The 72,089-nt window shown below is 42.8% G+C and overlaps 1 protein-coding gene across 1 annotated transcript; it reads right to left on the minus strand.

Moving 5' to 3' along the window:
- Positions 1–5,208: 5,208 nt before the first annotated feature.
- On the minus strand, positions 5,209–35,788 carry TMEM26 (transmembrane protein 26). Its single transcript, XM_081861263.1, has 6 exons — positions 35,431–35,788; positions 29,693–29,771; positions 18,695–18,787; positions 10,045–10,265; positions 7,574–7,650; positions 5,209–6,751 (listed from the first exon to the last, which is right to left on the minus strand). Exons 1-6 carry the CDS (start codon positions 35,619–35,621, stop codon positions 6,333–6,335), a joined length of 1,080 nt encoding a protein of 359 aa, XP_081717389.1. The 5' UTR covers positions 35,622–35,788; the 3' UTR covers positions 5,209–6,332.
- Positions 35,789–72,089: the final 36,301 nt, after the last annotated feature.

Raw genomic sequence — 72,089 nt, forward strand, 5'->3', positions numbered from 1 at the left:
TGCGTCCCCTACATTTTTCATGACTGCAAGCCCTTGAACAAGGACTTCTGTGGAAAGTGCTTCGTTGTTCCTGGTGGTGGTGATATCCCCGTTTGGTTCAAAGGCCCCCCAAGTGGTGAACACCATATTAAAGCTAAAACATACACTAAACTACAATAAAAATGACTTCCCTCAGTCTAGCACATCAAAGATGGAAAGGACTAAAACTGCTAAATTAATTTATGAAACATTTTTAAAAAAAAAAAAATGAAATAAAATCTCAGGTATAAATTCTCACAGTTTGAGTTTCCAGAATTCCCTGATCATCCAAAACTCTTTCTTTGTAGCTGTTTTGTTAACTTAGTACGGTACGTCAGTAACCTTTGTCAATGTAACTGCATGCTTTTCAAATCCTTGCTTTCCACAGCTTTAGATGTTGCATGTTTAGTTATTGTATGCTTGTTCTTTTTAACCAAGCTGCACAATTACTGCTTTATTTCCCAGTCCACCAAAATATTTGACTACATCAATTTCCTTTTGATACCTATTTCTACCCTTTTTAACCTCTAGTTCTGTGAGTATTTCAAAGCCATTGGGTCTATTTCAAAGAATCCTTTTGAACTCGAGCGTAGTTATTTTCTTTGTTATCATTTCAAAGGATCCACCTTCCCCCTGAGTTTTAGGAAATATAATTTTATTACTGTCTGGACTTGCTACCTCACAGAGCTTTCCTCTCCGAAAAACATTTTCTTCACAGCATGTTTTTAGGAAGAATATATATCACAGATAACCAGGATTGCCAACTGACCAGAAAAAAAACAACCCACAGTTGAGCCTGCTCTTGTGCCTTTAACTGCAGCTTGATCTACAAAAATCAGAAGGTAAAGCTTTTTACAGCATAGAGGCAAAAAATTACTACCTTCAAATGAAAATGCTACTGCCACAGCATCTGACTGAAAGCAGCAAGCCTACAGATAACACACACACCAACATTTAGCAAAGAAAGAAATGGACTCTTCTGTCAAAACATAATTTGATTTAGTTACTGAAAGTGTTTATTTCAGGGATGAGGAACCTGTGGCCTTCAAATGTTGTTGGATTCCAGCTCCTATTAGCCCCAGCCAGTATGGCCAATGGTCAGTGACAATGGGAGTTGTAATCGAATCAATAACTATTGGAAAGCAATATATTCTGCACCTGCAGTTTATCTACTTGATGAAATTATTTGGTTTCATATGGAAGCTCATTTGCCTTCAGGCCTCCTCTGAAAGAATCATGGTCTGGCAAAGATAACAGAGAATTCTCATAGTGGAACTACAATTCCCAGAGTTCCCTAGAAAGAGGAAATGTTGAACCAGTTGATATGTATAGTATAGATGCCACAGTAGCCACACAATGTTGTGAAATCCAGGGCCAGTGTCAAGTTGCAACTTGCTTATTGATTCATCAAAAACAATCCCAATTAAAGTGACTTGAACCCAACTACTCTGGTTTGACTGGATAGTGAGCTATTCAGTTCCCCCGAGAAAATGTGAAATGAGGCTAATTCTGTGGCGGTATCCACCCCACATCAAACACTGGGGAAGCTGCAATAGCTGAAGGGGGCCTGTCTGGAGCAACTGGCGAAATGTAAATATGCTTTCCAAAATCACAAGTTGACATATTAACAGTGTGGCATTGAAACAGCTCTTTGATTAAATTGTGACCTGTGGAAGCCACAGCACCTTTGCTTTACCCAGCCTGCCTTTATGACCGCACAAATTCCTATACCAACACCTTGCTTTTTTCTAAGACCATGTAGCACCTTAGCTGCAGAGGATAACTTGACAGAACTGGGAGCGTAGCTTTCTTTTATGGATGTACTGCACTGTAACACAACCACCTTATAATGTCAAAAATTGCCATAGTAACGGCTCATTTCATGTTGACTAGGGGGATAAAAATTCACACAACATACATACATAGTAACTTTCTGGCATATAGCTACAGGCTAGCCCATGGCACCTTTTACTCAGGGCAGCCTCCCCCTCTCCCTCTCCCAATATGTTTGTGGGCTTGTCAAGTGTATTGCCTCCTAATTTTGCACTTGAATGGCTGATGAAACAGAAAAGGAAGTCTTCAAGCTGCTTGGTGTATTTATTAATAAATCCTGCCTTTCTGTCCATTGAGTGCTGCTTACTAGGAGGGGCAAGGTGGTGGGCAGGCAGGTGTGGTGCAAATGCACTAACAGGAGTGCGGGATTGGGTCCACTGGTGCATTTGCTCCACGCCAACCTCCCTACCACCTTGCCCCTTCCAGTAACTTTTCTCAATTAAATATGAGATGTTTAGGATTTTCCATTGAGTCACAGCATATTTACTTGCGCCTGTGGTTCTGTGTGTCCTTTCTGAAGCTGCAGCTTGCAGCACGCATTGGGTCTTCTTTTGTACAAACTATGCTGTATAAACACAAGCTATCTCTGAGCAGATCTGCAGAGACGCAGCAGCTAATCTTACAGCTGTGTCAGAAAAAGGCAGCTTGGAAGACAATCACCCCCTTAACTGCAACCTTTCATACATGCTTCCTCCATCAAGACTATTTTTAAGTGAGGAAAGGCTTTATTGATTCTTGTGCTTTCCATTGAAATATTACTTTAAAGCCCTTGGCAGAGTGTTATGAAATAGTCCCAAAGGAAAGGTCATGTTGGGTGTGTGCATGCAGGAATACCAAGTGTGCATGTTCAAGGAAAAGGACAGCTTAATCCCACCTCAATCCAGCCAGTTTTCAAAGTGTTACTTTTGGCAGAAGTTGGTTATGTAAGGAGTAAAAGGTTTTAGGATACCAGTCTGTGAAATGCAAGGGCCTAGCATTACTCACATGTGGTGCTTTATGTGACTATAGAGGGCTCTGAGATGTCAGTACACTCCCATATCCTCCGACATTTCTCCAATGAAAATAGGGACATACTATTCTATTATTATTATTATTATTATTATTATTATTATTATTATTATACCCCACCCATCCCAATGGGTTGCCCCAGCTGCACTGGGTGGCTTTTAACATAGATAAAAATATAATAAAACACTGAGCATTTTAAAACTTCCCTATACAGGGCTGCCTTCAGATATCTTCTAAAGGCTGTATAGTTACTTAACTTCTTGGCTTGGGGGTCACATAATTCCATACCCTCCAACATTTATCCAATGAAAATAGGGACGTCCTACCAGTTGGCCTAAGGGATACAGGTGGCGCTGTGGTCTAAACCACAGAGCCTAGGGCTTGCCGATCAGAAGGTGGTGGTTCAAATCCCCGCGACGGGGTGAGCTCCCATTGCTTGGTCCCTGCTCCTGCCAACCTAGCAGTTTGAAAGCACGTCAAACTGCAAGTAGATAAATAGATACTTCTCCGGCCAGAAGGTAAACGGCGTTTCCGTGCACTGCTCTGGTTCGCCAGAAGTGGCTTAGTCCTGCTGGCCACATGACCGGGAAGCTGTCTGTGGACAAATGTCGGCTCCCTCGGCCTATAGAGCGAGATGAGCTCACAACCCCAGAGTCGGTCGCAATGGTCAGGGGTACCTTTACCTTACCAGTTGGCCTAGGCCAGTTAGCCCCATGTCCCAGAGTTCATTTTTTGCATTCCAGACCATTTTATGCAGTTTCTCTTGAGTCCTCAGTATTTGATGAACATGAAATCTTTCCACATTCATTTCTGTAGGGCAAATTTACAGTCCAAATTTGTCCTGTGTTTAAACAAAAACATTGACTTAAAGGCAATTATTTTATATTTGCACTAGAATGCCCCAAGTCCAGTTCTGGCCATGTGCTACTTATTGTGTGGACCTGTCTATGAAATGGGCTAATAATGTGGTTTGTAGGGTAGTAAACAGAAGTATCTGTGCTTTATTCGCAAAAGATCTGTGGGAAAGTGTTAAAAATTATTGCCAAATCTCTTCTGCATACTAGCTCTATGGAATTCTTAATAAACAAAAAAGAGCTAAAAAGCAGACATTATACCATAGTCAAAAAATTTAAAGGCTTAAGAGCTCTGTCTTTTTTGAGCCAGAGGATAAAATATCAGAAGCAGCCACTTCATTGTGTTCATTGCATGCTAGCCCTTTAAAGTCCCCCAGGTTCCCCTTGGCTCCAAAGTATATTGAAAATGAGAATGCCCAAGCATTAACCATCTCATGACCATTGCCTTCATGACTGGGAAGAAACAGCAGCATGGTTTTTTCCTGTGCATGTAGGAATCTTAGCAGCATACCTGCATTGTATATACTTAGTCCCCACAGAGTTTCAAACACCTGGTCAAAACTTATTTATTTCAGGAGGCCATTGCACTCCAAATGCTTCTCAGATGTTTCACTTTTTTAAAAAAAAAAAAGTTTAAAAGTCTTGAGGTTTTAAATTATGGGGGCTTAATTTATGTTTTAAATTTTGCATATTGTCTACTTTATTGTTGTAAGCCACTGATACCAACATGGTGAAAATCAGGATAAACGTGTTTTAATACACCTTTTCTATTCAAAGTGTTTTAAACAATCATCTCAGCAAACCTTTGCAAAAGTGTTGTACTTTATTTTTCTAACTTAACATGGAAGCTGGTCTGCTTTTAAACCACAAAGGATTTACTTTTAGGCTCCAAGAAACACACAGTGGCTGACCCCCCCACCCCAATTTTTGTAAATATAAAAATCCAGCAGTTACTCTGTCTCCAGCCTTTCCTTAAGTGAAAAACACAGGTTCCTTGTTAGGTAAAGAGCAGAAGTAATGACAAACACTGCCGTTTTTATATGAGCAAAGCTGGAGATATAATTTTAGGGCGTGTACTAGGTAAAGAAGTCAATTCAAGCCAAGTGGGATAGCATTATCCAGTGACTGGAGGAAATGCAACCCTCAAAATTGCTGTTGTTAATAATTCCAGATACACCACAGAGCTACCTTCCCTCTGAGGCGGCTGACTGGAAGGAAGCAATTCCAGAATCTCACTCAAATAAACCTAACACGACTCAGCACAAAATTTCATTTTTTACAACCATCCTGTATAGCAGAGATGGGGAACCTGTGGCACCAAACCAGAAGCAAACTCAGCTGTGGAAGGGGCTTTGCAAAAAACAATAACCCAGCATGGGTGAAGCGAAACACCACTCTCTTCTATCAGCTGATGACCCCTTTGCAAGCCCCCCTCCCCCACTTCACAATATCTAGACAAATGTGGATTTGGGAGTACCTTGAGCAGGGGGAAATGTCTGTGTTATCTGGACATTTATTTATTTTTTTCTTTGCAAACATTTGTCAAAAAATAAAAATATGTAAGCATGCAACCTTTACAACAGTGATTACAGTACTGAATATTCCACCCCACTTCATTCATATAATCCATTTGCTAATTCAGCATTTCTTTTCAAAGTCTGAGGATATGTGAAAACAACTTTTCACAATTTCATTTGTTGACCAGATCCTGAGGGAAATTCACACAATGCTCACAGAGAACCAGATATGCACTAGATAACTTTAACATCTGGCATTTCTATCATCAGTTTTCATGCAGACTGTCCATAAAAAATAGTTGACTCTTATTGATTCCCCAGCAGTTGGAACCACATTGAGAAAGTAAAAGCTATCACAGATTGGTGGTCTCCTAAAATGACCTGATATTGTGAAAAGGACAAATACCGGTACCTTTGTATAAAACAACTGCTATAAAATCCTTCAAGGAAGTGAATTTGCTGTGGGGTTAAACCAGGCATAATGTTGATGAAATGCTGAGCAAGATTTTGGGGAAAATGTCTTGCTTGGCTGTATCTGAAAGAAAGAACTGCATGCTTTTTTCACATTCCTACATGGGGTAAACACCACCATTATTATCGATCTAGTCAAGAGAGGCATAATATTAAAACAGTTCTTGCATTCATTGACTGTATAATGTTCTTACATCAGATGAGCGGAAGGGATGTGTTATTTCATTCATAAACACTTGCATGCCGTTGTCACAGTTGAAGTGATTCCCCAGAGAGGTAAATAGTTTCTCTACCATACTATAGGCAAATATTCTGATAGCTCAGTGTCTTTAAGAGTCAATAGCGAAGTACTCCAACACATCACATTTTTTTAAGTTCTGAAAAACTACCTCTATTTAAATCCCATTAAATAAATATACTGTGGATTTAGTGCCTGCCTACTTAAATCAGTAGGATTGCAACATTTCCATTCAAGCAAATTTGCTGCTCCAACACTTCCTCTTGCTTCCTAGAATCAAATATTCATCTTGAAGCGGACAGGAAATATATCAGACTGCCTCTGATATGCCAGTCCCCTTTCTATGTAGCCAAGGGAGGAAATGACTGAACATCATGAAAAGGAGATCTGAGCTCACAGGCCGTCAACGGTGACTGATGAAGAATCCTCCAGAGCAACTGAAGGACGCTCCCTTTCATCGGTATCACAGTTGCTGGGTGGAAGGCTGATAGTGTTGGGCTCACATGGGCAACAGCCAACTCCTCCTTTCCGGCTGTTTGGCCGATTCCGAAGGGAGGCGTGGAAGTCTAATGATAACACTATTAGACGGTATAGTTGTAGCATCACAATTAAGATATTCTTAGCTGTGAAAAACACCAGCATCTGATTAATGACTTGAAAATAGCCCATCAGTATCAAGCGCACCACGAGGAAAGGGCCATCTTGAATGAACAAGCTGATGCCAATGTTCCATAGGTCTGCACTGTATCTGCAAAGAAGCAAACTGAAGACCCTCTTTGAGGAGCCTGGGCGACCGCAGCCAACATGTTGCACTACAAACAAGGAAGACCATTGTTATTATTACAGTAACATCAAGTGAAGCATCATATGAAGTCCTCATGATCGTTCACCGGCATTTTCATGCAAATTTTCTGACTAAACTTGTATGCAATTTTGCTTAATATACACATTTTTGCAAAGCTAGGTTATCTAATAAAATGATTTTTTTGTGTTTTGTTTTCACTAATATATTAGTATTACTTTTCAAAACTGGAGAACTGATTGGAAAATTCAGAGAAGTGTGAATTTTTAAGGGTGGCAGAGTTTCAACTAGTATATTGTTTTGGAAGTGTGAATTAGGTTGGTTCACCTTTAAATGAGAACTGAACTGAATTTCTCCTGCATCCAAAGCTTTCATTCACAGAAGTGAGATTACATGAGCCAGCAGTTTATGATCTCAGGTGTGGCAACTTCTGTGATTTGCTATCTACAGTGTAGAACTGCTGGTATGCTTTCACTCCCATGTTACATTTCACATGTAAATGCCAGTGTAGAGACTACTTCTGGGATCTGCACAAACCCACTTTAGTGCCACATGTGAATTTTGCCATCTCAGCTAAGTGATTGCTTCTTGTAAAGGGCTTTCGACAGATGTCAGCAACCCAGAACTTTTCACGAGACAAGAAGGCAGTTTTTCCCATTGGCTTATGTTACTTTTAAGGAAGTCAGAGTGGCATAAGCTTCTGGTGGGGAAAGTTAGTCCTTGCTAATCAGGGTTTCAATGGAGAGGGATTTTTCTTTATTTGGTGGCATGTAGGACAACCCCCTCTTTAAACTCTTGAGTTAAATCCTTGGAATTTGTTACTGTCCCTCACCCGCAAGATCCAGGGGGAACTGCAGCATGCTCCAAGTCCATACGGCTAGGATTGCATACACGACAGCGCGGTTGGTCCTAAAATGAACAAAAATGAATGACATACATTTAAAAAGCAATCCCTCCAAAGCATATGGAATGCCATCATATTAGAATGCAACCAAGTCCAGCTCATGGGGCTGGGAACTTCTTAGGACCCCTCAATAGTGAGAAAATTCATGGAATCCATTCCAGGTATAGAAATAATGTTAAGGATATTTTACAAGTCCAAAGACTAATTTTCCCAGTTATTAACCAAAACATACTATAAAACAATCCAGCCTGAAAACAAGACATCCAATTAAGGTTTTTAAATAAATAAATAAATCCAAGCTTCTGTGTGTGTTGGCAGGACCCATTAGCAAAACTGCAGCCCAAGAGTTTGTGAATTTTATGGCATTCTAGCATGGTTACAGTAATGTCTCCCAGACACTTATGCTCAGAACCTCAAGATGAGGAATGACCAAATAATATCCCATGGGCAGCATCCAGCTTCTGGCCTGTATCCTCCTGCCTAGTGCAAAGTGAAAATATAGCTCAGAAACTAATTAGATATGGGGAACCTGTGAAGTGGTGATAAGGCAGTCAGTGGTGTGTGCAGGGGACGAAGCATGTTCTATATAGGTCAGGGCCTGGGATTCCTGAACAAAGGTATAATTCCCCTAATGGTCTCTTATAGCAGACTCCTATGCATGTCTGCTCAGAAGTAAGTTTCATTGAATTAAACGGGGATTGCTTCTGAATAACTTGCATAGGATTGAGCTATCAGCAAGCTCTTGGGAGCTGCTCTGTTTTGCATTTTCCCTTACACTGGGGCATCTCAGTCCTAGTGTCTGTTGCAATTTATTAAAATATTTGCACCCCTCCCCTTTTATCAAGCAACAAAAATGCAATAAAGTGCAAAACCAAGAGGACAATAGAGACAACAATCAAAGAACAAATGAAACTATGATATAACAGCAATTAAATTAGTTCTGTAGCTATCTTAGATACTAGCAGCAGTTTCAAATACATAGTATCAAATACCCAACTGTGAAATAATGTTTTTAACTAGTACCCCAAACTCTCCTTGTCTTGAATGTGTCCTTGAGCCAGCCTACGCATTAGGCAATGATGTAGCAGCTGATTACTGCTTGGAAGTGCTATTACTCATGTTACAGTGAATGTTCAAAATCAGGAGAATTACTGCATGCAAATATTGCCAAACCCAAATACGTTTTGTGTATGCCTAAAAATTGATTCCTGCTTTGGGAAATCCCGTGAGTGAGTGCTGACAGTAGGTGGCTATCAACATTCACTGTCTATGATGGGTGCACCCCTGAGATTCCTTATCTTTGTAACATTTCTCTGGGATTGACAGCATTCACATGTGAACGTTTCCATTTGCCTAATTTCAGATATTTGCTGAATCCGGAATGCTGTAAACCATTGTAATTCAGCAATTCTGGAATGAGACATTTTGCTTAGAAGCAGTACTGCTGAAAAAGGCAGAAAAACACTGTGTCTAAGAGCCTTTCATATTTAATCAACAGGAAACAAGTTTGTTCCATTACCCTTTGCAGATGTCATTGTTGTGTGCTACAGTATTCCCCCATTCCCACTTCTGCTGTCTGCAGGTACTGATCAGAAGCTAATGACTGAATCTCTATGTAATGCAGATGTTGCATTAGTCTAACATAGGTAAATGGTCAGAGGGATAGAGAAATACACTATCTGTGTTATCACTCCATGCACCTAGTAATGTAGGTTAAAAAGGTAAAGGGACCCCTGACAATTAGGTCCAGTCGTGGCCGACTCTGGGGTTGTGGCACTCATCTCGCTTTACTGGCCGAGGGAGCCGGTGTACAGCTTCCGGGTCATGTGGCCAGCATGACTAAGCTGCTTCTGGCGAACCAGAGCAGTGCATGGAAATGCCGTTTACCTTCCCGCTGGAGCAGTACCTATTTATCTACTTGAACTTGGCGTGCTTTTGAACTGCTAGGTGGGCAGGAGCAGGGACCGAGCAATGGGAGCTCACCCCGTCGCGGGGATTCAAACCGCCGACCTTCTGATCAGCAAGTCCTAGGCTCTGTGGTTTAACCCACAGTGCCAACCGCGTCCCAGTAATGTAGGTATTGCCTCTGAAATCTCATACCGCAATAAATTAGCTACAGCTAAATCCCATTGAAAGCAAAGGAAGAAGTCAGTTGAGATTAGCTTTTGTAGCATTGCTGTTCAGTAGAACTCAGGAAAGCCTAACTTTCTTTTATTGTTATTTAGCTGGATGCCTTTCATTTGCAAAGTGATACAGAACACTGCAGTTCTTAAATTCACAATCCTACTTAGACAAAAAATGCATCTTCCTATTTATCTGAAGAACATCCAGACTTTTCAGGTGAAGTTCTTCAGGGACCAAGGCCTCCAAAATAATTGGTGTTCTAGCAAATTACCTACCTCACGTTCTCAATTTCCATGGTCTCACTTGTGAATTCAAGTATGTCTGCTGCAGTACCCACAAACATAAGAAGGAGTTGCGACAACTGGTCCCGGGTGATTTCACCCCCAATGGGAAGAAGCCATCTCCCAATGATAAGCAGCAGTAGAAAGGTCTGGTGGAGACCAAGCATCCAAACTGACTCACACACAGCGGAGATTGTGTTGACAAATTCTATGGCCTGGTGCAAAGAGCCATAAAAACAAGAATCAACATAGGAACTGTGGGAAATATGAACAGATACAGGAGTAGGGATGCGTGATTCAGTCAATTCCTGTCTCTCTCCATTTCTCATTAGTCCAATCTTAATTACAATTCTCCACATCTCCACATTTTAAATCCTCCCTCCAAATACCAGTATTTTAGTGTGAATACATACTTTTGTATGCAATTTTGCCTAAAATATACATTTTTGTAAAGAAATTTCCCCAAATAATGATGCCTTTAATATGCTATTTTTATTAGTAGATGCATTTAGATGCACAACTAACCCTGATATCACTGGATGGAACAAGGTTTTTGGTTGTAACTGCTTTAAGAATGTTTTCAATTGCTTTTAGAAAGTTTTAACTCATTTAAAATATTTCTGTTTGTAAATTGTGAGTCTTTTTGCCACCCTGGGTTCCTTGGGGAGTATGTACAAATTACTTGGCTCAGGAACTTGCAAAATTCGATGAAGTGCAAATTTTGAAGGACGGCTGTGTTTCATTTCCAATATTGTGCCAATTAGGTAGATTCGCCTTTAAATGTGAATTGGATCAGATTTCTTCCTCATCCCTATACCTGAAGCACGACAGATCGTTTTCAGCACTTCTAAAAAACCCAATATGTTGGACTCATCTGAACATTCAGCAAAAGCTACACAAAGGAAACTTGGCGGTATTCTGCCACTAGTGGCCAATTCACATGACTGTTCAGTGCATGGTAGGTGTAGAAGATGAGGTCAGTTCATGTCACCCTGGCCTCATGACAATCTGAATGTAAGATGGATTGGCTTTTGACAGTTGCATGAAGTCTGACAGTGCACGAAGGTGCCTTGTACTGAGTCCATAGGCCCAGCTACCCCAGTATCATCTGCTCTGACCAAGAATGGCTGCTTAAGGTCTTAGTTTGGGGGGTCTTTCTCAGTGATGCTGAAATCCCAGGAATAGAACTTGACAGTTGCTCCACCACTAAGAGTTGGGGTTCCTATAGCCCTCCAGAAATTTTAGGACTACAGCTCCTATCTTCCCATGGACCAGTGACCTGCCTTAGTATAAAGCAGCTTCCTATATTCCTAATCCTGCTTTTTCAGGGTTCCTGATCGTGTGGAGCTCTGTCTAAATTATATATATATATATATATATATATATATATTTGCTTTCGTAGATTTTCACGGGTACAGGAATGCAGGTTTTGGTGTCCTCGGGTGTCTTCCCGTGTAAAAGTTGGGGTGTCTAGGCGACGTTTCGACGAGGTCTCACTCGTCATCTTCAGGCTGGTGCTTTCGGCTTCTTGTTACTGGAACAGAGCAGGATCTCAGTGTTTGAGTTCCTATAAATACTGTAGAGGGGGTGTGGTGTATAGCCTCCAATGTTCTGGGCAGAGAGGAAGTTCCCAGGCTAGTGTGCCTTTTCTTCTTTTGTTCCTTAATTACTTGAGAGATATCTTGAGTGATTTCTTGAGTGATATCCTGAGTACCACTTAGGTGGGTCATTAGGTGTGGATTAGTTGCTAAAGTCTTTGTGTCTTGACCTCTTGAACTTTGTGAAGAGTTTTCCTGAGAAGATGGCTGTACTGTACTTAGTTGTGCTCTGGCTTGGCTTCGTGTATAGGGGCGAGCTGTGGTTTTGTGGCTTGTGTCAGCCAGATCTGTGTAGGGATTGCAGGGGGGTGCAGCATCCGGAGGTGCCACCATGGATTGGCTACTGGATGGTGTCTGTAATTCATCTGTGGAGAGGGTCTGGGTTTGGGTCTGGTGTGGTTGATTGGTGTTGGCGTTCTGTGTGCCTCTGGATCTGGTGTCAGTTTTTGTGGGGAGGGCTAATTTCCAGATGTCTGGCAAGCGGGATGTGTCGTCACGCTTGTTCATGTTGTGAGGGTGTTTCTCTATCTCGATGGCTTCCATGATTATTCTCTTGTGGTGATGTTCCGTGTTGAAGAGCAATTTGGAATCTGCAAAATTAATTTCGTGTCCTGTTTCTTTCATGTGTTGGAAAAGAGAGGAAGTTTTTTCTTCTTTTTTGACGGCATTCTTGTGTTCTGCGATACGTGCATTTATTCGTCTGTTTGTTTGTCCAATGTACGTGGCTGGGCAGACTTTGCAGGGTATTTCATAGATCCCTTGGTTTTCCAACTGGATTTTATCCTTGGGGTTTCTGAGGATATTGGCTATTTTTTGGTTGGTGCAAAAGGCTGTTTTGATATTGTGTTTATGGAGGATTTTGCTAATTTTATCTGTAGTGCCCTTGATATAAGGAAGGAGGGCCATGCCATTGTTTTCTTCTGTGTCTTGGTTTTTGGGGGGTGTTTCCTTTTGGATTAGCTTCGTAATCCTGTTTTGCTGGTATCCATTGGCAATTAACACGTTTGAGAGATTCTGTAACTCAGTTGTCAAGTGGTCTTTGTCAGCCAGGCGTTTGGTTCTGGAGATGAGAGTCTTGGCTACGGAGTTTATTTGTGCAGGGTGGTGGTGTGATTGTGCATGTAAGTAGCGGTTGGTGTGTGTTTTTTTCCGGTAGATAGTGTGTCCTAGGGAGCCATCAGGTTTTTTGTAGATTAGGACGTCAAGGAAGGGAAGTTGGTTGTTGGCTTCTATTTCCATAGTGAATTGTATTTTGGGGTGTAAGTTGTTGAGATGTGTGAGGAAGCTATCCAGTTTTTCCTTCCCGTGTGGCCAAATTACAAAGGTGTCGTCAACATATCTGAGCCAAAGTTTGGGTTTGTGTTCTGACTTGTCTAAAGCATTGGTTTCAAAGTGTTCCATGTACAGGTTTGCGATGACCGGTGAGAGGGGTGATCCCATAGGTGCTCCTTCTATCTGTTTGTATCTTTGTCCATTGTGGATGAAGTACGTGTTGGTTAGGCAGTGGTTGGTCAGGTCCAAGATGTATTCGGGGGGATTGTATTTGTTTTGAATAGCTGTCAAGGCTTCATTAATGGGCACTTGTGTGAAGAGAGATACAACATCGAAGCTCACAAGTAGGTCATTAGGATGTAGGTTTTGCTTCTTTATTGTTTCTATGAACTGGAAGGAGTTTGGTACGTGTGAAGAGATGGATTCTGCATAGGGCTGAAGTTGCTTGGCGAGAAATTTAGCGAGATTTTGTAGAGGTGAGCCTATGGAGCTGACTATTGGTCTGAGTGGTGTTCCTTCTTTGTGTATCTTGGGGAGGCCGTAGAGTTTGGGGCATCTGGATGATTTTTCTCTGGGGATGATTCTTAGCTGGATTTCTTCACTGATAGGAGAGGCTTTTATTTTGGATTTGGTGGTTTTTTCCAGGTAGGTGGTGGGATCTGTTTTTATAGGTTTGTAGGCAGGATCTTGGAGTAGATTTGATAGTTTTGCTTGGTAGTCCGATGTGTTCATCACCACTGTGGCATTACCTTTGTCTGCTGGGAGAATGATTATGTTGTTGTCTTTCCTCAGGTTGGTGAGTGCTTTCTGTTCTTCTTTGTGTAAATTGCTTCTGGGTGGTTTGCTGGAGCAGAGGATGTTGGTGACTTCAAGTCTGATTTTATTGGCTTCATCTGGGTTGATTTTGGTTAGGCTAGCTTCGACTCCGCATATGATGTTTTCCGTGGGGATGCGTCTCGGGGTGACTGCAAAGTTGAAACCTTTGGAGAGTACTTTGGTTTCAGTTGTGGTGAGGATCCTGTCTGATATGTTATGTACTGTTTGTTTCATGGGTTGCTGTGGAGGGTGGCTGGGCTTCTGGCGTTTCTCTAGTTTGTGGAGTTTGTTGGTGTGTGTGTCTGTCTTATGTGAGGTCTCCGTTTCAGCTCTCCAGACGGCTAGTTGTTTGCATTTGTCCCAGAGTGCAGGGTGGATTTTGTTACAGAGTTTGAGGTGAAGAGTGAGTAGATCTTTGTTGGTTTGGTCTAGTAGGTATCTTTTCTTGTGTAGTTCGTTTCTGATTAGGGATAGTTCAGTTCGTTTCAGGATCCTTTCGGTGGCTGGGGTTTTAGAATGGAATTTAAGTTGGAAGCATGTGGGAATTAAGTTGTTGTCTCGGCAGTTGCGTAGGAACAAGAGATCACATAAGATGGTGGCTCTTCGGACTTCTAGTTTCTCGTAGGTTCTTGTCAGCTGGAAGGTTTCCTCCCCGTAGAGGTAAGATATTTGCTTTCGTAGATTTTCACGGGTACAGGAATGCAGGTTTTGGTGTCCTCGGGTGTCTTCCCGTGTAAAAGTTGGGGTGTCTAGGCGACGTTTCGACGAGGTCTCACTCGTCATCTTCAGGCTGGTGCTTTCGGCTTCTTGTTACTGGAACAGAGCAGGATCTCAGTGTTTGAGTTCCTATAAATACTGTAGAGGGGGTGTGGTGTATAGCCTCCAATGTTCTGGGCAGAGAGGAAGTTCCCAGGCTAGTGTGCCTTTTCTTCTTTTGTTCCTTAATTACTTGAGAGATATCTTGAGTGATTTCTTGAGTGATATCCTGAGTACCACTTAGGTGGGTCATTAGGTGTGGATTAGTTGCTAAAGTCTTTGTGTCTTGACCTCTTGAACTTTGTGAAGAGTTTTCCTGAGAAGATGGCTGTACTGTACTTAGTTGTGCTCTGGCTTGGCTTCGTGTATAGGGGCGAGCTGTGGTTTTGTGGCTTGTGTCAGCCAGATCTGTGTAGGGATTGCAGGGGGGTGCAGCATCCGGAGGTGCCACCATGGATTGGCTACTGGATGGTGTCTGTAATTCATCTGTGGAGAGGGTCTGGGTTTGGGTCTGGTGTGGTTGATTGGTGTTGGCGTTCTGTGTGCCTCTGGATCTGGTGTCAGTTTTTGTGGGGAGGGCTAATTTCCAGATGTCTGGCAAGCGGGATGTGTCGTCACGCTTGTTCATGTTGTGAGGGTGTTTCTCTATCTCGATGGCTTCCATGATTATTCTCTTGTGGTGATGTTCCGTGTTGAAGAGCAATTTGGAATCTGCAAAATTAATTTCGTGTCCTGTTTCTTTCATGTGTTGGAAAAGAGAGGAAGTTTTTTCTTCTTTTTTGACGGCATTCTTGTGTTCTGCGATACGTGCATTTATTCGTCTGTTTGTTTGTCCAATGTACGTGGCTGGGCAGACTTTGCAGGGTATTTCATAGATCCCTTGGTTTTCCAACTGGATTTTATCCTTGGGGTTTCTGAGGATATTGGCTATTTTTTGGTTGGTGCAAAAGGCTGTTTTGATATTGTGTTTATGGAGGATTTTGCTAATTTTATCTGTAGTGCCCTTGGGATCACCCCTCTCACCGGTCATCGCAAACCTGTACATGGAACACTTTGAAACCAATGCTTTAGACAAGTCAGAACACAAACCCAAACTTTGGCTCAGATATGTTGACGACACCTTTGTAATTTGGCCACACGGGAAGGAAAAACTGGATAGCTTCCTCACACATCTCAACAACTTACACCCCAAAATACAATTCACTATGGAAATAGAAGCCAACAACCAACTTCCCTTCCTTGACGTCCTAATCTACAAAAAACCTGATGGCTCCCTAGGACACACTATCTACCGGAAAAAAACACACACCAACCGCTACTTACATGCACAATCACACCACCACCCTGCACAAATAAACTCCGTAGCCAAGACTCTCATCTCCAGAACCAAACGCCTGGCTGACAAAGACCACTTGACAACTGAGTTACAGAATCTCTCAAACGTGTTAATTGCCAATGGATACCAGCAAAACAGGATTACGAAGCTAATCCAAAAGGAAACACCCCCCAAAAACCAAGACACAGAAGAAAACAATGGCATGGCCCTCCTTCCTTATATCAAGGGCACTACAGATAAAATTAGCAAAATCCTCCATAAACACAATATCAAAACAGCCTTTTGCACCAACCAAAAAATAGCCAATATCCTCAGAAACCCCAAGGATAAAATCCAGTTGGAAAACCAAGGGATCTATGAAATACCCTGCAAAGTCTGCCCAGCCACGTACATTGGACAAACAAACAGACGAATAAATGCACGTATCGCAGAACACAAGAATGCCGTCAAAAAAGAAGAAAAAACTTCCTCTCTTTTCCAACACATGAAAGAAACAGGACACGAAATTAATTTTGCAGATTCCAAATTGCTCTTCAACACGGAACATCACCACAAGAGAATAATCATGGAAGCCATCGAGATAGAGAAACACCCTCACAACATGAACAAGCGTGACGACACATCCCGCTTGCCAGACATCTGGAAATTAGCCCTCCCCACAAAAACTGACACCAGATCCAGAGGCACACAGAACGCCAACACCAATCAACCACACCAGACCCAAACCCAGACCCTCTCCACAGATGAATTACAGACACCATCCAGTAGCCAATCCATGGTGGCACCTCCGGATGCTGCACCCCCCTGCAATCCCTACACAGATCTGGCTGACACAAGCCACAAAACCACAGCTCGCCCCTATACACGAAGCCAAGCCAGAGCACAACTAAGTACAGTACAGCCATCTTCTCAGGAAAACTCTTCACAAAGTTCAAGAGGTCAAGACACAAAGACTTTAGCAACTAATCCACACCTAATGACCCACCTAAGTGGTACTCAGGATATCACTCAAGAAATCACTCAAGATATCTCTCAAGTAATTAAGGAACAAAAGAAGAAAAGGCACACTAGCCTGGGAACTTCCTCTCTGCCCAGAACATTGGAGGCTATACACCACACCCCCTCTACAGTATTTATAGGAACTCAAACACTGAGATCCTGCTCTGTTCCAGTAACAAGAAGCCGAAAGCACCAGCCTGAAGATGACGAGTGAGACCTCGTCGAAACGTCGCCTAGACACCCCAACTTTTACACGGGAAGACACCCGAGGACACCAAAACCTGCATATATATATATATATATATATACACACACACACACATACATACATACATACATACCCCACCCATCTGGCTGGGTTTTCCCAGCCACTCTGGGCGGCTTCCAACAAAATATTAAAATACAATAATCTGTTAAACATTAAAAGCTTCCCTAAACAGGGCTGCCTTCAGATGTCTTCTAAAAGTCTGGTAGTTGTTTTTCTCTTTGACATCTGGTGGGAGGGCGTTCCACAGGGCGGGTGACACTACTGAGAAGGCCCTCTGCCTGGTTCTCTGTAACTTGGCTTCTCGCAGTGAGGGAACCGCCAGAAGGCCCTCGGCACTGGATCTCAGTGTCCGGGCAGAAGGATGGAGGTATACTTCCGGTATCCTGGACCGGTATACTGGACCGAGGCCCTTTAGGGCTTTAAAGGTCAGCACCAACACTTTGAATTGTGCTCGGAAACGTACTGGGAGCCAATGTAGGTATTTCAAGACCGGTGTTATGTGTTCTTAGCAGCCACTTCCAGTTCAGTGGCCGCTCCCAGATAGGAAGATACACAAAGGAAGATACGCATAGGAAACATGCTTTTTAGTGTGCAGGGGCAGAATCTGCTCCTAGCCGCTTTTGGCTCATTCACTGCATTTGTGGACATTTGAGGGCTATAAAGGGATATGCATCCTGGCAGCACTTCTTGACTTGGTGCCAGAGGTTTGTGGTTCACAGATCCTTGAAATGATCCAGTTTTCTGGACCAAATGCTTTTGGCGAAATATGGCTTGAATGGAAAGAGATATTTGATTGTTTTCACCTTGCCACAAAGTATGCTGGGGGAAGGGGGGGCAAAGAAGCCAACAGCATTTCTAATTACAATCATCTTGGCTAAAGAGGGATATAAGGACAGATATAAGACCCAGCCTAGCCAACTTTGATACACACTTTATTCCATTTTATAATACATATTATAGATAGTGCCTTGATAATGCCAAGGAAGTAATTCGCTAAACATAGAAATGGATTAATAATGAGAGGAAGCTGTATTGTTATTGCCACAAATGTTGAAGGGGGAAAACCCTAGACCAGGCATGGCCAAACATAGCCCTCCAAATGTTTTGGGGCTACAACTCCCATCATCCCTAGCTAACAGGACCAGTGGTCAGGGATGATGGGAATTGTAGTCCCAAAACATCTGGACAATAATTAGTGGAAACAAGCATACAGTACTTCAAACCATTGTTTATGAAGCTGGCTTGTTTTCACTAACCAGAGTTAAGATTAACCATAGTTGAATCACTATAAACTGTGATTAATCTAAAAAGAAGTGGAAGCATGGTCTCTTTAGGGTTGTACCAGAGGATGAGCATGTGACTTCAAGGGGAGGTTTGGCTCATTCTTGTAATACTAAACCCTTGAGATATTGCATTTGTGTGACATTATGGGCCACAGCATCATTGCACAACTTAAGGACACTCTTTTAAAAGTAGGTGTCTTAGAAGACCTCACAACTGATAATACAACACAGTTCACAGTAGTAGAATTCAAGATAGTTCAGACACCAACATTTCAAGAATTAAGTAGATGCTGTCATTTCATGAGACCCTGCTTACCGTTCCTATTATGGGACCATCTATGGCCTTGCTTTGATAAGCGGGTTCATATTTTGGAGTGAATGGCCGCATATCCGATTCATTATGGCAAGCCTGCAATAAAAATTCAATTCAGAAGATAAATCAGTCTCTAATTCTGTATAGACATTAATTAAAATAACCCATATTGCTTAACACTGCTGTAATGTGTGGACCCTCCTACACTGTTCAGGTAACATGAGAAACCCCAGAACATGTGGAAAGAGTCCAAATGGCAGCATTGTCCCAGTTTCGAAATGATCCACACTGGGGTGGGAGGAGCAACAGCATAGGCTCCTCCTCCCTCCGGGCTTCTCAGATTACAGGCAGGAAGGGGCTCATTTGGCACACACATGATGTAAGAAGGGCCCCTGTGAATATCTTCAGAACAGCAACTGACAAACAATATTTTTATTGCATAAAGATTGTGAGGGAAGGCAACGGAGGTAAACAGTGAAAATCATTTGAATGTAGGGCAGCAATCCTTCTGTACCAAAAAAGGATGTGTGGTTGAAAACTGAATTTGACTCTCATTGACTGGAGGAGACCATTAAAAACATCTAAAGTGGAAAACTGGATGAGGTTTTTTAAAGAGTGGCTGGAGAAACCAAGCCAGATGGGCGGGGTAGAAATAATAAATTATTATTATTTTAACCTATCTTCCTAACAAGCTCTCATTTCAGGCCAATAAGAAGCTCATTCTGGAATTTTTGACTGAGTTGCAAGCAACAGAATATTTTGTTCCTCTCGCATTTCTTCCAAGGAAGAGCAGATGTATGTCTCTTATCTCTCTCACCCTTTCACATTTGCATGCAGTATGCTTCGGAAGTAAGGCAGATGTCAAAAACTGAGAGACCTAGGCTGCAATCCTATGCACACTTTTCTAGAAGTAAGGCCCATTGAGTATTGGAGGCCTTTGCTTCTGATTAAACATGCAGAACTTTGGGCTGTTAAGTTGTGACCAAGAAGTTTCCGGTTCAGATCTCCGTTCTGCCATAGATTCATTAGGATAACCTTAAGCAAGCCTCAGTCTCTACTCCTCATTTGCAATAACAGGATAATAAATACTGATCAAATTTACAAGGTGGTTGTAAAGATTAATGAAGTAATATATGCACAGCATTATGAACCCTCTGAATGCTGCATACTGAGTTGTTTTATTTCACCAAAGTATCCATTGGTTTTCAGCTGGAAACCTGAAATTTCATTCAACTACTCATAGGCCACTCACACCACTTTCCTAAACACAGATTAGATTGTAAACTGAACACAATGGGTGAGTGAAGTTAGGGCACTGGGGGCCCCATATTTTGTATATTAAAAGACTGTGAATCCTCTCAGACATAGGAACCATCTCCTGGGGGCTGAGGTACTTTCGGCCCCACCCCCATAAAATATTTGAGGGGTCCCTCCCCCAAAGTTGATGGACATTGCCATTCAAATGGTGTGCATGTGCCATGTCTAGTGATTGATTATGTGGGGCAGGGCTTACCTCCCCCCCCCCCACAATATTTTATTCAAATTGGCACCCATGATAACAGTCAAGGCTTTAGGGGGAGCCAGGGACTAGGATTGGGCAGGCATGACACCTGCTATACCACCTTGGGTTGAGCAAATATACTCTCCCATGAATGAATGCAATTCTGTGATTCTTCATTTTCAAGTCAAAACAGGCATTTTGAGGCATGAAGGTCTGTCTCTCCTTGCATCCTCAAAAATGTGCCATGGTTAGGTTTTTAACAAAGCAACATTTAATTTAATCTCCCCTTTATTTCCTTATATATTTAGAACTGCTGCCAGCAGACTGAGATTTTCTGCTACGACAGGGTCAAAGGTAAGCTGCAATTTCAGTGCACATTCTCATGTCAAGAGGAAATTACAATACATGTTTTATATTTGCTTTGCTTGTAAACTCCAGAGATAATGAGTGTCAATTGTGTTGGAAGGAGTCTCCGGTTCTCTGGAACTGCCTTTTGTTTTAGCCACATATAAGAAAAGTTGTAGTCATTGTGGACCTCAAGCTAGTTATGGCATTAAATGTGTCTTTGCATTTAAAGTACATTTTTAAAAAGGAAAAATCTGACAATTAACAGTATCAGAACAAACATGAAGAAAGAAATTAACCAATTCATCTCCTGTTACAGTCGTGAGGAAAATTCCTCCTCTAAAGCTAGTGTTCGCCTTGGAAGAAAATTCCCCGTTGGTGCAGATTTGCATTCTTAAAAACCTATTGATGCAATCTGGCTGTTTAAAAACCTGCATCTTACTTGCACAGATACACACACATTTAATGCCATGCAGTTCTCCCATAGCTATGCAACGAAACACTTGGAATGAAGTCAAGACTGCAATTGCTTTACCAGAAACAAAGCAGTCCTATAATTGCTAGTTATCTCTTGGAACATGTTTTACAATGTGAGATATCATTCATATATATATATATCGCAGCTGTGTACATAATGGCCTGGTTTGCACATCACCCTAAGTGAATCTCAGCTTATAGAGAATGTGTAAGCATGTGGGCTCTGGGAGAGGTTTGCAACCACTTTGCTCCTCTCTGGTCTTTTGACTGCTGTGCCGCACTAAGCTAAGCCAATTTTTGCCTCACTGTGTCATCTGAAGTTATGGTTAAGCTCTCGCCTTACTAACCATCCTGCTCAGCCCTGCCAACTGCTGCTGAGGAGAGAGCTTAACCACAAGTCCCATTTGGATAGCCTGCAAAACCATGGCTTTGCTCAGCGCAACATGGCAGCAAAAAAGGACCAAAGAGGTTGCAGGTTCATCTCTGAGAGTCCGCACACTCGCATGTTGATGTTAAACCATGGTTTGGGTTAGTGTGGTGTGCAAACCTGGCTACCGTTAACAAAGTGCACTGCAAGATAAAACTGAACTGTTTGGCCCTCTTCAGATGTTACTCGGGGGAAGAATTCTCGTATATAGAAGGAGTGAGGTTGTGCTGCCGAGTTAGCCTGCCCCAGGAAGTTCCTGTGCTGAGTGGGAACATCTGAAGAGAAACCTCTATGTACAAGAATAGTTGTGTGTGGCATGGGGCTAGCTCAAACCTGCAGCCTCGCCAGCACAGACCCACTCCAACATGGGAGAGCCTTCCATACTTGAAGAGAACTTAAAGTAACTGCTTTATTTTATTGAAATGAGATGCTTATTATTCATCTCTCTTGCTCTCTCCCAGTTATGCAGTCGACTTGATTCATTCATGAGGTTATAAAAACGTGGCCTTTTCTTTTTTATTATTAATAATATGACAGATGAATTTTTAAACGTACAATAAATGGACTTTGCATGCACAATGGAAATATCCCAAACCACAATTTTTACAATAAACCAAACTCCCCCCTCACCTGCAGTAATGCATGAAAAACCAAGCCCTTATCAAAAACAAATGAAGACCATTTTACCTGGGAAAGATTCAGCAATTCTTCCAACTTTTCTGAAATCAATAAGCTGTAAATTTTTCTATAACTGCCATACCCAACACTCTATTTAGCCTGTTTCTAGCATCTGGCATCACTGGAGACTTTCAGAGTCTGGATATATATATATATATATATATATATATATATATATATATATATATATATATATAAGCTTCCACTAATATGTGTTGTACAGAATTCTGTTTTTCCTTTCCAACAGGTGTAGCATTTTCTGGCCAATTTTGGCCCCTTTACTGCATACATTTCCAGAAGGCTTTGTAGAGGAAAGTAGCATGAAAAGTGTCCAAGAATAACAACGATGCAATATTGCATGCTATTACAATACTGTATTTTTGCCTTGATTTCCAAAGATGTTACTCAGTAGGTGCCTGATGTCTTAGAAGATGCTTGCTCTATTGACTTTGATAACTGGTGGCCCATATGTACTAAAAGCAGCCCAGTTGCATACCCCTCAACTGTCCTAAATTGAGCAGCACATCCTGGAATTGAAGAAGCCATCCCAGCTTCTGAGTGGATCCTGGAATGTCCCATTTTGTAGTCCAGTGTTCTGGCAAAAGACAGCTGGCTCGTGACAACTGACCAGAAGATGCTCATCTTTTGGGCTTGTGCTCTCGCACGAGTCAGTTAGCTCCTGTGAGACCTCAGGATCAAAAAACAAGCATCCTGATTTTGATCAGTGGGATCTTGGAGGTTACACATTCGTGAAGGCTGGGCACTAATGTCTAGAACAGTGGTGGGTAACTCTTTTCAGGTCAACAACTGCATTGTCATGGTGGGACAACTTTCAGGGGTCAGCAGACCTATGCACAATCACACATCCTTAAGATGCACACAGACTCATACACAATCACATACCCATATAAAATCACACAAACAAAGCTATTTCCCATGGAAACAGAGGCATAAGTTTAATTCTTAGTACCTCCACTCAAGTTTCACCTTCCATTTTCTCCAGAAAAAAACAAGTTTGTAAAAAACTTTTTTTAAAATCTGCAGCATCCTATGTCTTTATAACATATCAGAGGGGTGTACAGGAAATTAAAATTAAGTATAAGAGATACTGGACAATAATGTTCAGTTTCTGTTAATTGATTCTCATGAAAACTTGCAGATTCTGGCTTCACACAATTAACTCAAGGCAGTGTCAATTTGCTCTTGGCAGAAAGCCAAGGTCTGCTTGACCTAGAAAGTACTTACTCTGATTGGTTAACGACCAGCACTCAACTCTGTTATCTAGGAATGCTAGTACGTTTGGGGCGTGGTGTGTTAGGAGTAGGAGTGCTGTGTAAGGTTGAGAGAGAGAGAGTGAAAGGATTTATTTTACTTTGTTTTGTATGCAGAAACTCTGCTGGTTTCTTTTTCCTTTTAATAAATCCTGTAAATAGTTATTCTGAGTCTAGCTGACTAGTCATTTCCACCTCAACTAGCTTCTTCGCTGTGCAGGAAAACTCTGCTACGTTTGGGCTAAAGCCATTAGAGCTATGCCTGACACTTCAAAGTTCCAAGAGGTTATGGGTATTGTGCTGCCAGCCTGAGTTGTGGTGGTGTCAGCGTCAACGGTGTTGGTTCCAGTAGTTCCAGAAGTTGTTGTTCCTGTTGGTGCAGCAGATGGACACTGGCTGGTTCCTGACTGTTGTGAGCTGGTGACGCAGTGGACACAAGGACAACAGTTGCAGCGTGTGAGTGCTGGGTTGCTGTGGTTCCTGTTCTCTCTCTCGGTGGTCGTGAGTAGCTGGTTCCGGGTTCCAGGGACATCGCTCTCAAGATGGCCTCTCAACCAGTTCAGATGGCTTTTGAGCGTCTGAATGACTCCAATTACTTGCTGTGGTCGGAACGCATGCAGGCAGTGCTGCAGAGGGATCGTCTCTGGCAAGTGGTGAGTAAGTTTCCTGCGAAGCCTGATGATGAAGACCTCGATAAAGACCAAAGAGCAAGGGCCACAATTGTTTTGGGGCTGGAAGATTCCCAGTTGCCGTATGTGAGGGGAATCAAGACAGCTAGAGGTGTGTGGCTAGCACTTAAAGAACTCCATGTCCGTGAGACAGCGGTTTCCAAGCTGTTCATTCGCAAGGCATTGTACAAGGCAATGTTACAGCCTGGGGTTACAATGCAGGAACACCTACACAGTTTACAGTTAAAGTTTGCTGCTCTACAGGAAAGAGACTGTGCGTTAGACCAGCAGGAGAAGGTGGCTATTATTTTGAGTTCTCTCCCGGAAAGCTGGGATAATTTAGTTTTGTCTCTAGAAAGCATACAGGAGCATGATTTATCAGTCAGTTACGTTACTGGGCGTTTGATTGAAGAATGGCAGAAGAGGCAAGAAAGGTCGTTTGCTGCAGAGGCTTCTACAGGCGGGCGGTTTGAAAGGAGTTCTCATGCCGTGCCAGAGTTGAAGCAAGAGCAGCGTACCGGTGAGGAGTCAGCGTTTGCTGTTAGCCGTTGTTTCCGATGTGGGTCTTCGGCGCATCTAAAACGACAATGTCCAGAGTTGGTCAAGTCTCAGTGGCCGGTGCAAGGGCAGAGACGAGATCAGCAGCAGCAGCAGCAGCGTAAAAAGAAATTCTTCAAACGAAAACAGTCGGCTCAGCTGGTGACCGCCGAGGTCAAGATTGCTGATGAGAAACAAACTGTCTGGGTGGTCGATTCGGGCGCGTCTCGGCACATCGTAAATTCAAATGAATTGTTTGTTTCCAAGAACTCAGCACAGCGCAGCCAGGTAGCCCTAGCAGACGGAAGTACTTCCAAAGTGATTTCGGGGGGTGCAGTTTTTGTTCCTTGTTTTCGTGAATGCCTGCAAAATGTACTTTGTGTGCCTTCATTAAGGAGCAATCTGATGTCTGTAGATTGTTTGCTAAAAGCTGGGTTTAAAGTGTATTTTGAAGGAGACAGTTGCATTATTAAGAAGGCTGGTGAGATTTTAGGCACTGCTAAGTCAGAGGGAGGCTTGTTTTGGCTTAAAGCAGGATCTCAAGTTGCAGCAGTAGTCAGTAAATCTCAGCCTGCAGTGAATAACAAAGCTATACATGACAACTGTGTGCACTTATTGCATAGGAAAATGGGGCATGCTTGCTGGAAAAGTGTACTAAAAATGTCTGAATTGGCTGATGGGGGTAATTTAAAGAGTTGTAACAAGTACCTTGATTGTAATGTCTGTAAAAAGGTTAAAACCCACAGAGTCTCTTACCCCAGAAGTGACAGAGTTAGTGAGTCACCGCTACAGCTGGTTCACATGGACGTAATTGGTCCATTTGCTGTAAGCAGGGGTGGATCGCGTTTTTCATTAACAATTGTGGATGACGCCACACGTTACTCTTGGGTTTTTCCCATGAAGAATAAGGGTGACGTGTTCACTAAGTTTAAAGGCTGGGTGGCATCTGTGGAAAGATTTCTGTCCATTAAACTCAGAAGGATTCAGACGGACAGAGGTGGCGAATTTATGTCAAATGCTTTTAGAGATTGGTTACAAAAGCGTGGCATTGGGCATAGAAAAACAAATGTTTTTTCCCCAGAGGAGAATGGCGTTGCAGAGCGAAAACACAGATCTTTACAAAATATGATGTTTGCCATGCTTGATGATGCTGATTTGCCCATGTCTTATTGGGGGGAGAGCATGCTCACCGCGTGTTATCTCCAAAATAGGCTCTTTCATCAAACAATAGGTACAACCCCGTACTTTAAATTGTTTCAGAAAAAACCCAAAATTGACCATTTGCATGTGTTTGGATCAAAAGCCTGGGTACTAATTCCAAAACAAATGAGAAAGAAGGGAGATCCTAAGACCAAACAGTTAGTGTTTGTGGGTTACCAGGAGCTGGGAAAAGGTTTCCGCTTTGCTGAAGGGACAAATGGCATTGTGATCTCCAGGAATGCCAGTTTTTGTGAACATAGTGGCTGGGAGAGACTACATGCCAATACTGAGGTTTGGTTTGAACCTTCCCAGGAGCTTCATGACTCTGAAGGTAAACATAGAGAATCAGAGTCTGAGGGGGAGGAAAGTTCAGATAAGAGCTCTCAAGAAAGTGGAATTAGCCAGAGACCAGTTGCTATGCAACAAAAGAGAGGTCGTAGTTCTGAGGAGGAAAGTGGGTCAGAAGAAAAATTTTCTCCCAGAAGATCTAAAAGACAAAACAAAGGAGTGCCTCCGGTGCGTTTTTCTCCAGATACTGCAAACGTGTTTAGTGTAATTGCAGAGCCCAAGAGTTTTCAGGAGGTGTTAAAGTTACCAAAAGAGGAGGCAGAGCTCTGGAAACAGGCAGTGATCAAGAGTTTTGTCTGATTTATGTAGATGATGTATTGTATGCTTGCAAAACAGATGAACAAACTAAAAGGTTTGCCAAGCAATTGTCCAGTAAGTTCAAAATGAAGGACTTAGGCCCGGTTAGAACATATCTAGGGTTGGAAGTGTGCTGGGCCCAAGATGGCAGCTGCCTAATTAGTCAGCAGATGTATTAACTAAACCATTGGCAAAGATAAAGAACAAGCAAATGTGCAAGGGTTTAGGTTTGCTGGAAAAACAATCTCCTACATAGGTGTTATTTGATGTTAATTGTCCAGCAGAATCTGTGAGGGGGTGTTCAGTTTCTGTTAATTGATTCTCATGAAAACTTGCAGATTCTGGCTTCACACAATTAACTCAAGGCAGTGTCAATTTGCTCTTGGCAGAAAGCCAAGGTCTGCTTGACCTAGAAAGTACTTACTCTGATTGGTTAACGACCAGCACTCAACTCTGTTATCTAGGAATGCTAGTACGTTTGGGGCGTGGTGTGTTAGGAGTAGGAGTGCTGTGTAAGGTTGAGAGAGAGAGAGTGAAAGGATTTATTTTACTTTGTTTTGTATGCAGAAACTCTGCTGGTTTCTTTTTCCTTTTAATAAATCCTGTAAATAGTTATTCTGAGTCTAGCTGACTAGTCATTTCCACCTCAACTAGCTTCTTCGCTGTGCAGGAAAACTCTGCTACGTTTGGGCTAAAGCCATTAGAGCTATGCCTGACACTTCAAAGTTCCAAGAAATAATTCAGAATTTCATTCAGAATAGGCTTGGGTAAATTAACCATGCATCTAAAGAGTAGATAGCTGAACCTTGGCTCTCCCCACTGAACAGCTGATCGATGGAGGTCACCCAAAGGGCTGGATGAAATCTAGCTGCAGGCACATCTGGCCTGTCCCCACCCTTGGACCACAAGATGCTTGCTCAGATGCCTTTGATAGCTGGCTGTTTTCTTCTGTTCAGCCTATAGGCAGCTATTCATTACATCACATATTCATAGAAGTCAGTTGATGCATGCACTTCAGGTTTGCTGAATTAACATATTTCTTAATTCCTCAAGTTTCTTAATCATGTTAGGTTCCTGAACAATTTCCAAAAGAGAAGACCAGCTGAACTTGAAAACATTCCATAAAGAAATATATTATATAGCTAGGTCTGCGATTCTAAGCACACTTATTTGGAACTAAATGCCGTTAAATGCATCGGGACAGGTTTCAAAGGAACCATGCCTGTGATATGACTGTAGACAGGGGCCGACTTCGGTATTTCAAATTTCAGCAGCTCCCTGTGCGAGGCCCAAAGTCGGTGGTTCCCTCTCCCACCTCTTGCCTTCCTTTCTGTTCAATTTATTGCGTCATAGTTGCAACGCCCTGCAGCACCCCCTAGGCCGCACTTCCCTAAATCTGCCTCTGCTGTAGATCTCCTGTGGACAGAGTTGAACAACTCTCTACTTGTGTTCTTCGGGTCTCTGGACAAACTGTAATATATAATAAAGTGGTACCTCGGGTTAAGTACTTAATTTGTTCTGGAGGTCCGTACTTAACCTGAAACTGTTCTTAACCTAAAGCACCACTTTAGCTAATGGGACCTCCTGCTGCTGCCGTGCCACCGGAGCACGATTTCTGTTCTCATCCTGAAGCAAAGTTCTTAACCTGAAGCACTTTTTTCTGGGTTAGCGGAGCCTGTAACCTGAAGCGTATGTAACCTGAAGCGTATGTAACCTGAGGTACCACTGTATATGCTAAAATAGTGCTTTATAATATATCATTCAGTCATGCGTGACTTACAGCATAACCCGATGGATATTTATACAGAAGAATGGCTGACATAAGTCCCACTGAGTTCTGTAGAGCTTGCTCCCCAGTAAGTGTACATAAGTTTGTTGTGTTAGACTGCAATTCTGTGCACACTTGCCTAGGAATAAGCCTCATTCAACACGGTGGAGCTTATTTCTGAATCCACAGTTGTTGGGTTGTGCTTGAATTTTCCTGTTTATGTGACCTTGATGTACTGGTCCGATCACTGATATAATGCCACGCAACTGTGTATACTGCGATTTACTGAAGTACTGAATGTCAAGTGTAAATGAGCCGTGGCAATGAGCAAGGAAAATGACATTAATATAATCGTAGTCGGTCATGTGTAATAAAGCAAGAAAAGGAGAAATGTAAATGGAGCACAAATTGCAATGTTTAATGGGATTCTAAGTAGTGATAGTGCATGAAAATCTCTCAGCGATGTCTAACATACTACCAAGAGATGGACTGTGATTTCAGTGACATCATAACACTTATGCACAGATGTCTTTTTGGGTTGGTAACCCCCTTAATTAATTCCACATGCAGCAGGAGGTTAACTCCTGCAACCAGGGACTGAAGTTGTTTCTTCTCATGCACTGCCTATAACACTAGCAAGCTATTAGAAACATTTCCAATTTCCCCTTTGCTACACGTATAGCTCCATCTTATAACTATGATTGCGTATAATAGATGGAAAATGAAAAATTCTGTAATCCAGATTCTGTAACAAAACTAATAAAAGCTGGCTTTTGTTGCCTGTGTAAGAAATGCAACATGAGCCAGTTTGCACAATTTCTCTTACTTTGCATCACTTACAGTGCAATTCTGTGGATGTCTGCTCAGTCAAAGTAATCCCTATGCAGATCAATGGGACTTACTTCCAGGTAAGTGGGCAGCCTGTTGCCCTGCAGATGCAGACTCTGACTTCTGGATTATGGGATCCCCATCAATGGCACATAGGATTGTTGAGTCTTATTTGGCTGTATTACTGAATCCAAGCTTAATTATTTCCATGATTTATTATGGGGTTTCTTAATGGTGTATCAATAAATTATTCGCTTCACTTATTAATTGCTTCCTACAAGGCTTGTTGAATGAGGAAAGTCTTCAAGAAATGCCAGAAACCACAACAGAGGTGGCCTGAGTCTGATATGTGATGGGAGGCAATTGGAAACAACAGGGGCCACCACAGTAAAGGCCTGATCCCAAAATCATACAGAATGGACTTCCTGGTAAGATGGTATCTGCATGACGCCCTCTCTTGTCGAGCGCAGCTATTTGTTGGGTATTTAAATATATAAATACAAGTGTTCTGTGTCGGGGGCTGACGTTTCAATACCTCAGGTAGAAAATCCAAATCACACCCTTTAATGGTGCCGAAATTTAGCTGCCTGAAGCAGCTTGCCTGACCACCTGTACACCCACCCATCACCATCATATGCTGTAGGAAAGAACAATACCTGACTCCCAAAATGAAGCTCCAGAAGCCACAGTGAAGGCACGATGCTAATCAAGTAGATGAATATTGCTGGGGAAAACCTGGGAAGGAATAAAAAGAAACTGGATTTACCAAGCTTAGCCAGAATTGCACAGTCTATCATTTTCTTCTGTCAAAACAATGAAGAGATGGGTTGGATAAATATTATGTGACGCCATATGGAATAAAAAGAAACAGGGGAATTCTGTTTTGAACAATGCTCAATGATATTATCCCCCCCCCCCCATAAATATTTGTTGAAACTCTGATTTTCAGGAGGGTTTTGTATGCCGAATATTCCCCTACTTTTTGAAGTGGTGGCTGGGGCTGCATCTTCAGACAACAACAACAGCAGCAATTCTGAGGCTCATAAAACAACAACAACAACAATAACACATTATTGCTCTGCTTACCCCCATTTTTCTGAGCAGTGAGGAGTTCCAGGAATACAGAACCAACTTGAGTTTCTTTTTCATTGGAAAGGGATCACTGGTATTGCCACAGAGCAACCCACACTGATCATCTGACACACAGAAATATGACAGGAAACCTGTGACAATAATTCTGGTATGCACTTCTGGTTCAATCTTTTCTTGGGATGTGGTTTTATTTTGGGTTTAACTGCTCTGATGTAATCTTTAGCACTGATGGTTTACCCAATGCTTTTCCAAGTTCGATTTACATTTACTATATGAGCTGCCCTGGCCTTAGGCTATGTACTGACTGTACATTTAAAGCACACGACTCTCCCCTCCCGTCCTGTCCCCCGGACATATGGGAACTGTAGTTTGTTAAGGGTGCTGGAAATTGTGATGGGTAAATTACAGTTCCGAAGATTCTCTGGGGAAGCCACGCAATTTGAATGTTTGGATGTACGCAGTCTTTTAGAAAAAGTTTATGAATGAATGAACGAGCCCTTGCTCCCACAAGTCAGCCAGACCCGCTCTCTGTGGTATAATACCTCCATTGTCCATGCCCTCTGCCACCACCCCAGCCCTTACTAAACCTTTTCAGCCAAATTTTGGAAGCATAATAAATAGCCTTGAATCAGCATGTGCAAAATATCTTCAATTTAGCATACATGAAGGAAAAGTCCCAGTCAAACTGAACTGCCAACACTGTAAGTTCTTTATGCTACTTCTCTACCACTGCTTAGAAACTACAGTAATTCAGCAGTATATAGGTAGCTTAAATAATAAAATACAGTGGTACCTTGGTTTGCATACATCTTGGTTTGCATATGTTTTGGATTACAAACACGTCAAATGTGGAAGTGCATGTCCCAGTTTGCAACCTTTTTTTTTTTTATTACAACCCATTATTTTTATTTATTTTAACGAACAAATTTTTTTTCGGAGGCCCCATTGGTGGAAGCGCGCCTTGGGTTACAACCTGTTTTGGTTTACAAACAGACCTCCAGAATGGATTATGGTTGTAAATCTAGGTACCGCTGTACTATGTTTGCTATCATGATCAAGGCTGCTGCTCTTTTTCTAAACTTCCAAATTGGTGTAGTGGTTAAGAGCGGTAGACTCGTAATCTGGGGAACCGGGTTCGTGTCTCCGCTCCTCCACATGCAGCTGCTGGGTGACCTTGGGCCAGTCACACTTCTTTGAAGTCTCTCAGCCTCACTCACCTCACAGAGTGTTTGTTGTGGGGGAGGAAGGGAAAGGAGAATGTTAGCCGCTTTGAGACTCCTTCGGGTAGTGCTAAAGCAGTCTATCAAATCCAAACTCCTCCTCCTCCTCTTCTTCTTCTTCTTTCTTTTTAATCACTTACTATATCATTGTTCCTACGAATGGATTTTCTCTCCAGCCTTTCAATAAGGAAGCCATGCAACTTGTTTCCATCTGATTGCTGCAATATAAAGCAGGTGTCCAAGCTGAGAAGCAATTGTGGCGGGGGGGGGGGACTCACTCTGCACTGGATGACGGCTTCCCCACTAGGATTTCAGTGTATGAAAAATTCTTCCAGCTGGCCAGGGACTGATGCTGATCTAATGAAGTTGTCTTCAGCCAACTGACTTTGGCTCAAGCTATCTCTTCAAAAGAAGACATCTTGAGAAAACATTCTTGGCCAGCCGCACTATATTCTTTCCTCCCGGTGTCTGTCATTAAGAACTAATTCATCACCATCTCTCCAGTAATAAGAAAGGCATATATCTTTATTTGCAATTAGCGAAAGGTCAGTCGTGATGCTGCATGCGGAGGTGAAGAGGGGGCCCGTATGTCAGAGGGAAGACCCAGAGTAAAGAGGGATACTGCATCCTTTTCGGTTGTAACAGGCTGGTTTTGTTGCGAGCAAAATAGTACCTGAGGTGCAGCATGTTATTTTTCCCCCATATGAGTGAATGGTACCCATTCATTTATATGGCAGATTCTTTAAAAGACATTCTCAGAAAGACTGTTGGATTGGGGGTTACACCCATCTGTTGTCTCTTTTTCTCCAGTTTCTTAGAGACAGCAGGGTCTTCCTCATACCTTTCTTTTCCAGGACGTTGTAGCTGTGGTCTGCCAGGACTGACAGTCACTGGTTTCAGGCCAGAATAAGTTGGGCTCTGAGGCAGAGGGAGCAGTGGGAGGTCTGCTCTGGGAAGCTAAGGCAGGCAAGAACCAACATCCCAGGTGGGGCTCACAAGCTTGGGGAAGAGGTGAGGGTCGCAAGCCTCATGTTGGCCTAGGCCAGTTGGCCTTACCTTTACCTTTACCTTTACCTTTACCTTTACCTTTACCTTTACCATAGACATGCAGGCCAACTGGCCTTGGACAACTGGGTTGAAGAAGGACAGTTTCATGGGCTCCGGTTGGCCTGCATGTCTATGGTATGGTAAAGGTAAAGGTAAAACGCATGTGGGGTGCTACAAATAGCGGGGGTTTTGCTACAAAACAATTACAAAACTTTATCACCAGTTTCAAGGGGATCCCAGATTTGGGGGTTCGTAGGTAATGAAGCTCACGTACCCTTATCCCCAAGACTGATTGCTCTCTTTCCCTGTTTGGGAGTCATGTTCTCTTACCAAATCCTGCCTACGATTGCCAGGAGCCCAGGCAGCTCCTTGATATCATCCTGCAGTGCCATTCCAGATTTTTCTGAGTTGGGTGGTAGGCCAAGATTCTCAAGGCCACCCTTGAATATTTTCAAGATTAAACTGCAGAAAATCTGTACACTAATGAGCATAAATTATAGCACTGGAAAGTCTCCCTTTTTCTTTTGTGAGCAAAGAGATTTGTGCCTTCGATATGCATACCCAGCTCATAGGAATGGTAACTTGGCATAATAAGAACCCTGCGGAAACTTCCCCTTCCCCATAGGAGTTTCCTCCTTGGATCCTGCGAAGGGTCTGCAGAAGACCCATGAAGTTCCAAGGTGAAGCCTTCATGGCTGGGACTGCCTCATCACAAGTAGCAGTCCAGCTCCTCACCTCTGCTTAAATTCATCACAGGACCATATCATGGGTGCACAGAAGCAGACAGAGAGATCTGCATGTTCTATCAGACAAACAATTGTCTGTCATGCGGATTTGATAAACCAACACAGGGCTAGTTTCCAAAGATACACCCAAGTAATAGGAAACTCTTTTCATTTTTGGGGAGTGAAGTCAGAGAGCCAAAGCATCAGCTGATGACATGACATATGCATCACTGGCAAGTACTTCTGTACACATTTCACTGTGGCTTGAAAAAGGACCGTTTAATGGGCTCACAAGCCCTAGGTTTTCCCCTTTGGCGTGAATGAGAAAACAAAAAACTTTTGCTTAGTAAAAATGCAAACTGGACTAGGAATCACATAGTCAAAAAGGAAAACCTCCAAGTAGGGATGGAAGAATCTGTCCATTGTAGCTCTATCCATTTCTCATTTTTTCCAAATCTGAAATTCAGTTCTCCATATTTCTGCATGAAATCCTTACGAAAGTTCTTCAGTACTATATTACAAATTTCTACTAACAAAAACAATTTGTGGGCTGTTTTAACTAACATGCACATTTTTACAAGTGAATTCTAATAATAACAATGCATTTTTGTATATTGTGTTCATTAATATGTACATGTTAATGCACATTTCCCACAAATAGGCACATTCTGTGAAACACTGTAGAGCTGCATCACAAAATACAGATAATTGTGATTTTTTAAGGATGGCTATGTTTCAGTTCTCACCTTCTTTCAGAAAGTAGAAATTTGATACATTTGGCTCTAAATGTGAACCAGATTTCTCTTGCAACCCTACCCAAAGGTAGTATTCTCATATTGGCTTGCCTCAAGAAATCGGGGAGATGTTTAAATGAGCCAGTTCACATAGTTAGTTGTTGAGAAATCAAGAGATGGGGAAGCTAGTGTGAAATGGGCCCCTCTCCATCTTTTGCTTATTTGTATGTGTATTTCCTTTAAAAAAGCAACTGGTGATTGTGTGATTCCCCCTTAGGTCAGATTGGAGCTTGTTGTGGCTTATGACCTGCTAGATGAAATCCAGTGAAGTTAGAGGAGGGCAAAGATGCCATACCTTTCACCATGGTGAGAAAGAAGAACCAGCCGTCACAAAGGTAGGCTGCTACACTGTTAGCAGTTTGGCACAAGCTAGCTTTAGGTGTGTGGTTTGGCTGAGCCAAGATTTGTTAACAAATCTTACTGCCTTTTTCTCTTTTAACCATGCCCTGGCTCGTTAAACTGCCTGAAAGTTTCATTCCATACATGTCGTAATGCATGTAACCGTTTCTCTAGACTACGCGGCATTGCCAAATAATTGCTTCTCTGGAAAGACCGCCTTCCTTGCATTTTCTGAGTTGTGAAATGAACAGAGGATGCTCGGTGCAATTGCACTGGATCCTCCACAGTGCTCCAATTGTACACTAAGGCGACTCTTCAATTAATCACTTCACAATTTCCAAAGCAAGGGAAGTGTCTTGGTTGAAGAAGTCTGGAGATGCTGGGGAGGCAATTCGTACGTTTCTTAATTTTGCTGACTCTACATTTCCCTGTTGGCTCTCACTTGCCTTTGTTGCATAATATATGAAGAAATCAACTCCTATGGGAACTGTGGATCAATACCAGTCATATGTCATAGCAGGAGGAGAGGATCATTTTAGCCACAGTCTGATTTATACCGAATTCTCCCAATCCACTGTGTTGCTAAAACTTTGACCCCCATATAAACTTGCTACCTGATAAGCCACTGCTCAAATGAACTCGTCTTCTGTCTGCACACACTTTTTCTTTCTTTTTTTTGCTGGACTTGTTGCTTCTTTTGCAAGCCCCCCTCCCCACCCCCCTGCAGCACAGGCATTGGTGCTTCTCCTCAGCCTCACGCTTTGTGCCATTCTGATCTGCCACCCTTCTTGCTCTCTGTGGCGAAATGCAAATAGCTGCAGTGTCCCCTTAGTTGCTTAGCCTTCCCAACCAGCAATAACGACAAGCAAGGGCTTCTAAACCTGAGTCAGAAAGTGCTGCAGAATTTCCGTTGCATTTCCAGGAGAAAGTTTGATTCAGAAAAACCTTGTTCAAAAGAAGAGAGAGAGAAAGGAAGGAAAGAAGGAAGGAAGGAAACTCTACTGAACTAGAATGGGACAAGCTGGAGGGCTGGGGATGGAGTTTGGGGGAGGGGATGACAAACCGTTGCAAAAGACAAAGGCTGTAAGCTCTAATAAGAGCCCGGTTCAACGATGCTGATAGGAAGCAGATGTAAAGAAACAGGCAGGCAGAGAGAGACCAGGAGAGAATTGCTTACCATTTGTAGCCTCTGCCTTGCTTAAACTTGAGTGTGAGCACTGTTTCTATGCAGAGCGGGAGATTGAGCAATGCCAGCAGCCAGTATTTGGGCTCCTCCATAACTTTGGTCACTCTCCAGACTCCAAGCAGGGAGTGCAAGGCAAAAAGCAGTCGAGTCGCCAGGGCATTGAGCAGCACCAGCAGTTCCATCCTGAGTTGAGCTTCCCTCTCTTTCCCCGCCTCCACCTCCTCTCCTCCAGCACCAAAAGGGACCTTGGTGCCTGGGAGTAGCAAAAGGGGGAGAGTCACACTGGATGCTCTATGTGACGGGCAGAACTTTCCTCTTGTTCCATCTCCACAAAGGGGCCCATTATAACAAAAAGAAACAGCCTTGTCCCTCCCCCAGACTTCCTGAAAACTCTCTGAGAGAAGGGGGGGAGGGAATCAAAACCAGACGGCAAGATTTGCAGTGTCAAATGCAGGACCCAGAGAGACGGACCTCTCAGGAACTGTGGCTGGCTAACTTCACCAGGAACCTGGCCACAAATGTGCAAATTTTTATTTATAAATGGGCTATCTTTTCTGCTGCCTTTATATCAGCACCACATTTTGCCAATTGCTCTTGAGTTCAACAGAGAGAAGAAGCAAAAAAAATTGCCTATCCGTTACCCAGGAGGTCTCATTTTAAAAGACTGGTCCTCTTAATGGATCTTAATAGATCTTAATGGAGGAGCCTACTTGCCAGCCCTACTTGTAGATGCAGGATTTCATTCATTTATTGATAACAAATGTATCTGTAATATTTGCATTCTCCCTTTCCCCCCAAGTATCTCAGGGTCATATCCCACTTCAGAGTAAGACCACTGAAGTTAATGGACACAACTAACTTCGGTCCATTAACTTCAGTGGGCCTTCTCTGAGTAAGATTTAGCTAAACACAATCCTCAGAGAGGAATTTTTCTCTCAAAACAAGCCTATGAGATAGATTTTGGGATAAGAGGTAGGGCGTTGCCTTGCGCAATGCAGTCACCTCTACGGCTAACAATTTCCAGAAGGATAACTGTATTACTCTGTGTCAGCAAAGAGAACAAAGTATTGGGGCTCCTTAAAGACTAACAAATGATTACGGCATAAACTTTTGTGAACTAGAGTCCAATTCATCACCTGCATGGAATATTATCATATGTTTGCCGGTACGTATTGGTGTGCAACAAAGACTCTTGTGGCATCTTAGGAGAGCATTCTACACATCTCAGATGGGTTCCAGACCATGAAAGCTGCTGCCATAACACATGTGTTAGTCTTCAAGGTGCTGTGTAACTTCTAAGCAATTTTTCACATAGCCAAGGCTACCATTCTAGGCAGTATACTACTTTGGGCCAATTCACACATGCCTGCCCATTACTTTATAGCCACTGCATCAGTTTGTGGGACTTACTGTAGGTGTATAATGGATCCCATGAATCTTTCCAATTGCCTCAAATGCACTGCTTTCCAGTGGAGTCACTTCACAGATTAATCTATGGGTTCTCAGGAGAAACCATGTGATCTGTGCATATATGTGGAAACCAGACCATAGTATAGGGCCAGCACGATCAAAAGCATCGCAATGGCAAGTGATTAGAGCTGGTTGCTGACAATTCTGGAGTATTAGAACTTTTGAACCTAAGATGAGCAATTTTATCTCTTGGGCAACTGGAGTGGTTTTTTCTTTACCACTACTGTGGTTTAAGCTTGGATCTATCCTTGATAGCTTAATCTTTTTTCTTTTTTGAAATAAAGTTTATTTGATTTTACAAGAAGTTATCACATTACCAAATACATAACCACATGTAGAGATTTCTCCGAATCCTTCGACTTCCCACCTTCCCATCCATGGGTCTTGTTGTCAGCATTTTCACCTGCATATCATTACCTAACCCATATTTTATATCTTTCCATGTTATCCATTGCATTTGTTACATTACAAGTGTTGCTAAAATCCTCCTAATGTTTTCATCTGCTTACAGTGGTCTCCTAAATACATTGTAATTTTTCCTCATTCTTTCTTGAAGTTGTTGTCTTCTTGGTTCCTGAACTTTCCAGTCAGTTTTGCCATTTCAGCATATTCTAGCAGCTTAATTTGCCATTCCTCTCTTGTGGGGACTTTGTCTTCTTTCCATCTTTGGGCTAGTAGCATCCATGTGGCTATTACCACATACATGAAAAGTCTTTTCTGCTCCTTTGTAATGCTGGTACCTACAATTCCTAATAGAAAAGCTTTGAATTCTGCTCAGAATTCAATGTAGGTCTTTCAGGACAGGTGTTATATGGTCCCAGCAGTCACTCCCAGCCACCAGTCTAGCTGCCGCATTCAGGATGCTGTTTTGTTGCCGCAGCTCCAGTCAGATTCAGCTGCCAGACTGATAAGCTTTTGTGTATGAAATGGTCTGTGCATGGAAAGGGAGTGCCCTTGCCACAAATTATTTGGGGCCATCCTTGGGAGGAATTCATACAGAAACACAGGATGTGGGCTCCTCTGAGGACAGAGAATTCTTCCTCTTTCAGACTTCACAACGAGCCTCTCCCATGTGCCTCTAGATTTAATTTTGGGGTGTGTACCATGGCTGTACGGTATAAAGTCTGGGAAACGCTGGCTTAAGTACCCACTGCAGGTGGTGGAGGGGGACATCAGTGTTGGAAGTTTTTTCCTGAGGATTAAATTTTAATATCAAATAACTTGTTTGAAGTCCTACCGTTTCTCTGCCATTTGCAGCCGAGTTAATAACATATGTTCCTGGAGGATTACAGTCAATAATTAAGAAAATTAGGTTTTGTTTGAATTTAATTTAGTTATATAAAGCTGCTACAATAATTTACAGCTTTGATATTTAATATTTAATAAGCTGGTTCTTCAAAGAATCCTCACAGTAATTGTGTCATTACATATTGAAATATTATCCCCATAAGTCATTTATATTTGCTAGTTTGAGAGGCACGTTCATCAACTCGATTGGCTCAACATGAACTATCTGATGAAGGAGCCTCAGTATTATAGGTCGGGGGGCTGTTCCCATTCCCGATGCTCAATATGTCATAAGCCACTTGAGAGGAATTTTGCAGCAAACACTTATTGCAATAAGATGCTGCTGCTCTGTTTCCTTTGCCTCTAATCTCCTTTAATTGTGGCTTGGTTTCCATGACCGCTAGAACACGCTGTTCGTTTGTCAGTCTGCTAACTTCTTTTTCTTTTTCACTCTCAGATTTCTTCCCCATAGAATGCAAGTGGAACAAACATTAATATATATTTGTTTGGCTTGTTCTGGGCATTTCAACAGTCCTCAGGTGAGTTACTCAGGAACAGCAAGGGTCACCGCTGAGCTTCCAGTTGGCTAGCCCTTTTTCCAGTGGATGCTCACCAGAATCAGAAAGTGCCAAGAGCGGGGATGCTTGAGGAACCAGATCTTTGCAGGTTTTTGATATGAGCTGACCTAATCCACAGATCCTCGGCTAATGTACAGATAAGAATGCAGCTGTCCTTTGGGTTTCATGCAATGTGGTTTGCTCAAAACAAAGCAATACAAAGTACCAAAATGCATATACGGATGTTTATTTGGGATAAAATAAATTATAAGTGGCTAATTTATGAGAAAATGTATTTAGAAATATACAGGATGTGAGAAAATATGTTCAGAAATGTGTATTTGGCTGCATATTTTAATATGAATGTTCATGTTTCTCCCTCAGCCCCATGCCCTTAAATCACAGGAATGTGATGGATTTACCAATGAGTTCATGTTAACCTGACTGGGACCTGAACTAGCAGGTGGGCCACCAGAAATAGCACGTGAAACAGATATGAAACTTGCATGGTCCATTTCTAGTTAAGACCCTTATTTCCACCAGGGCAGCTATTACAGGATGCCAACACCACATTGCAAAATCCCCACACTGTGAATCAGGCAACAGTGGAAAGACATCCCCTTATCACTGCCTACTATAAAGCTTCTGGATCTGCTGGACCCCTGTACTCTGGGGAATTCGTCTCTGAGGGCAGCCCTCAAACTATGCCAGATTATCTCTGTGCTTAACAGAAGCCTGTCTATCTGTATCTGCCAGCTTGGGCTGGACAGAAAAGTGCCTGATTTAACACTAGATGTATAAACCCTGGCCATATGGGTCATACCAAGAACAGTGTGTGTGTGTGTGTGTGTGTGTGTGTGTGTGTGTGTGTGTGTATCTTTTGAAAGTAACTGTTGAATAGCTCTTTGCAAAGATTTGTCAAGATGTGATGTTAATGCTTAAAATTAGGAGTTTGGATTCAGTCACCATATTTTTTGCTCTATAAGACACACTAGACCATAAGACACACCTAGTTTTTGGAGGAGGAAAACAAGAAAAAAAATATTCTGAATCTCAGAAGCCAGAAAAAACAAGAGGGATCGCTGCGCAGCGAAAGCAGCAATCCCTCTTGCTGTTCTGGCTTCTGGGATAGCTGCTCAGCCTGCATTCGCTCCATAAGATGCACACACATTTCCCCTTACTTTTTAGGAGGGAAAAAGTGAGTCTTATAGAGCAAAAAATACAGTATTTTTTGTGCATCCAGACACTTTTGTGCATCCAGAACTTTGTGGCTCATAGCTACTACCATGATGGTTTAAAAAGGCCAATAGCGCTTTTTTTTAGAGGGGGGGAGGGGTGCACAGCATGTAACCTGACGGTGCTAAGATGCTTTCTCTCAAAGTGCAACTCACATCAGAATGTGATTGAATTCATAAACCTACAACACACACGGTTGCAAATACAATTTGATGAGGAGCCTTTAAACAGGCTTCCCATGAAATCTAGAGAGACACCTCTTGAGGGTGGTGGAAGTGGCGGCGGGGGGGGTGGGGAGAATCTTGCTGCATGAGCAAACCTCATTCTGCACGTGCAACAACTCAGTTGAATCCCACCCACAGTATTTTAGAGAAACAAAAGCATTTGTACTAACGCTACATAGGAAATAGATTCTGAAAGCTTGAAGCAGCAGGAGCAGCTGGAGTCAGTGGCAGTGGCCCTCCTTCTCTCCCAGGCCACGTGGAAATGGGTCAGATAGACAGCAGGACCCAAATCTTGACACAGCCTCATCCACAGCACACACTGCCACTTAGGCCTCTCAGTGGCACCTGCATCCACCAGCCTGCCCCTTGCAGGCCAGTGTGGTGAGAGCCAGTGTGGTGTAGTGGTTAAGAGCGGTAGTCTCGTACTCTGGGGAACCGGGTTTGCGTCTCCGCTCCTCCACATGCAGCTGCTGGGTGACCTTGGGCCAGTCACACTTCTCTGAAGTCTCTCAGCCCCACTCACCTCACAGAGTGTTTGTTGTGGGGGAGGAAGGGAAAGGAGAATGTTAGCCACTTTGAGACTCCTTAGGGCAGTGATTAAGCGGGGTATCAAATCCAAACTCTCCTCCTCCTCCTCTTCTTCTTCTTCTTCTTCTTCTTGCGGTCTTACATGAAAACCAACAGTGAGCATGACTGCCCGGACAGCTCAGTTGGTTAGAGTGTGGTGCTGATAAAGCGTGTTCTCTTTCATAGAGAGCACATGTTGCAGTGGGGTCTGACAGGCCCCCCCTCTGTTGCTGGGTGGGTTAGTATGGCTGACCATCCACAGTGATTGGGCAGTTTGGTTACTGGGCAAATTTTGGCATTGCCATTTAGGGAGACGGACCAAAGGTTATAAAATCAAGTCACGCAGCACTGACTGGGCTCTTTCGCTGCATGTATCGGATCACCCGCCCACCCTCCCTAATCTAGGGCTATTGTGTTGACCTTGCTATGCCTGTCATGGGGTCGTCTGCTTTGGGGGCAGGGGCCTCGTAGGAATTTTGTCAATTTGGCTGATTGGCTGGTGCCATTTGGTTTTTGCCTACTGCGTAGCAAATCGTCACAACTTGTAAGGTCGCATTGTAAGAGGCATTGGTTTGGGAATTGGTTGGTGGAGGGGTAAGGATTGGCGGTGCCTGCCCCTCCAATGCTGCTGCAGAAAGGGAATTCCGCTAAAGGAATCCAGGGGCTTGGCATTCTTTCGTCTGTACCCCTGAATGGGGCTTAGGGCCACGCAAGCCCCCGGGAGCATGCGGGGGGGGGATGAGGGTCTGGTGCCCGGCTCCATGCTCTCCCCAATATTGTTTTCCCTTACTGACTTTTGCTGGAATCCAGAAGTCAGTTCTGTCCCTGGGCTTGGGGGACAGATAGTCATAACCAATGCCTAAGCAACCACTCACATTTATGGTATTTTAATAAAGTTGTGGCCAAAATTATGCCAAAAACCTTAAACAAAAATTATGTGTGAATTGTGAATTATTTAGGGGTGGCTTGGGGGACCTCGACACACAATGCCAAGGCTGCAGGTTCAATCCCCTTATGGGACAGCTGCATATTCCTGCATTGCAGGGGGTTGGACTTGATGCTCCTCAGGGTCCTGTGATTCTAAGAGTCAAGGACAAGCAAATGTAGTTGTGGCAAAAGACAGCTGCATGATTCTGCAGCTTACTGCTGCTCACGTCGAGATACAATGTCGAATTGGTTCACTATGAGCTCAGTATAATAAGGCCATGTCTCTTATCCATGCTGATCGTAGATGCCACAATCGCTATGAGTCCGTCCAAGACCATTATATATGCCGATTACTTTTGAAATCTCCATTGTGAGCTGTAAATAATCATTTGCAACACCGACAGCCCACAAATCCTGTATCCTATGCACTTCCTCACACAGGACATCTGGGATACAGGATACTACTTGGAACTGACCTTTGGTTCACTTTGCTTCCAGTGACTGAATACTATGGAAATAACTGTGTGCATTAAAAAAAAAAAAAAAAGACAGCCCCAACAACCAGCATATTGAAAATATTTCAACAAATGTATTAATGTGGTACACTAGTTTTCCCCTGTTACTGGCAGTTATATGGCACAATAAGGAGAAAAACACCTTTGGGTGCTGTACAGTGGTACCTCGGGTTACATACGCTTCAGGTAACAGACTCCACTAACCCAGAAATAGTACCTTGGGTTAAGAACTTTGCTTCAGGATGAGAACAGAAATCGCGTGACAGTAGCACGGCAGCAGCAGGAGGTCCCATTAGCTAAAGTGGTAACTCAGGTTAAGAACAGACCTCCAGAACGAATTAAGTACTTAACCCGAGGTACCACTGTACTCTTAAATATCAAGGGAGCAAACCAGACAAGGTTAGTCATGATTATGGCCACATTCATACACACAAAGATACGGTAATAAACCTGTTTCTGGGCTGCAGCAGGTGGGAATATTATAGGTGAAATCTCGCCCATACAAGCAATTTTCCCTCAGTGTAGAAAACTACCATATTGGGGAGAAGGATTCCAGTTTAGCCTTTCTGGTAACATGCTTGCTTTTTATATGTGGGGAAAGTTTGTTTAAATAAATAAATGCCGGAGCATATGACATCACCGCCTCCCACTATCGGTAGCATAGGGATGGGTGAATCAGTCAATTTCAGTTTTTGCATTGCAAAACTCGAGACAAGTGCGAATTTTGAATGTTTTCTGTGTTCCAGTTTACATATTGTTTCAGTCTCACGTTCAGCTTTTCCTTTTGAGGGGACGCCAAGTGAAGACTGACGGGACCCTCCTTTGTCCTTCAACAATCCCTAAGCTCCTTGAGGGAAGAGTGGGATCCAAATGTTCTTGTGATAAGCGAATAAATTGTGCTTCCTCAATGGTGGGCAATAATAATAATAATAATAATAATAATAATAATAATAATTTATTTATACCCCGCCCTTCCCAGTTCAGAAAACCGGGCTCAGGGTGGCTAACAACAAATTTAAAACATTTAATTGCTGCAACAAAAAAACAGCATAAAATACAGTATAAAATGTGAATAACAATAAATTCAGAATTCAAAAATCAATTGTGGGGAAATCCATCCAATAAACATTAGATGGTCACCAGGGCTAGCTGGCTAAATTAGTCCTATTTGGGCAAGCGAGGAGACCAGGGGGAAATTAGCTGTGGGATCCCAGAGCGGGTAATCTTCATTAAAAGGGGAGGGGGAGGGAAGGAAGTGAGGCATAAAAAGAGGCATAAGGTAAAGCAAATCATGAAACAATTAATTATCTATAGCGATTGCTAATTCTGAGGTAAGGAAAGAGGTGCCTAATTACCATTATTGAATTATGTGTCATTTCAGGAAGCATCCAATTTCCTCTGAGACAGACGAATACTAGAATTTGATGGAATGATAATGTCAAAATTACTTCCATAGGTTGTTGTTTTTTACAAAAAAAAAAAAAAACCAACAACCCAAAAAACGTTTACTACAAGAATATTTGTTACCAAGGAGATAAATCAGTTATGGGGAAAGAGAGGAGGAAGAGAGAAATAAATTCATTTTGCTGCATAATTTCCAATTTAGAACTTCAAATTCATTGAGAGAGGTGTGTCCCTTTAAAAATAATATGATGGGGAGACACAGCGTGCATATCAATAAAACTAAATGCTATGTCCCAGTGGGCAAGAGTTTTTCCTCCAATATCAGTCCTGCATATGCATGATGCTGGAAGTATTAGTTGCCTATTTTTGAGTGCAGAATGAACACTTTAAGGAACTGGAGATATAAATCAATGCCATAGAAAGGACTAGGTGTGAAAGAAAGAGAAATGAAACTGGCATCTAACTTACCAAACAAAACAAATTTGATACTGTGAGAAATATCAGGTACCAAAAAAAAACAACCACCCAAAAAACTTTGACATATTGCTATTGCTGTTTTGGTGGATGGTGTCAGGGAAACAGTTTTTGAATCTGATCTGTATCTCTGTAGCTTGTTTGCCCGTGTATTTCAATCTTGCCTTGATTCCCTGTAACCTTTCCTCCTGCCTTTATTTGTCTTCTACGTATTTTGCCTGAGATAAAATAGTAATTCGGTAGATGTCATGTACAAAATGAAAGGGCAGAGTATAAAACCTGCCAGCTTCCCAGAACGGCAATGATTAGAGTGAGGGAACTGAAAGAAACTGTATTATAAGCGATTATAACATTTATCTATTATTTATCATTTGTTTATGTTGCTCCATTTATATGTCAGAGTTAAAGATTATGCTGGCATTTCCACAGTTGATGGGCTTTCTGCTTTGCTAGTGGATAGATACAATAAATGAGCACAGATTTTGGAGCAACGTATTAGCACATTGCACAAATGCCTTTCTGTCTGTAAAATTATACGTTAATACTACATTATGGGGACGTTTCATTAGCGACAGCTATTTGTAAAAAAAAATTACAGAAAGCACAGGCTAGTAAAATCCTTATTAGTGGCCTTCCTCTCTTGCGAAAAAGTATGACCAGCCAAAGAAACAGGCATTGCACAGATCTGGGGCAGCAACTAAGAAGGCCCTGTTTCTTGTGGAGCCCACTTTGTCCTCTAACAGAATCTGAAATATGGCTTACTTAGCTGCTGGAACTCTGGGGAGGTTTTGTGATTTGTTTTACCCACTGCCCTGGGGGCAGCTGTGATTCTCCAGTGGTTTGACTTCACCCCCAGAGGCATACTCCATTGTCTCTTGAGACAGACAGATGCCAACAGAGGCAAATTTTGAAATTGTTGCAACCCACCCTGGAACCTTACGGGCAAGGGGGTGTAAGAAATGCTGAGTGTGAGAGCTGGGTGAGGCTGGAGGAACCTTGTGGCAGTGGGGCTGAGGATGTTGGGTAGCAGATCTACTGCATGAGAGGCACACATCTTAGATTTGACTTATATATGTGTACATAGAGCACATGTTCCAAAAAACATGACAAGTGCTCCAGTGCTCTCACTCCTGAAAAGGAAACCAAACCCAGCTCACACTTCCCCTGTTATATCTCCCTTCTCAGGGAAGTGTAGGATGCAAAGCACTATTTTGGGGTACACAGGGTTTTGGGTCTTATCTGACACCACTTTCTAAATGTCAGTGAAAGGGGTACAAATCAAAGAGGCTGGAACGAGGCTATTCAGGATTCATAGACAGGAAAGGTCATGATAAATAATCCAAACACGATGTGCTTAATGTTTGAGCCTTCTTCCTGCAATTGTATACACAATAGCCCTTATCTCCATCCTCTAGGACAGGGAGAAAATAGCTGCAGCATTGGCAAACGTCTTCAACCAGAGACTCAGTTTAGGTGTCTCTCCTCCCCACAATTCCTCCCTCGAGCCATTGCTATTCTTATAACAACAACAATGCTTAGGACTTAGAATGTAGCAGGTTTTTTAATGTTCCAAGTACTGGGATCATATTATCTCTGAAATTAGTAAGGGTAGCTCAACATTATTATTGTCACGTCAGAGATAGAGGCTTCCGGTGACATTTAAACCAGACATGTCTTGCCTCAAACCTGTGACCCACTATGCTACTGATTTTATATATATATTACGAAAACCTCACTGTGCCTTTTTGCTAAAAATGTTTTAAAACGAGGTAATGTGGAGCACAACACCCACCCAATGTTGATGGCTGGTGGTGGTTCTGATGGTGTTTTGGTGCCCCCAGTGGAAGAGGGAAGCACTTCTGATAAAGGGAGACACCCCAAGTCCTCCTAGGCAGTAGCAGAGGGGGGAAAACCCAAAGAAGGTGTTGTTGAGATGGGGTGCTGGAAGGTTCAGACCCACTGGTTCCAAAGCCCAGCAGATTCTCCATGGATCTTGATCCTCAGAGTCCTCTGTTATACCAGCTTATAGCTGGCATAGTGGAAGGGGCTCATAACCCACCTCCTTTTCTGCCCTGGCCAACCAGAGCCAACAGGGCTGGAGATGCTGCAGTAGATTCACCACTCAGCTCCTCTGCAGCCTCCCTTAGTGGTGCTCTGTTGGACCGCAATACTTATTAGAGGCCCCATTGAACACATTGGTCTTCTGAGCATACCTGCAGAGGGTTTTGCCAGTTTCGACTGTTCAAATGAAATACCAATTTTTATTTTTTAGCATGTCCAACTATATGTGGCATTATTCGTGCTTCTTAAAAAGCATGCTTAGCTTGGCTGCTTTTATTCTCATGAAAAAAACAGTCTTGGAGCCCTGATCAGAAATATACTTCCCTTCTCTAGCAGAAGCTTGTGGCTGCTTTCTGCTGAAAATAGCCCACCTCCTGTCTTCCATTTGGCCCCTAAACGTAGAAACACACACTGTGGGCCAAACAGGAGCCAGCAAGGGGCAATCTTCAGCTGAAAATCAGCACAGAGTCCCAACCAGGATGTTCTGAATCAGGGGCCCATGGCTGATTCATCTCCAAAATAAAAGTGCCGTGTGTAGTTTGTCCCTGTGACACCCACCCACCAGGACAAAAGTGTCCCCCAAAATAAATAAGCATACCTTTAGCTCTCATCCTCACTAATTAAAATTGCCTCCCCTTGCAACAGAACTAAACTAAGCTTAAATTGATTAATTGAACAAATTAAACCAATGACATTTGGTAGCGCTTCCTTTTAAATGGTTCAGATTCCATAATGTGCATCTTCTTTGCCAGTTCTAATTGGCAGACAAGATTTCTCCATTAGCTTTCTTTCACGACAGGGACTCAGCTTCAGCTAATTTCATGCGCTGCAAAGGATGCATGGAGTGGGGAGGCTCCAGAGACCACAAACTGAGGAAAAGAGCATGAAAATAATGTGTTCTCATTGATTTGGCCTACAGTGTTGATCCTCATCTCTTTACTATTTGGAGAACGTCCTAAAATTAGGCATGAGCTTACTGTTTAATTGTAAATGAAAGCTTAATAGTTACAAGAAATAGTTACAAGAAATAGGAGATACAGTATTAGTGGAATGGGCCTGAGAACCAATGAAGCTTTTATAATTCTTCAAGGCAATAATCTGCATCTGTCGTAGTGATCTACCCAGAATCAGTAAACAAGCCATCCATATGAGATGGATACTTTTAATGAGCTCAAATGTGCTTTTAAATGTCATTAAGGGGAGGGGGGAAACTTCTATGCAAAGAAGGATTGCAAAGGATTATGCAATCCTAAACACAAATATTAGAAAATAATATTATACCTCAGTGCACATCTACTCAGAAGTAAGTCCCATTGAGTCCAAATGGGCTCATTCTTTAGGTATGTGTGTCTAGGATTGCAGCCTTAGCCCATTAGAAGAAAGAGGCTTCTAAGTAGGATTGCACTGTCACAGTGCAGTCTTATACATGTCTACTCAGAAGCAAGTAATTGAGTCCAACAGAACTTCCTGGGAAGTGGTAATATGATTCTCAACCTTAGAGTACCAAATTAGCAGCTTCCTGGCATTCTTCATCTCTAGTTAAAATTCTTAATTAGATCGTGGTCACTGCAGGGGAAAGTAGCTTTTAGAAATAAAATCGAAGCATTATGACTAATGCTTTACAAATTACCATAAAATAGTGGAGATAGAATGATTTCTAGGACTTTGCAATTAGGAGATATCCGTGATTAGTGGACTTGTGAAACTTCTGCCAAAGAATCACTATGCCTCAGATAGCCAGAACAAAAATTGAATGTTGTGAATCTGAGAAGAGTGATTTATTAGGAGTGACAAAGAGCTGACTTGCTCCATTATTACCATTACTTTTTAGAAATAAGTGTCTATTATAAGGTTTTATGAATGCATAAATTATACTAATGCACTGGCTGTCAATGGCTCTTATTCCCTGTTCAAGGATTCCTTTCTTCAGACTTCAGTTACGTAGGAATCCAGACAATGTATGAACTAGTCGGAAGTGAATATTATTTTACAAAGATGTTAAAAAACACACACACCCCAAAAAATCTGCTTATTTGCTTTTGGTCTTTGCAGCAGTGCAGCCAAGCTGGCAGTGATGTGCAGTGTGAGCGCTTTGAACCAGCTTAAAAACCAACCACCAGTGGTTTTGGCAATCTATCCCACTGCAAAGCAGTTCATATTGTCAAGCAATGCAAATGGAAGGATCAGTCTGTTTCCTTTTTCTCAGTTTCTCATTTTTCCAATCTCAAATGTGGTTCTCCACATTTCTGCAGCAATCTCAGAGCAGCCTATCTGGAGCATAGCTGTCAATGTTTCCCTTTGTTTAAAGGGAAATTCCCTTATTTTGAATAGGATTCCATGCAAGAAAAGGGAAAAGTTGACAGCTATGATCTGAAGCCCCCACCCCCGTAGCACCAACCTCTGCCTCATTTACTTGCGAGCAAGCCCCACCTGAACTAAATGCTCAGCTCTCAAATAAGTGTGCCTCTGAGTGCAGCTTCACAGCCTCAGGCTTCCCCCAAAGGATTCACCGGAATAGCAGTGGTCCTTCAAAACGTGGACTCCATCAGGAAGTCAAATTTCTTCAGCAGTTAAATTGCCCAAAGTCTCTCTCTCTCTCTCTCTCTCTCTCTCTCTCTCTCTCTCTCTCTCTCTCAGCTATTCACTCCAGAAACAAACACATATGGAATGACGGCAATTTACCCAAGAAAAATGAATGTTTCTGAGGCAACATAACGAAAGAGGGGGAAGCTTGAAAACTGCCGTGAAAGGTGGAGACAGGAGGCCTGGTGTCTCTGTACCTTCTGGAAAAGTTACCAGTGATGTCATTGTTTGGAAAAGTTATTATATTGAAACAAATATCCCCAGTGCGTTGTCGTAAGAACTTTAAAATTTGCAATTTCTTTTCGAACCAAGGGAAGCGCTGAATACGTTGTATGCAACATATATACAATAAATGATACTTCTGAGGAGGAATGTAGGAAGGCATCATTTTCTGTTCTGCCCTTTTCTCTTTGCACGCAGCACCAGTTCTATTCCACTACAGTTCATCTTACACCAAAAACTGTGTTATTCGTCTTGTGGTGAAATTATGTCTCTTATGCAATTTATGTAATTATTTATGTCAGTTAGGTTGTCGCCACAGTATTCCACTCCATTCATTCCGGGGCAAAGAAACCATAATGCAAATATGGAGGGAATAATCAATTGTGTTTCATTAGGGGACTGAAAGCAGCGTCAACAGCGAATTCCAACCAAACTCACATGCTTTGCCTTTCACATTGTCATTGGCCTACCTATATCAAATTCCCCTCTTGCTTAACCCTTCCCCACACTAAGTTTGAGGGTGTTCCCATTTCGCCCTGGCTAAACTGTGTGAATTTATTTCATTTCCAGAATGTGTGGACGTTTTCACCCCCGTTTCAAACTTACACCCACAAAGGAAGGGGATAATTTTCACAAACTGCTGCTATTTTTATTTAATCTCATTTGCACAAGAATCCCAGCTTTTAACTTAACCCCATGTGAGCCAAACGAAAGCTTGAACTAAACCTGTTCCCACGGATAACATTATTTCTGCCTAACCTACTTCCTCAGTTCTGTTCTTCTATTATGGTGTGATATAAAAACAGACACGTTATTGCCATCTGTGATGCACTTCAGTGTCTGATAATACCTCAGAGGTAGCCACCGTGCTAAAGAGTTTCTTCCTACACACACACACACACACACACACACACATTTGATTCTTCAAATGATTCATTGAGTGCTTATGTAACACTAGCATACAACACATGGCTTTTTCCATTACAGTACACATGCCTTCAAATTACAGCACATAAGACAATTACAAGACGTTTCATTGAAATTATATTATTTCATCAGAAGCTTAGACTGGAGGCAGGTGAACCTCATACGAATGATGCATGGACCAGTTAATGCTTAGGACCGGGAGATGCTCAGCAATCCTTAAAGAAGAGGTAGCTTGTGTAACACCGAGCAGTGAGAGAGCCATTAATAGCTTCCTCAAGTAACACATCAAGTACAGAATGTCTGCTTAATGAAATGGAATGTGAATCAGAGGATTTGATAAAGTGAAAAAATGTGTACTTTCAGCAAACCGCGACAGAAATTATTTTATGACTTTCACATTTGCAATTCACAAAGAGGCCTAAAGATTCAATCCCTGATTCAAACATGAGAGTAATACAAGCTCAACAACTCTGTAAAGCCAAGTTTTGGGTTTCCCCCCCACAAAGTGCTCTGAACACTGTTAAGTGTAGTATATATAAATGCTAAGCATTAGTACAATTGAAACTTGGGACTGTTCTCTAACTGCTTTGTTTCTTGGAATAGTATAATGCTCCGTATCCTTACGGCCGGGCCATAACATTAGGCAAAGTGAGGCAGCCACCACAGGCAGCTGGTTTGGGGGGGTTATGAAATGGCAGCAAGTTTCTAGTTATTTGGTGTAGTATTATTGCATGTTTTACAGTGGGGAGGAGGGGCATGTGGGCCTTTTCCCCTCAGGTTTTTTGTAAGGTCCGCTTGATGGAGCTGGGTATAGGGCTAGGGAAGGGTGGAGCTTGATGTGTTGAGGGCCATTTTCATCCAAACAACAACAACAACAATTTATTATTTATACCCCACCCATCTGGCTGGGCTTCCCCAGCCACTCTGGGCAGCTTCCAAAAAAATCTTAAAATACAGTGGTACTTCTGGTTATGTACTTAATTCGTTCCGGAGGTCCGTTCTTAACCTGAAACTATTCTTAACCTGAAGCACCACTTTAGCTAATGGGGCTTCCCGCTGCCGCCGCTTCACCGCCATGCGATTTCTGTTCTCATCCTGAAGCAAAGTTCTTAACCCGAGGTACTATTTCTGGGTTAACTGAGTCTGTAACCTGAAGCGTATGTAACCTGAAGCGTATGTAACCCGAGGTACCACTGTACAGTAATGCATCAAACATTAAAAGCTTCCCTAAACAGGGCTGCCTTCAGATGTCTTCTAAAAGTCTGGTAGTTGTTGTTCTCTTTGACATCTGGTGGGAGGGCGTTCCACAGGGCGGGTGCCACTACTGAGAAGGCCCTCTGCCTGGTTCCCTGTAACTTGGCTTCTCACAGCGAGGGAACCTCCAGAAGGCCCTCAGCGCTGGACCTCAGTGTCCGGGTAGAACGATGGGGGTGGAGACGCTCCTTCAGATATACTGGACTGAGGCCGTTTAGGGCTTTAAAGGTCAGCACCAACACTTTGAATTTTGCTCAGAAACATTGGAAACAAGAGAAAGGGCATCCTTTCATTCACAGTGGTGGCAGACACAGACACTGAGAAATCCAGAAGGCTCACTAAAATATGGTCTGATGCACTGGACAAATTTGCTTGCTTCGGTCCTCAGCCTTAGGCTAAGCAACAGCTCAGAACTGAGGTTGTGATGCTCCTTGCAACATGTTTTAGAGACAGAGAGGGATTATGATGCATCTGCAAAGCTGAGCAGATGTTTCTGGATGACTAATGCATATCACTGGCTCCTGACCAGGCTAACGAACTGCTGCATTCTGTAAGCAGCTAACCACTGAAAGGCTTGGCTGGGGGCCAAGTATATACAGAGTTCATCTTGATAAGGCCTTTGTGGACATGGGAATGGCATTTGGGGAGTGAACTGGCTCTTGAGATCCTATTCTAAAAAGTTTGGACTGTTCTGTAGGCTCAAGAAGAGGGGCCCTGGAAAATGGTGTTCTCCAGTATGCTGCAATCATCTGTGAGAGACTGTTCATGGGGAAAGCTGGTCAGTTTCATGTTTCTAAACTGTCTTGAACATTTCATGAGAGGGTAGCCATTGAATAATGTGGCAGTTTTAGCCTTGGAGTCTTTGCCTCACTTCATTATCAAAATATAACAACAACAACAACAACAACAACAACAACAACAAGACAGTTTATGAACAGTAGCCTAAAAAGGTAGCCTGCAGATTGTATTTGTTTTTTATGGATAATTTCCAATGAGCACAGTTTAACCAACACTGGCTATACTTTGCCAGGACAAAAGCCACTGTATTTAAGCATACACGGCCACCAAGCCTAGCTGGAATAACTTCAGACACTCACCAACAGCCTGCAAAGTTATGCAGGTCTAGGACTACGGAAAACAATGGTGGTAGGTGAATGTAAGCGTGCACAGGATTGGGCTGTTGGTGTTCTTCAGGTGTGCAAACACATCCTGCCTGTATCCCTTAACTGCTGTTAAAAATAAATAGTGTTAAGTTGTGGGTGAACATATCAGATGACACAGCGATTCTTCAAACAGCTCTTGTTTATTCACAGGCCAGAACAGAACTGGGCTGAAGGGTTCAGCCAACCTGCTTATATAGAGCTCAACTACAAAGCAACAGTAACAACTTTCTGTAACTATCCAATCACTGAATGTCACTTTCAATTCCTTATTTGCATATGCAGACCTGAGTGAAAACTATCTACAATATCCCCCTGCTGGCCCAGGGTGAGAACTTCAGTACATAACAAATATAATAATGATCATGATCATGATCATGATCATGATCATGATCATGATAACATATCACTCTGGAATGCAAGCATGGCCTATATTTGGCAGGTTCAGGAGGTTATAAGGCTGAAATAATAGAAAATGGATTGTTCTACTATTTTTTCCCTATTTACAAATCAATCCAAGGAGCATGTGCTTCAGGTCAGTCCCAGAGGTCTGGCAAGAGCAGAGTGCTCTAGGTGGGGCTTCCAGGCACTCTCTGATACAAAACAGTGCTTGGCTGTGCATTTAAGAATTACCAGAAAACGAAGAGTTACCAGCTTTTGATTCTGAACGTTCTGCTACCTGGACAGAGCCCAGCAGGGCTGAAGCTCTGGGTCAGAATGAAGGAGCTGTGCAGGAAAGCAGCTTGCTCTGCTCCCACCATTTCCTTTTCCTTCTGGAGCTTAGCTACAATCTCTACAGAGCCTGTGTGGCCATATTACAGAGGAACTACACACTTAGGTGCTGCACTCAGAATGTGAAATGGTATACTGAGAGATGCTCTGCACACCCTCATTCCTTAATACACCGACCTGGCCTCAAACTGGTGGTTTCTCTCTCACACACACACATACGGTCTCTCTCCTACACCAACATCTGCTCATACTTTCTAATAAGGGTGGGAAACCATGTGGTCCTCCAAATATTGCTAAACTCCCTCTTCCATCATCCTTGGCAATTGTCCTTGCTGGCGTGGGTTGATGGAAGTTGGAATCCAACAACATCTCGTTTCGAAAGATGCACCAAGTGTCCAAATTTCTAACTTTGGCACAAGCAGTTCTGGCAATTGGTCAAGGGTCCCTGCTGTGTCAAGAACACTCACATATGTGCCCTGGGACCAATTCCCCAAACACAAAGGAGAGTTTCAAACCGAGTCACCCCACAGGTGTTCCCACAGAACTTTATCTTATTGCTTTCTTTAGTGCAAAACAGCCCTGCTGTATCTGAGCCTTTCATTAAATGTCTGATATAATTCTCTACTGAATACAACCACCATCCTGTTAACTGAAATAGGGAATGAAGCAGGCCCTTCATTAACAAAAGTTTTTTATATATATAAAAAAGAAATTGTTTACCTGTCATCTTCGATCCACTTTATCACAGTGCCCAAGGCCTTCCCTCACAGAATGGAACTCTCCATTTTCTGTGAAGTATATTGCACGGTAGCAAAGACATGGGAGCTACGAATTCAATACGATCAAAACCTTTTATATAAAGAAGAGATATGAGGGTGGTGGGTGGTTTTTTTTTAAGGGTTTTAATCCATCTTTTCAGACAAATGTTGTTTCCAAAATCTCCCATCAGAGGGTTTTTTTCTTCTTTTCTCTCTTTTTAAGAAAGAGGGTTCCTGCCCTCGGGCTTACAGTTACAAAGACCAGACTTACAAGGAGGAAAGGGAGTGCAGAGGAAAGGGAGGGGGAAAGAGGTCAGTTTGACAATGCCACAACAATGGGGTGAATCAGGAGGTGTGCATATCCATTTAGGTCCAGGCTGTTCTTCTGTTGTTGGTTGATTTTCTTTTGCTTGCTTCCTTGCTTGGATGAGCTACTACAGCTGACCCAGCAGCCCTTGCTCTTCCTTGGCACTTGAGTCCTAGACGCCTCCTGCACCCATCCTTTGCAGCATTGAAGAGACTGCGTCCTGTGCCTCCCCTACCACAAGTAGGAATGGTAGTGGGGAAGGCCTCAGAGTTCACCCTAAGTACGTTCTTATCAAGTTTGCTGATAATACAAAATAGCTTAGGGTAGTTATATTGCAGGTATTGTGCAGTTTGAAGCAGTTGGGTGCATAAAAACTTACTCCTCTTGTAATAAAACATTGTCCAGACCAGTAATAATAGTAATAATAATAATAATAATAATAATAATAATAATAATAATAATTTATTATTTATACCCCACCCATCTGGCTGGGCTTCCCCAGCTACTCTGGGCAGCTTCCAAAAAAATATTAAAATACTGTAATACATCAAACATTAAAAGCTTCCCTAAACAGGGCTGCCTTCAGATGTCTTCTAAAAGTCTGGTAGTTGTTGTTCTCTTTGACATCTGGTGGGAGGGTGTTCCACTACCGAGAAGGCCCTCTGCCTGGTTCCCTGTAACTTGGCTTCTCACAGTGAGGGAACTGCCACAAGGCCCTCGGTGCTGGACCTCAGTGTCCGGGCAGAACGATGGGGGTGGAGGCGCTCCTTCAGATACACTGGACCGAGGCTGTTTAGGGCTTTAAAGGTCAGCACCAACACTTTGAATTGTGCTTTGAAACGAACTGGGAGCCAATGTAGGTCTTTCAATGTAGGTCTCGGTGGCCGCTCCCAGTCACCAGTCTAGCTGCCGCATTCTGGATTAGTTGTAGTTTCCGGGTCACCTTCAAAGGTAGCCCCACGTACAGCGCATTGCAGTAGTCCAAGCGGGAGATAACCAGAGCATGCACCATTCTGGTGAGACAGTCCGCAGGCAGATAGGGTCTCAGCCTACGTACCAGATGGAGCTGGTAAACAGCTGCACTGGACACAGTTTTGACCTGTGCCTCCATGGACAGCTGTGAGTCCAAAATGACTCCTGGTCCTTCAGGGGCACAGCTACCCCATTCAGGACCAGGGAATCCTCCACACCTGCCCGCAGTACTTCTGTCTTGTCAGGATTCAACCTCAATCTGTTAGCCGCCATCCATCCTCCAACCGCTTCCAGACACTCACACAGGACCTTCACCGCCTTCACTGGTTCTGATTTGAAAGAGAGGTAGAGCTGGGTATCATCCGCACACTGATGAACACCCAGCCCAAACCCCCTGATGATCTCTCCCAGTGGCTGCATGTAGATGTTGAAAAGCATGGGGGAGAGGACAGAACCCTGAGGCACCCCACAAGTGAGAGCCCAGGAGTCTGAACACTCATCCCCCACCACCACTTTCTGAACACGGCCCAGGAGGAAGGAGCAGAACCACTGTATGCCAGTGCCCCCAGCTCCCATAAATATTATCCAAAGTTTACTAATCAGAACTTCTTCAAAACAGGTACAAAAACAAAAACTCGATACATCCAAATAGTTCCATAAGACATATGCTTGTCAAAGCATAGGCTCAGCATCTTCTTCTTAGAAATATAAAATAATTCTAAACAGGCCTAGAATCAATTTTCTCTCTCTCCTTGCCGCCTCCATCAGCCTGCATTCCACCCTGTGGTAAGGAATTGGAAAATAAAACTACAGATTTCATAAGGCCAGGACACAAATCTATGATACAACTGCACGTGTACAGTTCTTTGTCACCTCACTTCAGCAAGATTATGTTAGAGCTGGAAAAGGTTCAGAAAACAACAACCGTAAATGATCAGGGGTGGAGCAACTCCCCTATGAGGACAGGTGACAACATTTGGGGATTTTTCGTTTGAAGAAAAAGAAAGTAAGTTGAGATGTGGCAGGGGTGTATAAAATTAGGCATCATGTAAAAGGTTGATAGAGAAACATTTTTCTCCCTCTCAATAACAATGGAACTTGAGGGTTTCTGATGAAGCTGAATGTTGGCATATTTAGAACAAAATAAAGTACTTCTTTTAGAATATACTGGATCCCATTGTGTGTGTGTGTTTTTAAAGGGCTATCTAAGATATCTAACTGTTGGAGATGCAATAGGGATAATGCTTCTCTAAAACATATATTTTGTCCTATATTGTGCTATATTGAAAGATTTTGGCAGAAGGTTGCTGAAACCATCAACAGAACTGTATGGAACAACCTTATGTTTACAGGGCAAAATATCCTCTTGAATTATATACCCAGCACATGGAACCTTACAGAAAGGACAATATGAGTGCCGTTACCACAGCAAAAAGACTGATACTGATGAATTGGAAAAATAAAAATGCGGCTCCCTTTTACGATTGGATTGAAGACCTGTACAAACTCGCAACGTATGGACAACTTGCATATAAACGCAGACTTCAATGATATTTGGAATTCAAACAAATTCAATGATATTTGGAATTCAAACAAATTCAATGATATTTGGAATTCATTCTTACAAATACTGTAATAGGTTAAGGTCTGGTGAAGTACAATAACAACCTTGTAAAATATACAGTTTGGGGGTTTTTCCCCTCCCTCCTTTGTCCTGCACGGGTTGTGTTTCTCTTTTTCTTTTTCTCTTTTTTGTTTGCATCTTACCATGTTTGGTATGCGTATAGTTATGTGTTGTTTAGTCGTTTAGTCGTGTCCGACTCTTCGTGACCCCATGGACCAGAGCACGCCAGACACTCCTGTCTTCCACTGCCTCCCGCAGTTTGGTCAAACTCATGTTCGTAGTTTTGAGAACACTGTCCAACCATCTCGTCCTCTGTTGTCCCCTTCTCCTTGTGCCCTCAATCTTTCCCAACATCAGGGTCTTTTCCAGGGAGTCTTCTCTTCTCATGAGGTGGCCAAAGTATTGGAGCCTCAGCTTCACGATCTGTCCTTCCAGTGAGCACTCAGGGCTGATTTCCTTAAGAATAGATAGGTTTGATCTTCTTGCAGTCCATGGGACTCTCAAGAGTCTCCTCCAGCACCATAATTCAAAAGCACCAATTTTTCGGCTATCAGCCTTCTTGATGGTCCAGCTCTCACTTCCGTACATCACTACTGGGAAAACCCAGCAGTATATAGGTAGCTTAAATAATAAAATACAGTGCTACTGGGAAAACCATGGCTTTAACTATACGGACATTTGTCAGCAAGGTGATGTCTTTGCTTTTTAAGATGTTGTCTAGGTTTGTCATCACTTTTCTCCCAAGAAGCAGGCGTCTTTTAATTTCATGACTGCTGTCACCATCTGCAGTGATCATGGAGCCCAAGAAAGTAAAATCTCTCACTTTCTATAGTTATGTACTTTTTGCCAAAAAGGGGGGGAGTATGTCTTCACACAGCACATAGGTAAGCTATGATGTTCGCTCACACAAGAGGAAGTGTTTGCCACCAGCTTGGATGGCTTTAAAGTGGATTAGGGAAATTAATTGGGGTTAGATGCTATCAGTAGCTACTAGCCACCATATGACTAGGTTCTGCTTCCACTGTCAGAGGCTGTATGTCTCTGAACGTCCAATGCTGGGAATTGCAGGTCAGGAAGAGAGCTCTTCCCCCCAGATCCTCCCTTCAGGCTCTCTATAGTCATCTGGTTGGCCACTGTGAGAACAGAATGCTGAACTGGAAGTTGGCCTGGTCCAGGAGGCTTTTCTTAGGTCATCATTGGCAAGCCTAGGTGCTGCTACAAATGTTTAGCTTATCTGCAAAGAGATGATATTTTGAACATCTTGCAGCCATCATCTTAGGTAATCTCTTAGTACCTCCTACCTGGTTGATACTGCCAGCAGCATATGTTTGTCTCAAATATTAAGTCATGCGTGTCTAAATATACACAAGCATTACAGCGAAACTCCAAATGGCTCATTAAATCAGTTATGATTCCTTTGGCCTTGGCTAATCTGGTCCCCCCCCAAAAAAAATTAATTAATATGTGGGGTTTTCAGGCCGCCAAACTCATCGCTAGTGGATTTGCTTTGAAACTCCTTTTCATGAGTTGATATTTATTGTGTTAAGCTAAGTGACAGTTATGTGAGCCAGAGAAAGGGTGCAGGGAAAGAATTGTTTTTACACAATAAACCATTAATAACAGTAATAACAAAACCAGCTGTGTCTGGTCACCATTCCTCATTTCATAGGGTAAAATTAAAAAACATGGACCACTTTTTAAAAAGAGAGAATATCACACAGCCTGCAGCATCACATAGGTACATTTTTTATCTTTCCTTTTTACAGCGAACTAGCTTGGGACTCTTTCTAACAGGAAAAGGTCTGACCTCTTTTTTCTTTGTGAATATGATTAATTTATCACCCACCAACATAACTGTAGAGCTAGAATATGTGTCCCTGAGCAAGAAAAATCCTTGCTGTTGATTTTTGCACAATTTCAGTTCACGTCCCCTGTAGAAACATTCCCTCAGATGCAGAATTGTCTGTATTGTATCGCATTTTAAAAAATGATACATCAAGTTCCTTCAGAAAGAAAGGAATGTCTGCAAAAGATGTAGAGAACACAATGAAACACTTACCCTGACTGAAGTATTTCTGCATCTATGACAAACGTCTGAAGGAACTGGATCAAGCAATCCTTTTAAAGTTCAGATGCTGAAACTGATACATTTTCATGAACCTACTAAGCCCAATAATCATTATAATTTCTCTACTTCATATGCCCAACATTATCTAAATAGCACAGAATACACTGGGCTGGGCTGATTGGTTCTAAAAGAAACAGTGTATAGAAACAGGAAAAGAAAGTGACAAGAACACAATAATGAGAAATTCCAAGGTGACATTGTGCTTGTGAGATAGTACCATTAGGGTGAAATAGATCTGGAATCTGTCTAGATTTGACAGGAGAGCCAGTGAGATGCATTGGGTAAAATCCTAGAGTCTGAGTAGGGAAACCCAAATTCAAATATTCACTTTGGGCCAATCCACAAGTTACAACGGCATTGTAATTTCACATTGGATCAATAAAACAGAAGCTGGAATTGAAATGTTTCCATCACTATCAGCGAGGGTCGCAGAAGAACAGGATGCTGCAGCCCTTTTGCATCACTCAAATGCGTCACCAACACTTCCCTCTGTAAACTTCCTTTCAGGCCAGACTGTGGGCTCTGAGCACTGTTTAGACAAGCCAAAAGAGGAAATTATTCTGTCCATTTCTCACTGGCTACCAGATGAGAGCTGTGGAGAACAATGGGATGATTCTGACTGAGACAGAGCGAGCGAAGAGCAGACATGACGGAATAGATTCAGTGTGGCATCTCAGGATTAAAGAATGAACTTTTGAGCTATGTAGTAGTGAATCATAATCTCAGCTGACAGAGTCTTCCGGAAGTTTACATAAAACCATTAAAGAAAGAAGGGGGGTGGAGGTGCAGAGGAAATGGGGTTGTATCCAACGGTGATTCACTCACAATTTTAAAATTAATGGATTCAAATTAGTCATGTACCGAATTTTTTGCCCTATAAGACACACTTTTCCCCCTCCAAAAATGAAGGGGAAATCTGTGTGTGTCCTATGGGGTGAATACAGGCTTTCACTGAAGCTTGGAGAGCGAGAGGGGTCGGTGCACACCGACCCCTCTCGCTCTCCAGGCTTCAGGAAGCTATCAGCAGGCCTGGGGAGCCGACGGGAGTTCCCGCAGGGCTCCCCAGGCTGCGGATAGCAGCCTGCCGCCCGGCGGGCAAGACGCCCTGAAGCGGAGCACCCCGCGCGCGGGGCAGACATCCGCAACCTGCTGCACGGAGCACGGGGCGCGCTGAAGCAGAGCGCCCCGTGCTTTGGGCAGACATCGGCCAGCCCCACAAGCTCGGGGGGACAGCGGGGAGGTGCAGCGCCGCCATCCTGCTGTTCCTCGACCTGGTTTGGGGGGGAAATAAAGGGGGGAAATTCCTTTATTTCCCCCCAAAAAAACTAGGTGCGTCCTATGGGACGGAGCGTCCTATGGGACGAAAAATACAGTACATTATTTTCAATCTGTCTGCTCTGAGTAGGGCTAGCACTGGATACAACCCAGGTTGTTATGAAGGTAATGTTGTACAATTGTACAATTACATATTGTGGCCAGAAGTCGCCTCTGTTTCATGACATCCCAGTCTCCGAGGGTGTGAGATTCCAGGGTTACCAGGTGTGTTTACCATGGTCTGTGTTTCCTTTTGGAACAATGAGGCATTGTGGAGACTGTGGTGTCTTTATGATATATGCAGTGGCGTGGCGTGGGGGTGCAGGGGGGCCAGCCACACAGGGCGCAACATCTGGGGGTTAGGGTTAGGGGGCGCAAATCCACGGGTTAGGGGGTGCAAATTACTTGCCTTGCCCCGGGTGCTGACAACCCACGCTACGCCACTGGATATATGGTTTATTTATGCATAGATACAATCTGTGCTTAAATTGAGAGAGTGCAGAGCATTCACAGCCCCAAAGATCCTGTTCCTTCTACTGCTGCAGCCTCAGATTCCAAGCGACTCCAAACATTGTTTCTGACCCTCTCTGTGGCATAAAACAGGCTGCCCACCTCATGCTCTGCCCCCTCCTCCAGCGGCATTAGCCACTCCTCCAAGTTTGCTGTCATCTGCATTCACGGGTCATTCCTTCACCCGTGTGAAGACGCTGAACAGCAATGGGCCCAGGACAAAACCCTGCAGTAGCTCAGTGGAACTTTGCTTTCATTCAAATGTTATGTTCATGATGGGGAACCTGTGACTCTCCAGATGTTGCTCCACTACATCTCCCATCATCCCTAACCATTGGCCACACTGCCTGGGGCTGATGGGACTTGGAGTCTGACAACAGCCTAGTATGCTGAGGTTGAGATGTAGAAGGTTCAGGTTCAAATTTTGGCTTGGCTTGGCTCAAGAGAGCAGCAACTCTTCACCACAAAAGTTGTTGCCAAAATGAAATGTGTTTATTGTACACAACCTTCAGTCCCTTGTGGGGCGAAATCAAAACTGGCCAGAAATTAAAATAGTGAAAATAAGTAAAGAGTAAAGTGAGGTATAGAGACGCGGGTGGCGCTGTGGGTTAAACCACAGAGCCTAGGACTTGCCGATCAGAAGGTTGGCGGTTCGAATCCCCGCAACTGGGTGAGCTCCCGTTGCTCGGTCCCTGCTCCTGCCAACCTAGCAGTTCGAAAGCACGTGAAAGTGCAAGTAGATAAATAGGTACCGCTCTGGCGGGAAGGTAAACGGCGTTTCCGTGCGCTGCTCTGGTTTGCCAGAAGCGGCTTAGTCATGCTGGCCACATGACCCGGAAGCTGTACGCCGGCTCCCTCGGCCAATAAAGCGAGATGAGTGCCGCAACCCCAGAGTCGGTCACGACTGGACCTAATGGTCATTGGTCCCTTTACCTTAAAGTGAGGTATAAAGAGGGAGATGCATATCTCTTTAAGGAAAGATGAATGCCCTGATTTGTCTGGGTGCATTTGTGTGTGCCTCTGAACAGAAATGTGGTCCTTAACACACCAGAAAAGGACTTCCTGTGTTTTATTCTTCTTTGGCAACCTAAGATGGCTACACTGAACAGAATAAAATGATTTTTAAAAAGAGGGGAAAGTAGATCCCCTCATTCCAGAGTGTTTTCGTACACACACAAAATGGCAATCTGCAGCAGAGCACAGAAGCATATCATGGCCAGCAGAGGACTCCCAAGCCACAGTCACGGTGGGGGAATTCCTCCAGTGAGATCCAGCAGCAGAGGAGGGAATGGGTTTACTGCAGCAAAGGAAGAAAAGCAAAGAAAGTAAAGAAAGAAAGTTGGGGAGCTGAGAGGAAGAATGACAAGAACATGGGTGCTGCAGTTGGAACTTGCAACTTTCAAGCCAGGACAGAAATTCAGGAAGATTTCCAGTTCTTTTAAAGACAAAACCACACATAGTGGTCCCAGTTCAGAACTGTAGGATGCATTCCTGGCAAAAAAAATTCCTTTTCTTTAATAATACCAGCACATCAGCATCAGGTAAGTAACTATCTGGCTACGTTGACTGTCATCTCCATCACTTGTGTGTATGTAGGGATAGAGAGCCACTATGGACCAAAGTCTCCCCCAGCACATGTGGAGACTGCAGATGATACCCCAAATAAATATTGTAAGCATGACTCCTCATGGCCTCCTCCAAAACCCTGTTGCCAAAATGTATCTAAAAATAATTGTTGAAAGTGAATGTGGAGGTTTCCGTTGGGCAAAACCCCTGAGAACTTTCACATGGATCAAGAAGAATATCAAGAAGACTAGTAAAATTTCTCAGGGGTGGGATTGCCACGTAACATTATCCTAAACTGATTGTGTTGGTGTAGAGTAGAACTAAGGTAGAATGCATCTGTTCCTCTCATTGTTCACGCTGAGTTGGAATTTGAAAGCCTTCCTGTTCACCTGAGCATTTGATGATGGCTAAAATATATTTCTCCTGGAAACCTTGAAATGACTAAGCTGTGGGTATATTTGATTTTCTTTAAATTTTTTCAAAGTCCTTCTACTGTTTTCACAGTTTTGCTGTTTGCTCCCTTGGTTTTCTTTGGGAAGAAGGGTGATAAAACAGTATAACGGATATATTAATAATATAATATAAAGCTAGGCTGAGGCACACAGGCTAAATCTCTGCACAGCACCCATCAGGTCCCGTAATTAGGACCGGCTTTGCACTTGATTCCTAGTCAAAGCAGTGAGGCATTTGCCTCAGGCATCTGATGCTGTGGGGCGGGCTTGGAAGTAGTGGCAAGGAGAACAGAGCTGCGTATGTCCATGTGATCAGCCCTGCCTCCCCTAAGTTCCCCTTTCATAGAATTGTGGGATTTGACAGGGACTCTGGGGGTCATCTAGTCCAATGCCCTGCAATGCAGGAATCCTGCCCACAATTGTCCCTGAGTGGGTTCGAACCACCAATCTTCTGGTTAACAGCTAGGCACACTGACCCATCGTGCCACTTGGGCCTGGTGGGAGATTCTGCCTGTCACCAGCAGCTTGAGCTGCCGGTCCAGTCGGCTTCTGTATATGGGGGTGATGATGCCTTCTTGTCCTGTATCTCAGTCAGGAAAATGTCTGGGGCCTGAACGTGCCCCAGGTGAAAGAAGAAGGAAGTGGTGATTGCGATCTCAGTATTCACCCACCCACAACTTCATGGGTCTGGTGTGGATATTACACACACACACACACACACATACACACACACACACACACACACACACACACACACACATTTGCCACCCACACACCATTGCCAGGATGGCCTGCAGCTGTTTCTATCTGTTCTCAAATGGACGCATGGCAGGGTAATGCAGGCTATCTCAAAAATTCAACCAGCTGAATATGCAACCCTTGAAAATTTGCCCCTCCCCAAAGGCACTTGATCTAGAATGGATGTGGACTACACAGGAAAAAACAAGTCGTCTCCAATGATTCTAGACTCAAATGCTGTGTTTACAATGCCAACGATTCTCCATCAACATGTACATTGCCAGTAGCAGAAGCATATCCCAGCATCTGGCTTCTTTCGTGTTGTCCTTTCCCATTCTTTGAACACCGTTTGCTATTTCACATACAAATTGAAGTGCCTAATCTTATGATACAGTTAAATATTCGTGACATTATTCTTTTTTTTTTTTTTTTGGTAAACCAATATGTGGATGTGAAAAGACATGGAGTGAAAGAATGTCAGCCGAATCGGAATATTTGTCGTGCTGTGCGTTCTCCTAAGAGTTGAGTTGTGTGCTAATGATTTTTAACATCTCAGTTTTCCCTACCATCAATTATTTGCTGAAAGCCATCCAGATTGGCTTGTACATGCCATTGTGTGTGCAGCATGGAAACATGAATTAAGACTGTCAGTCTTTTGATCTGCATGCCAGCTCAACAGTGTAAATGCTTATTGTAAGTACTTATAAAGACCTCTCTGTGTTCTTCAGAGAACCAATTTTTTTTGCCACTGTGCCTGTTTTTATCATTTTTCCCTCTAACACTCCTTTTAAAAAATGACATTTATTTGTCAGTAGGAGAAATAATCTTGTCAGATGTAGTTCTTAATTATAGATTCTGAGCTATGTGTTTTATTCCTCACTTCAGGATACAATCAAACAGCAAAGAAACCATGTGTAATATAAATTAACTATTAGCTTCAGCATCTTTTAAATCCTCTGCAATTACTATTAAATCTCTTTTTCACTTGAGGGTGGTGGTTTGCTAAATTTTATGGCTGTGATTTGTGCTCAGACAACCACTTTTTAAAAAAATGAGAAAAAGTATTTTATTATCATAATGCATTTGCCCCCACAAAACGCATTCTGGTCTTGCGTTATTACATTGAATATTCCACTACAGAATAAATGGAAGGCATTTTCCAGAAAATGTCATGGTTCCTCCTAAGCCATTCCTTCATCATCTGTCGCTTTATCCATCTCAGCGATATCTAGAACTGAACTGAACCATCTTCCCCATTGATGAGATAATACAATTTTTCACAGCAGCTAAAAGATTTGGCAACAATAACAGCCCCTTGAAAGTCCTCTTCCAAATAATTCAGAAGGAACATCGCCACACCAGAGCTTAGCCTTATATCTGCTTTTCAAAACATTAGCCCTACAACTTGAGTCCAACAAACATGAACACATCTCAGCAAGCGAGATTAAAAAACAACCCTGCTTGATAGTTACAGCATCTTCAACGGAACCTATTTACCAGGGTGGCTAACCTGTGGTTCTCTAGCTGTTGCTCAACTACAATTTCCATAACCTCTGACCATTGTCCACACTGGCTTGGCCTGGTGGGAGTTGTAGCTGGCGGCATATGGAGGCCAACAGGCTAGCAACCCCTGTGATGCTCAGCCTGGACAGTTGGTGTAGCTGGAAACCACAGGTGGACTAGATGGCCATTGGCCTGATCCACAAGGCTCTTCTTCTGTTCTAATACTATAAACTAATAGCAAACTCAGAAGTTACTTCCACGTGTTGAAATTTACACGTGTAGAACTTTTCGGGCAGCTCACCTGTTGCCAAGCCTGATCTCTTTTCAGCACTGGGCAAGGACCATTTGAGTTGCCCATTTGTATCACCTGAGCTGGCTTTGTTGCTACTGAATATTTCACTCTGCTGGTTTTCAAACTTGGGCTGTTTCATTAGTTTGACTGTGGCATTGAATCTTGGCTCAGATTCTGAAAAGAGCATTAGGGAGCCACCAATGAAAATGAGAAAACATTAATTTGTTGGTGCAGTACCGGACATTTTCAGAGATCCATCTTCTGATCCAGAAATGGTCTGCCCATTCCAAAGTTCTGCGGGGTCCCAATGTGCACATGGAACTCTGTTCAGTGATGTGTCCTGCAATGTCCTATGCGTGCATCACCATTGTTTCTTAAGAGCTTTCCCCAGCTTTGAATGGCATAATGCAGCCTGTATTTGCCAGTACAGTGGTACCTCAGGTTAAGTACTTAATTCATTCCGGAGGTCTGTACTTAACCTGAAACTGTTCTTAACCTGAAGCACCACTTTAGCTAATGGGGCGTCCTGCTGCTGCTGCACCGCCGGAGCACAATTTCTGTTCTCATCCTGAAGCAAAGTTCTTAACCTGAAGCACTATTTCTGGGTTAGCAGAGTCTGTAACCTGAAGCGTATGTAACCTGAAGTGTATGTAACCCAGGGTACCATTGTATTTGCCTTCTATTGCACTAAAGTTCTGCATGTTCAAAGAGAATATTTTGAAAAACATCAGCGATACGTTTTTCAAAATATGCACTTGCCTATTAAGAACTGGCTATTCTGGGATCTTCATGTTAATTTATCTGGTTCCCCCTCCCATATAATATTCCAAGCCAGAACAGCAGGTACTAAATAGTTTTCAAAATCCTTGCCTTGGACACTATACTATTTTGCCTTTTATAGGAAAAGTAGAGTGCCCAAAAATGCAGTTCGATTATGAACACTGTCTCTTGCTCAGTTTATTGCAAGTGAAATGAGGTCTGGTAGTTCTGTTTAATACAAAATTCTCTTGTAATTCTGTCGGCCAACTTCTTTTGATCCCAAAGATAACTTGCTCTGGAAAATTTCAGGAGAAGAGAGGAGAATGGCTCTCTTTTTTTGGAAAATTCAAAAGCTAAACAGGGTGAAAGTATCCCTCAGCAGTTTCTATTCTTCTATCATAGTGGGCCATGATTCACTAAGATTTCATGTGTTGGTGAATCACTCAGGAAACCAGCCTCTTCTGAGTACTGTATATAAAATTGTTTTAGTGGTGTAATGTTTCTTGTCCAAATTTAAACAAAAAGAATACAAACGGTCTCCATAAGATCTGGAGTGTATAATTGCATGTCAGATTCATAAGCTGGGCTTTCCATTTTGAAAGTTTTAATAAACTTGCAAAAATTGGGCTTGTAGCTCTATTATTATTATTATTATTATTATTATTATTATTATTATTATTATTATTATTTGTACCCCACCCATCTGACTGGGTTGCCCCAGCCACTCTGAGCAGCTTCCAACATATATAAAAACATAATAAAACAACAAACCTTTAAAAGCTTCCCTATACAGGACTTCCTTCAGATGCCTTCAATGGATCCAAAGAGCTATTCAAAGGCTTGCAATCTTCCTCTGACCCTTTTGAATGGCAGATCCCTGATGCCATATCGCAAACTGCTTTTGAAGCTTCCCTCATATTTGAAATACATTTCCATGCAGCGCGGGGGGTCCATTTGCCAAGAGCAAAGCGAAGCAAGGGGCCTACTGGCTTTTGAAGATGCACCTGTTTGCGCAGGCATTCCCTTAAATTCTCAACCCGACTCCCCTCTTTTAATTGCTCTTTTAGTTTTATAGGATTCTTTTATTGTGCACTTTAATTATGGGTGCTTATAGTTTAATTTTTTAATTGGATTTTTTGTGTGTTTGTGTTTTAGTTATGGATGTTTATATTCCAGTGTCTATGTAAGAGGTATTTATACTTTGTAAACCACTTAGAAGCCTGTTTTGTGTTAAGCTGTATATAAATTACCGTATTTTTCGCTCTATAAGACTCACTTTTCCCCTCCTAAAAAGTAAGGGGAAATGTGTGTGCGTCTTATGGAGCGAATGTAGGCTGTGCAGCTATCCCAGAAGCCAGAACAACAAGAGGGATTGCTGCTTTCACTGCGCAGCGATCCCTCTTGCTGTTCTGGCTTCTGAGATTCAGAATACTTTTTTTTCTTGTTTTCCTCCTCCAAAAACTAGGTGCATCTTGTCGTCTGGTGCATCTTATACAGTGGTGCCTCGCAAGACGAAATTAATCCGTTCCGCGAGTCTCTTCGTCTTGCGGTTTTTTCGTCTTGCAAAGCACGGCTATTAGCGGCTTAGGGCTTAGCGGCTATTAGCGGCTTAGCGGCTTAGCGGCTATTAACGGCTTAGTGGCTTTAAGAAAAAGGAAACAAACTCGCAAGAACTCGCAAGACGTTTCGTCTTGCGAAGCAAGCCCATAGGGAAATTCATCTTGCGGAACGACTCAAAAAACGGAAAACTCTTTCATCTTGCACGTTTTTCGTCTTGCGAGGCATTCGTCTTGCGAGGTTCCACTGTAGAGCGAAAAATACGGCAATTAATACACAACATTATTATTTTACTACTACCAAAGGGACATTCCTTTTATCTCTTGACTTGAGTCTCCAGTTTTAATTGCTGTGCCGTTTTAATGGGATTACTTTATTGTGTGTTGTAATTATGGGTGCTTGCGTTTTAATGGGAAATATGTCGTGTTAATGCTTATATGTCTGCGTAACTGGTTTTTATACTTTGTAAACTGCCCGGAAGCCTATTTTGGCATTTGCAGTATGCAAATAAACAAACAACGCTGTCTCTGGTGTCAAGGGAGGAGCAGGGGGCTGGCAGTCAGGAGTAGTACCAGGGTGTCAGGGGTGAGGAGCAAAGACTTGACACCAAAACACATCAGAAGCAAGAAAAATTTTGTTGTTCAGGCAGACCCCCAAGCCAGACAGGAAGTCTTGGAAGCTCCAGGTGACCAGCCTAGGTGGCTGAATGCAGTGCATAGCTGAGGAATGCTTCACTGCCCTGGAAAATACGCCAGATGGCAACTGTGGGACATACAGAATCAAGGACTCCAGGGCTAGATCTACACAGCTATTAAAATTGCTCTGAAAATGCCCTGCAAAAAAACCGCTGTGAAACTCACAATTGAAAATATCATTGGGTTGCCATTTCAGCTCTATAGCGCCATCTGGTGCCACAGTGTTATAATGCATTTATAACACTGCATTTTGACTAATGTAGCTGAGTCCTGGGTTCCTGGCCACTTGCACATCACCCCAAAAGAGGACACATTTGCTCAAAATTTCCAAGTGTATAGATGCAAGTTTAGAAATATCTGACGCAATTCAGAGAGAAATACGACACATCTCACCATAGTGGGGAAGACTGTGACCAGGTGACCTGTGCGCTTGCTCAATGTGCAGTCCAACTGCTAAATGTTGATAAGCCACTTTAAGGCTCTTAACCTCCCTGCTTATGACTCTTTATCTTTAAACTAAACTTGGACCAGGCAGTCCTTCAAATAGAGAATGGTCTTCCATAAGGTAGACACATAGCAACTGTAAGCCTGACAGGTGGAAGTTCGTTCTTGTGCTTTTTAAGGACAAGGACCTAGCTGTAAGAGAGGCTGATCCCATCAGATCAACACTCCCTTAAGGGACAGATCCATTCAGCACCTGATCAGGGGCAGAGTGTGGAGGAGATGCTGCAAGCAGAATGGGTAAGGTGCCTTTGTGAATAAAGGTAACTCCCCGTATGTCCGGGGTTGCATTCTGGGACATTGTGCACCTGCGTAAAATCGCGTATGCAGTGGTATCTCAGGTTACATATGCTTCAGGTTGCATACGCTTCAGGTTACAGACTCCGCTAACCCAGAAATAGTACCTCGGGTTAAGAACTTTGCTTCAGGATGAGAACAGAAATTGTGCGGCAGTGGGAGGCCCCATTAGCTAAAGTGGTGCTTCAGGTTAAGAACAGTTTCAGGTTAAGAACGGACCTCCAGAATGAATTAAGTACTTAACCCAAGGTATCACTGTAATTGGAACAACCATTGAAAAAGCCCGCAAACACCCCATTCCATCTCCTGCCCCACCCCCCAATCCCACTCCTTTGTGATATTTTTGTGACATTTTCGGGTCACTTCCAGGTTCGGCGTGATGCATGTGTGTGTGGTTGTCCCCATATCAGACACGATGTCTGTACTTCCTTCTGTATTTGCTGCCTCATATTAAAGTCTTGTCCCTTGCTTGGAATCAATAAACTATACAGCAGAGTCTTCTTTGTTGTAGCCCCCATCCTGCAGAACTCCTGACCCTAGGAAATCAAACTGGTTCTCTCCTTTCCTAATTTTCAGCCCATCCAAGGTTTTTGCCAGGCTCTAGTTAGCTGGCTGTGTTTTACAAGGCACTGAGCTTTGGTTTTAGTCTGATCTTACCAAAGGAGGTTTTTAAAGATTTTGATTATAATTTTGCCTATTCTTCTGGAAAGGAGATATAAACATTGAGAGAGAGAGAGAGAGAGAGAGAGAGAGAGAGAGAGAGAGAGAGAGAGAGAGAGATTTGAGCAAAGCTCTTTTTAAAAAATGCACACCATATACTTGTTGGTAAGCCTATGCAACATTTTAAAATAGATTTCTGCCCTCCTAGGTGATTCTGGTGTTGGGTGCTGTTGCTTTCCTTCTGTGGCAGTTAATCCTGATGAGAAGGTTCTGGCACAGAAATGAGAGCCTATTACATAGTCTGTTGAGAATTATATTGTATTGAACCTGGTGTCTGACGCAGAATACATTAAAAATCTATAGGAAGCAGGTAATTGGGAGGAAAAATTAATCCTCCATCAGCCTTTGGTTGCTCTTCTCACAGCAAGTGTATTGTTCCCCTTCAGAAGTTTATATGGGCATAAATATTTCACTTTAATGTTTCAGAATTCATTGACTTTTGAATAGCATTTACGATTCAACATGACTGATGTTTTCTTCCTAGCTGGCGTTGTATTTTTTAACCACAATGGCTGCAATCCTGCATAGTCGAGCATACAAAGACCACTGAAATCAATTGCAATTAGGTTTATTAAGTTCCTGTAAAAATTTTAATACGACATGTTTCTTAAGGAGAGAGGTCATTAAATAATAGTTTTAGTACGCTGCCTCATTTGTAGGAACAACTCGCCATGATTAAATTCTCTTCCATCTGCATTTCCACAGTTTCCTTTCTCTTTTTGTTTCAAAAAGCACACTGTGCTAGCAGTTCTGATTTTTAAGCAGATTTGGTCACACGATCTTGGTAAGTAGTTCTGATTCATTCTATAATGACTCAGATACTCCTGATTCCGTGGAAATTTATGAAGTTTCATGCTTGGGAAGCAGTTTTCAACACATGAAACACTTTCTGCCTTTTATCCATACCCATGCCGGTACTGTATCTTACAAATGGGGAAATAAGCTGAGAGATCGTGGCAATCCTGCTCTGCTGTTCAAATTTACCCATAAGCTTTGGCAACTAACAGTGAATCCTGAACTATGACTTCCATCATCCCTGGCCATTGGCCTTGCTTGCAGAGGCTGATGGGAGCTGTAGTTCAGCAACATCTGGGATTCCAAAGCTTTCCTGTGTCTGGTTTACTCAGACTGGCAATGGCTCTCCAAGGTTCCACATGGGTTTATCCAAGCCCTACCTGGAGATACCAGGGACTGAACCTCTACCATTGAGGTAGAGTCCATACCCATAGTATTCCCATAGAGCTGTCAGGCATGTGTTGTTGCTTGGATGGGGGAGGTCTGATGCTGCTTAGGGCAAAACCAGGCAGAGGGCCTTCTTGGTAGTGGCGCCCGCCATGTGGAATGCCTTCACACCAGATATCAAGGAAATAAACAACTAGAAGAAGAGTTTGGATTTGATATCCCGCCTTTCACTCACTTTAAGGAGTCTCAAAGCTGCTAACAGTCTCCTTTCCCTTTCTCCCCCACAACAAACACTCTGTGAGGTGAGTGGGGCTGAGAGACTTCAAAGAAGTGTGACTGGCCCAAGGTCACCCAGCAGCTGCAGGTGGAGGAGCGGAGACGCAAACCCGGTTCCCCAGATTATGAGACTACCGTTCTTAACCACTACCCTGACTTTTAGAAAACATCTGAAGGCAGCCCTGTTTTTAATGTTTGATATTTTGTCATGTTTTTAATATTCTGTTGGGAGCCGCCCAGAGTGGCAGGGGAGGCCCGGTCAGATGGGCGGAGTATAAGTAATAATAATAATAATAATAATAATAATAATAATAATAATTGTTATTATTATTATTAATTATTATTAGGACCTGTCCTGCCTACCTGCCTTCTTCCAATTTGCCCTACCAGCACAGTTCCCACAAAAACCTCCTTGAGAAGTCCGGAGGGTGGCAACACGAGAACAGGCCTTTTCTGCAGTGGCTCCACGTCTGTGGAATGCTCTCCCCAGGGAAGTTTGCCTGGTGCCTTCATTGTATACCTTTAGGCACTAGGCAAAAATGTTCCTTTTTAACCAGGCCTTTGGTTGATCTGTTTGACATCCTCTGCCCTTTTAAAATGTGGCTCTTTTTGTGTTATTGTGTTGTTTTTATTTTGATTATATACATTGTGTGTATATAATCACACAATGATGTCAGAGACGTTCCCTCACTGACACATTGTGGTTTTTATGTTGATCTTTTATGTGAACCGCCCTGAGACCTCAGGGTATAGGGCCGTATATAAATTCAATAAATAATAATAAATAATAATTACAAATCTCCAGTATTTGTTATTCAATTAGAAACCAGCTCTTTAACTGCCCATCACCTCAGACCCTCCAAGTGTCTCCTTCCCTATACAGGGCTGCCTTCAGATGT

The sequence above is a fragment of the Podarcis erhardii genome (assembly GCF_964252035.2).
Source record: "Podarcis erhardii genome assembly, chromosome: 5".
NCBI lineage: Eukaryota > Metazoa > Chordata > Lepidosauria > Squamata > Lacertidae > Podarcis > Podarcis erhardii.

Excerpts from the sequence above, each read along its gene's own strand:
- TMEM26 (XM_081861263.1), bottom strand. The coding sequence starts at position 35,621 with ATGGAACTGCTGGTGCTGCTCAATGCCCTGGCGACTCGACTGCTTTTT. Across the intron at positions 7,651-10,044 it reads ATGGAAATTGAGAACGTGAG|GACCAACCGCGCTGTCGTGT; the intron begins GTAGGTAATTTG and ends TGTTCATTTTAG. Across the intron at positions 6,752-7,573 it reads GTTCCCCCTGGATCTTGCGG|TGCAACATGTTGGCTGCGGT; the intron begins GTGAGGGACAGT and ends CCTTGTTTGTAG.